The sequence below is a fragment of the Prosopis cineraria genome, unplaced genomic scaffold, assembly GCF_029017545.1.
Source record: "Prosopis cineraria cultivar Desert tree isolate PC_DT_omini unplaced genomic scaffold, ASM2901754v1 PC6, whole genome shotgun sequence".
Classification (NCBI taxonomy): domain Eukaryota; kingdom Viridiplantae; phylum Streptophyta; class Magnoliopsida; order Fabales; family Fabaceae; genus Prosopis; species Prosopis cineraria.
The window spans coordinates 37,588,610-37,660,698 of record NW_026555337.1 but is presented as its reverse complement, the minus strand read 5'-3'; the positions used below and the strand labels follow the sequence as shown (position 1 = coordinate 37,660,698).

Here is a 72,089-nt window from a genome sequence, read left to right as displayed (position 1 = left end):
ATATTAGGATTGAAAGAAAATCTCGTATGCTTTGCAACTGCTCAATGTGACCATATATTTGTGTAATTAGAATTTTAAAACTAAAAATAAGAAAAAAATTATGTAAGTTATGATGATAGGAGAATGGGAGAGAAATGAGAGAAAATAGGAATTAAAACAACTTATTTAACTTTAAATATAATATTTTTTAATATTTAAGAAGATTTGATAGAAAATCTAACGTGCATGCCAAAATTGTATATTTTAAATGGTGGAGAATTTGGGAAGTTATGATAATGGATAAAATCATGAGAGATAAAATTTAGGGATAAAAGGAAGTGGTTTCTAAAATTTAAAGATAATATTGTTATCATATATAAAAAAAATTTTATATTATGTAAAAAAATTATTTTTAGAAATTAATATTGACATGGATAACTTATAATCACAAAATTTTAAAGAATGCATACATGGTCGAATCTAGAAGGCAACCTACGATTCTAGTTTTGTATATAGATTATAGATTTACTTAATTTAAAATATTATTATATAATTATTATAATAAATAATATATTATTTATCATTCTTATTTCTATCTTGCCATGATGTATTGGTTTTTAAAAGTAAATGTTTAATAATAGGAATAAGATTATGGGGAGTTAAAATGCAAAGAGAGTGGGAGAGATAATGAGAGAGGAATGACAAAAAACTTAATTAAAATAAATTATTTTTTAAAATAGAAAATTAAAATTAAAAAAATAAGTTAATAGAATTAAATGAAGCTGGGGTGGCAGTTTGTATTTGCTGTATTTTTTGATTAAAAAAAAAAAAAAGGACATGCGTTGAGCTTGAAAGGCAGCTTTTGATTCTACTTTTATATATAGATTTCTTATATATTATTGAACCCTCTTTTTTTATATATATAATTACAATTTCACAAGCGTCTCCTTCAATATATATGGGGTGTGTGTCATCAGTGCAAGACTTTGATTAGTGATATCTATATATATATATATATAGAATCTGCAGTGACTCTTATGGTTTAAAATATATAATGAAAGCTTCCAAGGAAGCTTTTGGTGCATGGAATTGAAAATATACAAACATACATACATATGTAAAGATAATGTAGCTTTATCCAAGTGGAATTTAATTATGCTTAAATGTTAAATATCAATATAATATTTAAAATGTATAATAAATTGTATTATATTTCAGATCAAAAAATAAATGGTATTATTTACAAGTCGTCAATAAAATAATTCATTTTTAAGAGTGCATGCGTGCGTTGAATTACAGTCTAGTTTGTATACATCTACTTTAATTTAGTTAATGATGATATTCAGCAATTAATTATATATGCATCTATGATATGTGTTAACATACATATCTCACTTATAATATTTTATGCAGAATAAGTTGTGTACATTTATCTTAAATTGTCTAAATTACGCCAACAAAATTATTCTAGAAAATATACATTGAATTTAATTTAATTTAAAATTTCAAACTAAATACATCTATTATCGTACAATATATGTACAAATTAGATCTGCTTATATCTAAATTCCCAACATACACAAAATATTATTTTTAAATGTGTATAAAAAAAGTAAAAAGTCCAGATTTTATTTTCATTAAATTGAAAATTTAAGTCTTAATTTACATTAAACAATATACTTTGGTCAAACAAAATTAAAATTACGTTAAGTATGCTTTATTATTTGGTCCAATCTTCTTACCAGGAAAGGCAATCGAAACTCGAAAGCGAACTATTCGAGTATACGATTCGCACGGTCATGTATTCATTCATTAATTACTGGTCAAAAAAAAAATTCATTCATTAATTTATTTATTCATGCCAAACAAAAGGTAATGGCTCAGAATCATAAGTTCAGTGGGACAATGATGCGGGTCACTTTGTAGCCTAATAATATGTAAGTTCTATTGTAAGTGAGATATTGTAAGTTTAATCACGCTCATAACCTTATACTGTTAATGCTCGCCCCACTAATTCAAAAGGTAAAAAAAAAAAAAAAAGAACAATGACATCTAAAGACCATGGCTGTAATGGGGACTAGGTTGGCCATGACCTCCTAATTTTTTAATCTTTACCAAATAAATTGTAGGAATTCTCCTAAAATATTATGTACACTGCTTAGCTCATTAATTATATATAACTCTTTTACTTCAGGTTAAAAAGTAGTTAATATACATTCATTATTTCAAAATTAGAACATGATTATTAATGTTGTGTGTTCTTTTTCTTTTTGTAAATTTAATGATGAATTACAAGATATTTTTGAATTTCAAATTGCCAATAGTTTGATTGAAAATGATGAGATTTAAATAGGAAGAGAATAAGTTATCACATTACAATGGCCTGGAGATACCATACAATGTTTTAATTTCAATTTGATATGTAGTTTTTTATGCATGTATATATAGTGCATTGTTTAACTTCTTAAAGATATTATTGTCATGCATGATCTATTTATTCTTATTGAGGTAATGTTGCATATGCTCGTAAAACATTGACATCATTTAATTTTAATTTTATTTTTATTTATATTTGATGAAAGAAATTAATGAAATTATTAACAAACTTTATGAAGTATTGCAATAAAAAATTAAGATATCTTGAATCCTATGTTTTTTATATTTATCACAAAATTATTATTCAACAGTTAAAGATTACAATTGTAAAGGTTTTTAGAAAAGTTACTTATTTTATAATAGCTAATTATTGAAATTTTTTTATATAATGTTTTTATTTTGTAATCTCCACTCCCTACTTAAAATTTCTAACTACGCCCCTTTATTGAGAAGACCCTTCAAAACTATTTATTATATTTAAGGATAAGTATCAAACTATTGAAATCCATTTGAAAGACCATGATGATCAATTGTAAGTGAAAAAAAAAAATGTATGTTGATAGACTTATTAGTCCTAGGATGAACCTTTTTTTGTAAAGCCGATAATTGGAGCAGGCCAGATTTATTCAGGTCAGACTCAATTCTGATCAGGCTTATTTAAATTGGGCTTAAAATATCCTATTTTTTCTAAAAAGCTCATATAACTAAATTCGACCTTAACACATTCAGGCTTACGGCTTATTCGGGCCAGCTCGAATACCCAAACTTTTTAAAAATACTTTTTCTTTATTTTTGAATCAATTTTAATTTTTAAATAATTCTATTAAGCATGAAATATTATTTAACTTTAGAAGAATAAAATAAAAAATAACTTATTAACTTTGTACTTAAAAGCTCTTCCTTTACTTATAAATTAATGTTTTAATTGTTTAAATATTATTCTTATCATAGTCATATTTAAATTTTTTATATATTTTAATTAAATTATATTCTTTTATTATGATTAAAATGATCTCAATTCAATCACGCTTAGACTACTAACTTAAAATTATTGTCCCCATTAGTTTAAAGTTTTTAATAACTTTTAGGTAAGTTATACTTCTTATTTTTATGAATATAAGAAAAATAGCCATCATTATATTATATAAAAAAATTATTTAATTATGAGTAAACATTTATTATTTTTGAAATTATTTTCTTTAACTTTTTATATTGTTTTAATTCTTACATATAAGAATTTTTACTCTAATTATTCTTAATTTTAAACCAAGTCTAGTATAGACAATAACCCAGTAATTATTCAATAATATTATTTTATTTATTATGTTTATCTAATAGTAGAGTCAAGAATTCGTACATGCCCGAATTTTATTTTTAAAATTACTTTTAATTTTATTCTTACTTTTAAAATTAATTATCTTAATTTAAAAAAAGGTAAAATTAATTTTTTATACACAAATGATGTATAGGACTCAAAACTTTTTTTTAAAGAAAAGTGGATCTTAAAATATTAAAAAATAATATTAAAATATATTTTTAAATATTATTTTGAGATATTTTATTAATTAAAAAAAAAAAATATGAAAATATATTTATTTTTAATTTATTTTTAAAAAACAACTATATTAATATACTCAAATATATAGTATTTTTAAATAAATTAATTAATATTTATTATATTTTTTTAAAAATTTATTTTGTTTATTTGGGTATTCGGGCAAAGCTTGAACCTGATTGGGCTTGGCTCGAATTTCTTCGGGCCCGAATAGGCTCGTACAATAAAAAATTAATATTTTTTGGGCTTGATTTAAATTTTTTTCAATAGTTTCAGGCTGACCCGTCAGTTTGACCCAAATTATTAGCTCTATTTTTTTGTCATAATGTTTTTTGGGCAAAAGACCATTTTTCCAAAAAAAAAATCATTTAGTCTAAGTGATCAGAAACAAGAAAAACATTGTTTAGATTTTTGTTTTAAAAAATTAAATTTGTAAAGTATTATTATTGAACTTTCTTAGTATGTATAATCTTATCTCAATTATTTTATAATTTAAAATAGAGAGAATAAAAGGGAACGAAATTTATATAAGGAGTAAAATAATGAGGTGTGCTCATCATCTATAAATTGGGACAAGTACGTGGTAATTTGACTACAGTAATGTAGTGCTTGGCTTATAAGAAAAATATAGGAAATAAGAGGAGAGAAAAAAAATGGGGACATATGATTTTCTTCCTTGCATTTGATCGAGAAAATAAAAGTAAAAAAATGTTAATTTCAAATGGATAATAAAAACCTTACTATTTGTAGAATATTTATATATAATAAAATTTAATATCTTAACATATTATTTTTATATAATTTATAATTTATTTATTATTCATTGAATAAAAATACATTGTCAATTATTTATCCAATGCTAGCAAAAAAAATTATTTTGTCTAATTCTAAATTGTATTTCTTAAATTATTAAATATATAATAATTTAAATTTTAAAATGGAAGGAAAATTAGATGAAAAAGAAGGAAGGCAACTAACAAGAAACAAAAATATTCATAGGTAAATTTAAAAATTAAATTTGCTTTCCAAAATCTTCCTATATTTGGAGAGAAAAGTTGAACATAAAAATATGTGAGTTTCACATGTTATTTTGCTCATAATTTTCATCCCTCTCATTTTCTCTTAATCAAGTAAGAGAAAAATTTGGCCAAAAAAACAGTAAAGAGAAAATATCTTTTCACTTTTTTCTCCCACTTTTTCCCAATACTTTTATCTTTTACTTACTCCTCTAATTCTATTTATAAGGTAGAGAGAAGAAAAAATTTAGTTTTATTTATAAGGCACTTGTCAATTTTAATGTTCTTCTTTACATTTTTGTCCTTATTAAATATTTTGAATAAAAATATTAATAATGAAATTTAAGAATATTTATTAAGGATAAAGGTGAAAATTTTTAAATTTTAAGATAAAGTTAATAAAATTTAAAATTTTTTTAATTTTAATAAAATATGTTAAAAATAATTTGTAAATAAAATCAGTAGGAGTATTTCATTGCAAGCAAAATAAGTAGTGACAGCATTAGAGTTGGTAAACGGGCGGGCCTAGTTCATATGGGCTCGGCCCTTATGGGCCCGCCCTTATAGGCCTAGGCCCTAAAGCCCGGTTACCCTAATTAATCCTAAAATTGAAGCCCGGCCCTTATTCATAGGGCTCAGGGCCGTGCCCGTAAGCCCGGATAAGAATAAAATAAAATAAAATAAAATTTAACATTTAAATTTATTTAGAATATTTTAAATTTAACATATATCAAACCAAAGTTTCACATAATCTAAAAAATAAATAAAAAATTTAAAAGTCCAAATAAGATGAAGGCAAACATCATTATCATCCTAATCAAGATCTCCCTCATTATCATCCATAAATAAAATATTAAAACCCTCAGATGTAGGTCCATTGTGAAAGATGGAGGCGGAGGCTCAATATTAATTATTTTTGCAGCTTCTTCATCATCACCTACAATAATTATAATTAAATTGTTTTATTATCAAATATATATCTATACATATATCACAAGATAAAATATAAAAATTACTATAAAATGGCACAAAACAATTCAACCAATTGCTGGTACAAAATACAAATCAATGTTTGCACATTATTTGAAAAGAGGTGAAAACAATACTTGTGAATAGTAAAATGGGCCTCACGGGCCGCCCGGGCCAGAGCCCGTTTTTCTAGGGTTTAAAAGGGTCGGGCTTCGAAGCCCGGTTACCCTAAAAAATGCCAAATTTTTAAACCCAAACTCTTATTAAAACGGGCTTAAATGGACGGCCTATCAAGCCCGGCCCTTATCCCAACTTTAGACAAAAATATGTTAAAAGTAATTTATAAATAAGATCAGGAAGATTGGAAGCAAAATAAGCAGTGACGGCATGGCGTTTGCGTGTGGGCGCACTATTGGAGAAATGACATATGCAAATCAGGAAGAATCCAGAACACCAATATAGGAATCTCAAAATTTTTATACATTACTAACAAGTAGATCTTCTTCTTTTTTTTCAAAAAAAAAAATCATGAAGAAAATGTTGATGTGTGTTTGTTTTATAATTTGTCACCTTGACCCTCTTAAAAAATCTTACTATATTTCTGTTTTCAATATATTAAAATTAAATATTGCCGGCTTTGCGGCGCAATAACTATTTATAAACAATCACATAATTAAGTATTTTGTTTGAGGATTTCAATCTGCTTCTTTCATGTTGGTTGCTGAGGGTGGATCTATAAGGATATTATGGCGTGCTTTTAAAGTTTTCATTTAAAAAAAAAAAAAAATAAAAAAGTATTTCCGGCTCATGGCATCCGCACGAAAGTTGGAATAATATATGGATCAATTTGGCCCATGGTACTGAAAAATCCAACTAATCAAAGTATAATTTAAAATTGATCGTTAAAATTATAGTTATGTTTAAGCTGGTTGTGAACAAATCATTTTATTAAATCAATTAAAATATTAATTTAATCTGTTGGGTTAACTTGAATTTTAATACTATGATGCGAATATATACTTTGAATGACCAATGACAACACTGTGCTGATTAAAAGTTTTTTTTTTTGAAAATGTCTATTATTAGTGTTTCTTTCCACTCTAGCTCTTTTCTTTTCTATACATGTAAGTTTAGTTTATTTTTTAATTAATTGAATTAATATTTTTATTATTATATTTTAATCTACTAGCTATAATCAATCGTCAACCATTATACTACCTTTGTTCCTTTTGATAAGTCGTGTTTTAATATGTTTCTATTTTCAAGTTATTTTGCCAAATTTGTAGAGTGATCTATACATTTTTAATTTAATTTGATAATTATAATATATTATGTCGATAAATCCCTTGAGGATATTAATTTTTGGTATTGTCCTAATTTATAAAATACTTTTAAATAAAATCACACATAACAATTAAGCTCATCTAATATACACTTACATAATATTTTTTTGTCAAAAAAATAAAAAATTTAAAAAATATTATTATTTAATACTTCATTTGTGAAAAAATATTAAAGAAAGAGAATATAATAAGAAAGGTAATATTAAAAAAGTATCATCAATAAAATTTTATTTTGTCAAAATGTTTTAATATTTGGAACATCAAGTCTCTCTCAAAAGTTTTTTATAAATTAAGAGAAAGATAGAAGATTTGTTTTTTAAATGGGTCCTTCATAATTTTATTGTAGTACACACCACATGCAACGTATTTCCTCTCTTAAAAAATTTAAGCCATTTTAAATTAGATTTCACGTCTTAATAAAGCAATTAATTGTTTTTAAATTAACATAATTTTTTTATATTTATTTTATTATTGAGTGTTTTCACTTAAAAATAAATATAAAGTGATTTATTTATTAATAGACTTTGAAAGAATTTTTTTAAGTGAGGCGTTACTAGTTTACCATTTACTAATTATATATCGTTTATGTGTGCCTTAATTTTTAATTATTAATATGCCTTTTATAAAAACTAAAAATAAAATATTGAGAGTAACAGAGAATAATAGCATGAATAGTACCGTTGCTTGTGGGAAAAAGAAAAATGAAAAAAGAATATAGTGCCGTCGCCATCCAAACATTACTTGCTAATAATTAAGAGACTGAAAATATTTCCTTTTATTTTGTCTTCCTTCTTAAAATTACATCTGTGAAGAATGTATGATTTATTATAAATTTTATCATATATTTATATAGTAATTGTTCGTCGGGAACTTTAACATCACATCGTATATGGAATAATATTTTCTAAAAAAAAATTCACAGCAAATATATTATAATACTATTCAATAGGCTTCTTATATTTTAATATTATGTAGGGATAATAAGCATCAGATATTTTTTTAATCCGAATTAGTATCGTATTATTTATTGTTAAAAAAAAGGCGTCGTCTTAATCTTTCCAAACACAGAACATATATGAAATAGGTTGCGGTAGAAATAATTTTTTTTACTGTGGACTAAAAAAAAGGGTTATATAAACAATTTCTTAACAATAAATTTATCTCTTTTTTTATATTTATAGAATAATTAGGTATTGAGCGATACCCAAATGTAATAATTAAGTATTGCTGGCTCGTGGCATCCACACGAAAGTAACAATAATATATGGCTCAATAATTCCGCGCAATCATTCACTCTACTTTAGCTTTTCTCTCTTCCTTTTTTAAAAAATATAATTAAAGGGTGCATTTAATTTTTTAATTTTATATAAATTTTTTTTTTATTTTTTAATTTTATAAAATATTATTTCAATCCTTTATTTTTAATATCATTAATTTTTAAATGATTATTTTTTTTATGCTGATCATTATTATTATAAAATAATTAAACTTAATAGTTAAAAATTTAATGAAGAAATTTTTTATTGATAAAACTTATAATATTAAAATTATGAAATAAAAAATATACTTTTTAAAATTAAAAAATTAAAATAAATCATTACGTAAAGTTAAAAAATTAAAAGTGTACTTTAATTAAAAAATAATAATAAATTACGTTGTCTCGTATCTTAAAAAAACCTGACCGTCATCATTATGTAAAAATCGTTTCAGTGTCCATCAACAGTAGTCTTGTGAATAAGAATGTTTCTCAAGACTTAAATTTAAAATTTTAAGATAAGCTAATTTAATTTATTTAGTTTTCCTTTCCTACTTTAGCTTTTTCGTATAGAAAACATGGGATGACAATGGTATCACGTCTCTTGTAAAAAAATGTCTTTAATCACGTTTTAGTGTTTCATTCCACTTTGGCTGTATATTTTATTTCTATATGGATGTGTGGGGGCCGTAAGTTTATTTATATTTAAATTGTTTTAATATTATCTTGTTATAAAAATTTGTCAATCATTAATCATTATTCTAGCTCCATTCCTTTGATAAACCACCTTCTATAGACTGTTTTAATTTTCCTATTTATATATAATAAGCTTTTTTTTAAAAATATTCTTAGAAAAGGTCGCTTCCAATTAATAAGAGAATAAGAAATGTGTCAATTAAGGATATTTATGAAAAGATATGATAATTTAAAAAACATAAATTAATTTATTGAATTTATGTAAAGTAATAAAATTAAACATGACATATATAAAAGAACATAGAGAATATAGTTGTAGAAAACTAATTGATCATCAATAGGGGTAAGATTTGATAGATATGATATAATTTACAACAGATGGTGCGTTTTCTTTGTATGTATTTAATTTAATAATTATAATTGTTATATTAATACAACTATTATTGGAACTTGGCATATTGTTTGGATTAATTTTTTTTTTGTGGAGAATGATAGTTATGTCTCAAAATTTTGAATTAGTAACAGTTGGTGAAATGTCGATTCAAATATGAGCAACTTTGAAATTTTAATTTCTGATAAGAGATTTAAATTTCAAATGTAATTCTGATATTATGTATCTAGGATTCTTGTCTATAACTATTAAAATTTATATTTGCAACTCATTTAAAAAAAATTAAAAGAAACCTAATTGTTATTAATTTAATGTTTCAATACCTAACTTTCATTCTTTTGAAATTTTTTATAGCGAGTGCTACATTTTAGAAAACACCCATAAAAGGAAAATTTCAACATATTAGTCGTCAATTATATTTTTATCTGTGTGTATTAATTTTTAAATTATAACATGCCTTCTCATGTCAATCTAAGTCCTTTTGAAATTTTTATAGCGAGTGCTACATTTTAGAAAACACCCATAAAGGAAAATTTCAACATATTAGTCGTCAATTATATTTTTATCTGTGTGTATTAATTTTTAAATTATAACATGCCTTCTCATGTCAATCTAAGTCCAAAAGTTGCTTGCTTAATTATTAATGAATGGAAAGATATTTCCTCCTCTTTGACTTCTTTCTCAAAATTAAATGAGACATAGTTGTCCTCCCCCACATTTATTGACACCTAAGATCTATTAACTTTGGTGTCTATAACCGATTAAATTACCATATGCTTTTCTAAAGTTTGAAAATTAAGTTATATTATAAACAAAAAAATGAGTTATAGTATATGATTTTTAAATATGATATTTGTTACGAATTTTATTGTCATTCAGTTCAATATTATAAGATATTTGTTTTCAAGATATCATGTTAGAAATATAAAACATTTTATGTTATTCAATGTGTAATTAATAAGTTCTTTTTTAAAAAAATACTCAGATTAGGAGGTGTAATTAATAAATTTTTTAATTAAGATATCCTATTAAATAAAACTAAATATGAAAAGTGTATGTAATTCTAAAAAAAAATTAATTAACTCATTAAGGAATATAATTCAATAAAAGTGCTTTATAATATTCAGCAGAGAAGGTAGTTGTTAGCATAGTGATGTTAAATATATCATCACATCTTATAATGTGATGGTAATTTTAAATAAATTCACTAATCTTATTTTCTTTTTAAACTCATGACAAAGGGTCTCCCTCCCTCTCAAATTAAAAAAAAAACTTAAAAATTATTTGCTATTGTTAAATATAAGATAATTTGAAAAAATAAGGTTTTATTGATAATATTTTTTTAATATTACCCTCCAAGTAAAGAAAAATTAAAATAATATTATAATATAATGATTAAGTATGAAGAGACATTTTAAAAGTTTATAGTTCTTTTTAAAAATAAGTTTATAAATTATCATTATTAAGTTCTATTGGTATGCATACTTTTATCTCAAATTACTTTATAATTTGAAATGGAGGGAATAAAAAATTATATTTATGTGCATTTATTTTAAAGGACAAGACTTAAATACTTAATTAACTAGCTTTATATTCTTAATATATTTTTATTTAATTAAATCAAGATAAGTGAATTTAATGAATTAAAAATATTAATAACAAAAATTTATTATAAAATAAATTATATATAAAAGATTCACATGTTTAAATTTAATTTAAAATAAATATTTTAAATTATAAGTTCCACTGTATAAGTTTTTTCATATTTTAAATTAGCTATTAGGTGAGGCCATGACAGATAGAATTGGATTTTACAAATAGGAAAACCAAACAAGCTCGTGGCACCCACACGAAAGTGTTTTTAAAGCAGGCCATGGGCCAGTATGGGGCATCATGTACTACAAAGTCATTTATATTTCTTTAGCTTTTTTCAACATAAAGACATGTCATATGATAATGACCACACATCTTCCCTCCTTTTAATAAAAAGAGAGACCAAAATGATGTTCGTCGCTTCTCTCCCCTCAATAGTTAGAACTTAGAACATTGCAAAATATGGACCATAAAAAAAAATATATCAATTAATCTACATTATTAAAATTTAATCTGAATAATTTAAATTTATAATAAAAATATATATACTAGGAAAAAAAAAAAAGATCGTGGAGAGAAACCAATTACGAGGGAACTCACAAATTAAATAAACTGAAGTGCACGCCTTGACATGAAAGACAAATAAACAGTACAAGTCCTAGCTATAGTGTAGCATAAAGTCCATTAACGGTGAGGTTTATACATTATTCCTTGCTATCCTAATTATAAAATATTTTTTAAAATTATGTATATCATAAAAATAATTAAATACACTTTAAGTATAATCTTAATTTTTTGTTAAAAAACAATTAATATAAATTTCCAAAAACACTATTTATTTAATATAACCTTATTTGTGAAATATTTGAGAGAGAGAGAATATAATAAGAAGGGAATGATAACATCAAAATAAATATAATTAATAAAACTTTATTTTTGTTAAAGTATTTTATATGTTGGGGTACCATACTACTATCCAAAGTGTTTTATAAATTTCGATGAAGGAATAGAGCACAATTGTGCCATGCAATCTATATAGCTGACCTCACTTAGTGGAATAAAGTTTGTTATTGTTGTTATTCTTATAGTATTAAAACAAAAAAGAATATTGAGGTTGATAAAATATTAGGTCAGATTGTTCTGAAAAATTTCCAAGTTCTGGGTGTGGTATGGCTCATATTGGAATTTTTACGAAGCCCACAGAATCTTCAACTCCAAAGAAAATTAATTAAGCACTACTATTTGTAGCCTAAAGTAGGACAATATATTATATGCTTTGAGGACAACATCGATCTAACAGATCAGAAAAATTAAAGGGTTTTTTATTATTAAATTCTTAAACTTATGTATATATACAGGTCTTATCTTAATATATCGGTTCAAATAACTATTACTAGTTGCAATTATATAGTTCTCATCTTCCAACTTACCTCGCACGGGAGATGAACCTTCCCCTCTTTCTGTAACGTACAGGCTTTATTAATATATTTAAATTTAAATGTAATGGAAGAGAATTCGAGTTGTGCATGTAATGTGTGTGCGAGTTTCTATAAATAGTGTTTGTGGTGTGTTGTGTGTTTGTGTGAGAGAAGAAAGGAAAATTAGGTCCAAAGGAGAGAGTTCAAGTTTCAAGCTCTCTAAGAGCAGTATCAAAACACGTATACGTACTGTGACCAGAGGTATGCAAGCTAGCTAGTTCCATCTCTGTGTATGTGTGTGTGTATTTGTGTTGATAAAGATTAATTACAAGTGTAATTAGTTATTTCATTTTTTTGATATTCCATGTTCATGTACACTCATGGCCAAATTAATTAATTAGCTTTAATTTTGCATCTCTTTTAATTCTTCTTCTTATTGATCAGAATGAAAAATATAATGGCCTTTTTTCAATTATCATAGACTTTATTATAGATTGCTTAATGTTAAATTTCCTCTACTTCGTCCAATACTTTTAGGTTCAAATTAAATTTGTAATTAAATTAATCACTACACTGGCATGCAATAATATTGCAATATACTCTCTCGATTCTTTTATTATAACATGCTTGATAGGGTATTAATTACATTTTTTTTAATATTATCTATGTTTAAACTCATTAATTATGAAAAAGAATGCAATACAAGGGCAAAGAGGAGATCTTGCCCCCCATACATCACGCAGCAGTTAGTAAAATTTTTATTTTTTCCTTGCAAAATAGTTTAACTAGATTTTGGCCCCCAATTTTTATTTTATTTTCACTTTGGCCTCCCAATAATGCAAATTTAGTAAAATTAAAACTTTATTGTATTTTACATATAAATTAATAATTTAATCACCTTTTTATAATTATGATGAAGTAATTAGAAGTACTTTTAAATAGAAATTATATAAGTATATTAAGCTAGCTCGTCCCACCACCGTTTACCTCGGACTACAAAAAGTCACCACTGTATACCGCACTTCTGACAAAGCGCCACGTATTTGTTGGTTTGTCAAGACTGCTTTCCCGGCGGTTTTGGGTTCGATGGTGCTGCCACAAAGAAGCGCCTCCTGCTCTATTATTTCTTACTATGACAATTACAATTAATTTTGACTCTATTATTTCTTACTATGACAATTACAATTAATTTTGATTTTTATTAGTACGTTTTACTTTGATAATTAATTAAATTGCCCAGGTAGGATATAAAATAAACTATAGCTTGAATCTTGAATTCTGCATGGTTGTGCATGATTTAACACCTCTAGCTATATATATATATTATATATATATATTGCAGATTGTTCGGCTTTGTCGAGATCTGAAACAAGCGTGAAGAGAAAGAAGCAGTTTTGATTCTCGGCGTTTTGGAATAATATTGAGCTCTCTTATATTGAAAACCTTATTATGGCAGACATTAATCATGGGATCAGTACTTTGGATGAGTCCAATAACGACAACAAATGGAATATTCCTCTCCTTGTTTTCTTCAAAGATGCCAGGTATATATACACACACTGTTTTGGTCCTACTTATAAGCCGAGAGAAAAGAAAAAAATTTATTCTTATTTATAAGACAATTGTCAATTTTTAATATTTTTTTTTATATTTTTGCCCTTATTGAATGTTTTGACTGAAATTATCAGTAATAAGATTTAAAAATATTTATTAGGGAGTAGAGGTGAAAACTTGTAAATTTTTTAGACAAAGTTAATAAGGTTTAAAATTTTTCTTAATTTTAATAAAATATATTAAAAGTGATTTATAAATAGAACAAAAGGAAGTATATACCATCATCCTTGATCTGTTTTGTTCTTGGTCATCACCATGTTTGGTCTACTACTTTCGGCTATATGCGTTTGATTCATTGCTTGATTAGTTGATTCACTCATCTGCTTGTGTACATTAATATTGTTACTAATTTCCTGGATTTACTTAAATGGAATGAGGAGTATTAATGTTTATTTGAGGATATTGTAGAAAAGTGTTGAAGATGGATTCAATTGGTCGGGAATTACTGGAATTGCGTTCCCAGCTGCTTTGGCTGTGGCTGCCGATCCCATTGCTTCTCTCATTGACACTGCTTTCATTGGCCACTGAGGTACCTAGTTCATCTTAGAAACTGCGTGGTTTCACTAGTAATTTTTTCCTTTTCTTTTCCTGAAATCACAAATTTATTGTTATAATATATAAAACATTAAATATTATAAAATTAGTATTGTTACATTAAATAAGTAAATAAACTGTTCAGAGATATAAATTTTGACTTGATGAACTGTTTAGAACTATAATGAAAAAATTAGAAAAAAATTGCCCCGAGCAGTTTAGAACGATGGTAGGGCCCACATCGTGTTTCCAATGTGATTGCATAATTTGTATTGAATAGAAGAATACCAGTGCATCATAAAAAAAATTTAAAAAATTATTTTATAAATTTTTTACAATTCTAATTTTAAATTTCTTTATTTAATATATATTATTATATTTATTTAGTTATTATAATAATAATGTTTTGATTTCATAGAAAAATTACTTCTTCTATCCTAATTATAAGATAATTTGAGACAAGATCATGTATACTAAGAAAGCTCAACAATGAATTTTTTTTTTTACCAAAATAATAATGACACTTTACAACATGTTTTTTCTAAACAAAAAAATATATAAAATTTAAAAATATCTTTCATTTTAATATAATTTTAAATTTATATATTTAATTATCACACGGAAATCATTTCAATTCTTTTTTTCACCTAAAGGTAATATTAAAAAATTATTATTAATGAAATCATATTTTTATCAAATTGCCTTATATTTAAAACAACAAAATACCTTTAAAATAATATTGTAATTTGAGACAGAGAGAGTTCTTGTGCTCATCCTAAAATGAGCGCTGAAACCAAGCTTAGATGTGTGCTGTATAGCAATAACAATTTTTTGATTATGATTAAATATATAGGAGCTGTGGAACTTGCTGCTGCTGGAATTTCGATAACACTGTTCAACCAAGCTTCAAGGATCACCATTTTTCCTCTGGTCAGTATCACTACATCGTTTGTAGCAGAGGAAGATACTCTCAAGAAAATTACAGACATTGAACAAGCTTTTTCCCTAGAGAAGAATAATGATGAGAGTCGTCATTTGGGAAACTCTGCGTCTGAGGCAAACACTGACAATATTGTGGAGAAGAATGATAGTGATCATAAGAGTAGTAACACTCCATTTAGTGAAGTTTGTGTATGAAGATAAATAATCTTATTTATAATCTCTTAATTAAACTTAAATTTGCTTAATTATCAGCAGATGGCAGCAGAAAACACGTCCAGTCTTCTTCCTTGGCTGCAAGTGATAAGAAGAAGAAGAAGAAACAAATAGCTTCAGCATCAACAGCTTTAATATTTGGGACAATTCTTGGCCTCCTTCAAGCTTCAATCCTTATATTTGCAGCAAAACCTCTATTACTTGTGATGGGTGCCAAACAGGCAAGCTTCTGTTTTTTCTCCTCAATTATAATTATTAACTAGCTAGACACATTATTTTTATGTATTACTTCTCTTGAAGATTTTTATATATATATATATATATATAATGATTTGAATTAATTTTCTTAAGTTAGGGTTCTGCTATGCTGATTGTTGCGGAAAAGTACTTGAAATTGAGAGCATTAGGGGCTCCCGCTGTTCTTCTGGCTTTGGCTATGCAAGCAATCTTCCGAGGTTTCAAGGACACCAAATCTCCCTTATATGTTATTGGTAGGTCCAATTGCCTATGAATTAATTCTCTTTTTATGTTGGTCCTAAACTGTGAATTTACTGCATTGTGATCTGAATTTGGATATATAGCTCTTGTAACAATCATTTAAGTATCAATTTTAAAAATTATTAGGTAGTGTAAGTGTAAATAATGGACTAGAACAAATGTGGAAAGCCTCGCATAGAATAAAATTAGACTTAATATTATATATATATATATATATCCTCTAATATATCTGATCTGTTGATTTTTTTTTTTCCCTTTTGTCTAGTGCTCGGATATGCCCTAAATGTGGCTTTGGATCCGGTGCTTATATTTTACTGCAAGTTAGGACTCAAAGGTGCAGCTATTGCACATGTCATCTCACAGTAAGTCTTAATCATCCTTCAATTATCCTAATAATCTTGATCATAATTAGTATAATAATCATTATGTATTGGCCGATAACGTTTAATTTCTTCACAGGTACCTGATGGCTCTGGCTCTCTTCCTGATATCGATGAAAAGAGTTGATCTCTTACCACCTAGAATTAAGGATTTGCAAATTTTTCGATTCCTGAAAAACGGTGAGAATCTTAAATTACTCCTTAATATATAAGTGAAAACATATGGATAATTTTACTATATACAAAATCTAAGACAAGAATTGAGTTATATATGTGTGCAGGAGGGTTATTGCTAGCAAGAGTAATAGCAGTAACATTCTGTGTGACATTTGCGGCATCATTAGCAGCGAGTTTGGGTCCTATTACAATGGCTGCTTTCCAAACCTGTCAACAAGTTTGGATGACTTCTTCCCTTCTTTCCGATGGTTTAGCTGTTGCTATTCAGGTAGTTTAGACACGTGTTCTCAAACAAGATAATTCATGCACGTTAGGTTGTCCAAGTGTTGTGTGAACTTAATTGACGTGGTTATGTTAAAGTTTTGAGTTAAAATGTGATATCCTTCCTCCCTTCTTTATCCACTTGTTTTCTCCCACAGTTTCTTTCTTAACAAATCCATCTGGGATCTATATGTTAAAAAAAAAAAAAACATATTGAAATTCCATATTATGTTTGCATTTGAAGGCCAAAATATAAATAGGTTTAATTTTGTTTGATGATAGGCAATTTTAGCATGTTCGTTTGCCGAGAAAGACTATGAAAAGGCTAAGGTAGCAGCCGTGAGAGTTCTCCAGGTAATTATAATGATATCTACTCAGTCTTATTAGCAACGAAACTGATGGATTCATTTATCACTAAAGTTATTAGTTTAATTTGTTTCAATATATATATATATATTTGATATCTGTAAGAATTATATATGTTGTTAATATGATTGTGCAGATCTCTTTTGTGATGGGAGCAGTGCTGTCTGTTGTTGTTGGAATAGGATTATATTTCGGAGCAGGCGTCTTCTCCAGTACACTCAGTGTTCTCCACCTCATCAGAATTGGCCTCCCTGTAATTATATGCTCCTTTAATTTAATTTATTATTTACTCCCTCTCATTCTATTTATAAATTATTTTTAACATATTTTTTAGATGATGAAAGGTTATCGTCTTTGGCTTTAGTCTAGGCTAGCTTTTTGTATCTTCAATATCTTTTATCACTATTTCATTCAAAAACAATAGTTAATATCTTAATAATTTTGATTTTATTAAATATATATACTTTAATAATGTATTTTCTTTATCACCAACATTTAATGGGAGTAACATAAAAATTATGATAAAAAGTTAATGACATGACTTATAAACAATGCCAAAAAAAAAAACCTTTATCCCTCTTCCTTATAAATAGAACTAGAGGGAGTATTATTCATCATGCACTATCTGTTAAAAGTATGGTATTTTAAAAAAAATATAAGGTATTTTTTAGTTTTTTTAATATGTAATTAATGAGTTTTTTTTTAAAAAATACCTTTAGTAAATAAATCACTCAATCATTCACCTCTTAATAAAACACCTTATTAAATGATGATAGACATGAAAATTATGGTGTTATTATTTTAAAGATAATTAACCAACTTATTAGGAGCACAATTCGATTAAAAATATTTTATATTTTTTAACTGAGAGAATTGGCATGAATATATTATTTACTATTATTAAACTTCAAACCAATGTTATAAATGAAAGCACTACTTCTTAATTAGCTCAAAATCATACATGTCATTGTTAGAACGTGAGTAACTCAAATATTGTGTACATTTTGAACTGAATGGATGACAGTTTGTAACAGCAACACAACCAATCAATGCATTAGCGTTCGTGTTTGATGGAGTCAACTATGGAGCTTCTGATTTTGCCTATGCCGCAACTTCTTTGGCAAGTTTCACAAACCCTAAAATCATATATATATATATATATATATATGAAATTAAAACTATATATCTAAGCAATACATTAAGACTAATTAAATTAAATATCATTGTTGTTCATCAGGTGTTGGTTTCAATTGTGAGCGTTGGAATAGAATTTTTGATGTATAAGATGAAGGGATTTCTTGGGATCTGGATTGCTTTGACTCTATATATGGCTCTTCGCATGCTTGCTGGTGTTTGGAGGTATGTTATTACGAGAGAATATCAATAAATATTCCTCAAAGAATTTAATATCTGATAATAATTTTAAACAAATCAGATACTTATTTAAAAAACTAATTTCACGTGTTTAATTTGTTAATATTTACTTGTTGGAAATTCTTATATGATATTAAATTCTTTTAAGGGTCATTAATTGATATTCTTCCTTTATATGTATTATATTCCCTCATCATTATTATCAAACAACACATTGAAAATTAATCTCAAGTACTCACTCGATCAAGACTATAATATAAGATATTTTTTAAAAGCCGCACTTAGTCCAAAATATACTAGGATATTAGATGGTTTTTATAATTTTTTAATTATACTTTTATTGTATTTATTATTCTTTTTGAAAAGAAATTAAGGCATTAGAATTTTAATTTTCATTATTAAGATACTTACATAGGGATTTTAGCAAGTGGATAGTTGATGGAAAGATGTAATTTTTTTAAAACAAAATTAAAATTTTACCCAACTTTTTGTTAAACTGTGAAATAATTTCTAATACCCTATATTATAATCCAGAGAAAATATTTGTCTGTTTTAATTATGTTTCACAAAATCAATACGAAGATATTTGTACATTAATTAAATTGAGTGCTAATTGGTTTCAATTTAAATTGCAGGATGGGAACAGGAACAGGACCTTGGCATTTTCTTAAAGAATAATTGTGATGATATATACCTGAGAAGCAGTGTTTAAACTCTTGATAGAACATATTTAATTATAAACGCTCATTGTATCATTCTTTTACTAGACATAATCTATTATTATAGCTTGTGGAATACTGCACCATTTCCATTAACACCTGTTGTCATATTATCATTATATTGTAATAATTTTGTGGCTGTCCAATATTTTATGTATTTGTGTGTTTGATAATTACATATTTATCCCTCCGTTTTAAATACAAGGCATATTTTGGAAAATTTATATTTTAATTTAAGGTTATGGATAATTTTTGTCCTCAAAATATTCATTTAGGATTTGCAGGTGTCCTAAACTTAATTTTGGGTCAAAATATCCCTTAAACTTTTAAAAACACATGTTTCTACCCTACCATCAATGCACCCATTAGCTAAATTTTTTTGATAAAAAATGTACATGCGGCACTTCACATTCATGTGGCATCTAAATGGATGCCCAATCAAAAATTAATAAGATTACTTTTACCTTTGAAATATTCTCTTAGGAATATATGAACTCAATTTTGGGTTATTTTTCCTTAAACATTAAAAAAACCTAATCATGCATGCCTTGCCATTGACACAACACACATGGACGTTAATTTAAGTTAGTGGGACCTACTAACTTAAATTAACTTAAATACAGTGGAGATGCCACGTGCAAGTTTTGTCAAAAAAATTTGGTTAACAGGCGCAGGAAGGCAACTTTGTGGATTTCTAAAAGCAATTAATGTTGTTTAAAGAAAAATTATTACTTTCAATCCTTATACTTTACTTGAATTTTTATTATACATCCTTGCATTTTTTCAATGCTCTAGGTCTCTATATTTTTCTCCGTTTACAATGTTGATCCCTATTAAGAATGACGTTAACATGATACAATTAATATCAAAATTACTAATGTGTCTATTGTAACATCCATGAAACTTGAATCCAATTAACTAAGCTTAATTAAAGTAATTGAGTTTATTGATGTGGTGAGTGGCCAAAGAAGTTTAATATGTGAAAGTGGTTCTAATTTTAGCCCTAAATTATCGTTCAAAGTGAATTAGGCCACTCAGACATCAAAAAGTGTGAAAGGATGAAGTAGGATCCTCTGTGCTACATGTCGCAGCATATAGAGGGCAAGCCATGATGGACTGGCCTCTCAATACCATGCACAATGATGTATGGCCAAAATTTTGCTTAAGATAGACGTAGTTTGTTCAAAAAATGAGAGGGAAGGAAAAGGAGAAAATGAAAGAGGTGAGATTTCTCTGCTAGGGCTTACTTCTTTGAAAGTTTGGAAGTATTTTGGAGCTAGATAACACCTAAGGTAAGGTTTCTGAGCTCATTTCTTCCCTTTCTCTTCCATTTTCTCTAGTTGAGAAGTTAGGGTTTAAATTAGAATAATGATTTTTCGGTTTATAGAGGCTATGGATATGAATCTATTGACTTAAATGGAGTTAATGAGAGTTGTTTAATATCACATCCCAAAATTAGATGTGACCGGCACAGGATATATACACAAGCACATATCACTTAAGCCTTAATCAAGAAAATTTTAATTTAAAATCTTAATTCATTTGAAATAAGGTTGAGAATCGTAATAACATTTCCCATATAAACAAAAGGTTCCTAAAATTTTTGTAAAAATTTTAACAAAACCTCCTCTATATAAATGAGACTTCCTGAAATCTCTACAACAACCATTTATATGCAAATCAATAATATTGAGCACTGTCCCTCCACAACAGACAATTAATATAAATTTACAAATTAGCATCCTACCTATGGTTAATATGGAGCACTTAAAATATAATCTCAAAATAGAATATATAATTGAATATTTACATCAAAAAAAAGGCACTTTCAAAAATAAGTAGTCACCTAACATAGTGGTAAGCCTCTCAATGTTTGGCAGGAGGTTCAACGTCAACTAATGGATCTGAGACCAAAACATTTTTTAGTAAATAGCTTCCTAAAAAATTTAAATTTAAAAGGGTAAAAATAATAAATTCAAAAATTATAAAAAATAGTTAAAAAGGTGATAATTCAAAATAATAAATTTAATAAATCTATAAATTTTAATCATAATTATGAAATGAGAGTGAACAAAAATTAATTTATTCTATCATGCTTGAAGAAAACAAATTATCCATATATAAATCAAAGTAATACACTTACTAACTGAAACCATTGAAACATTAAATGCACAAGTTGATTAAAAATTTAAAATTTTGAGGACTTGACATAACAGGTGACAAACGTGGACACATAGTTCATAAGGGTAAATAACTAAATGCAGCTTATACCACGAATACAAACGTGGACACATAGTCCACGAGGGTAATGCTAACCAAATGCAACCGAAGTCATGAAAACAAACATGGACACATAGTCCACGAGGGTAAATAACCAAACGCGGCTGAAGCCATGAAACAAATGTGAACACATAGTCTATGAGGATAAATAATCAAAAGTAGCTAAAGCCACGAAATCAAACGTGGGTCTAAAGCCTTTGAATAACAAATATAAGAACAAAGCTCACGAAAGTCAAACTAGCTAGTCATTTACCAAGGCATGCTAAGGGCTAACGGAGCTGTCATTAGTAACAGTGTTCTATCTAAAGTCCTCTTAAAATCATGCTTCCAACATGTGAGAAAAATAATCACTTTTGAAATACAATTTACATTTTCAATAACCAATTCGCATGGATCATTTTAAATTTCAACTTAATACTTGTCAAAAATAATATTTTATAAATAATGTACAAGCTTGCATTAATTGAATAACCAAAAATTTGTAGAGTTTCATAAACAAAATTAATTTCATAAATCTTCAAATTATATTTTTTTGAGGAAACAAATGCGCATATCATTATCTAATTATCCATTCTCAATATTCCATAATTTTCAAAAATCATGTAATTCATAAGAGTAAAATCTTTCAGTAAAAGTCTATTAAAAACAAAAATAAAAATAAATTAAAAGGGATACTATCTACTTACCTATAAAGTTTCTGAATATATAACTTACTATTAACTAGTCCCTTTGCCACAATGATTGCTCCTTAATCCTAATACCCAATTAATACCATAGTTAGTTTCTTGTATTGATTTGATTTTATTTATTATTGTTTTTTTAAGACTATCAATTCAAAATGATTAACAATGATGATGTAGACATTCTTAAATCCAACCTTTCTCAACACTTACAGATATTCCAAAGACTAATATTTAAATAGCAAATTGGTTCTTGGATTACCAAGAAAAGAAACACTCTTTCAAAATATCTCTATCTCTAATTCTAACTTTCTTTATGGAGAATAACTGCCTCCTATAATAATTTTAATTATCAATAATAAATCATCATATATCTTCCACCATCCAATAAAGTTCTTCCTTCCAAGCATTTTATAGAATATCTTATTATATTTATCAAAGTTTAAACAAATACCAAGTCTCTTCTTCCTCACTATCCTTTCCAAAATTTCTCAATATTAATATTTAAGCTAATCAAACTTCCATAATCTATTTAAGGGAATTTTCCTCCAACTATTATCTAATTAACAATAAAATAATTATCACATATATCTTGTCACCATAAGCCTAATTCTCCTAGTAAGCACTTTATCCTTAATCCATAATTTCCTCCTACTTTCTCTTTTAATTTCATTTTCTAAAAATTCCACAAAATTAATATTGATTTCAATTCAACTCAAAAGATCAAGTCAATCATCATTATCTAAATTTAATAATGCTTCCCATCCTTAATTCCTTTCCACTAACCAATCACATCTTAAAGAATGCCGATCTCATTTTCCTCTTGCAATAACTACAGCAATTCAAATGGGGCACTTACCTCAAATGAACTCCCTAACCTTTAACTTCAACTTGAAAATGCATTTTTATTTTCTCTACTCCTAAGTTGCAAATGATCAATACTACTGCAGAAGAACAAAGAATGAAGTGGAAGATCAAAACTCCAACGTGCACACCCAGACCAACATATGGAATTGCAGAACAGGGGAGGAGAGAATTTGCAGCAGCACAAACGAGCAAGAGAAGCAGAAATTTTGCAGCGAGAGACAGTGGAAGGAAGAAGGGGATGATGCTGCGAGCAGGGGTGGAAGAAACATAGTCAGACTTCCAACAACAGGTTGAATCTTCACGTGCTTACCACCCTCTGTCAGACAAAATGAAGAAGGAAAAAGAAGGGTTCGGTGGTGAGAAACAGAGGAAAAGGAAGAAGCTATGAACCATGACAGCAGCGACACGTGCACGCACACAATGGCTAAGTTGAAGACGAAGGAGGAGGAAAGAGACGGAGATGGCATGTGTTTTCTAGTTCGGCTCCTCTCCCCCCTGTCTCACGATAGTTCTAAAAAAACTCCAATGGAGAATGAAGAAGCTGTGCTCTCCTGTCTCTCTATCTTTCATTTATTTATTTTAACAGAATGGCATTTTTTGTAATTCTACCTTAAGCCAAAGCTAAAAGATAAAAATGACACTCTTGGCCTCATGAAAATTGGAATTTAAGACCTATTAGTTATGTAATTTGCATAAAGTCTACTAGACCACAATTCCCCCTTGACCTATTTTTAACTCAAAAAATAATAAAAATACACTTTAAACACTTTATGATAATTTAATTAATTTAATTTAATTATTATTATTATTATTATTTTATTTTATTTTATTATTATTAATTTTTTTGTCATTACATTTAAGCTATTTAAACCTAGCATTTATGGTGTGGGTTTTGGTGGGTATGGGGTAATAAATGTACAAAAACCCACCATTAATAAGGTAGTTGGAGCAATGTGGCTCCATTAATAGTTTCAATAAAGTTAATGAAAGTTAGAGGAAGTTAAGAAACACCATAGGTACTCTTGTATGTGAAGAAATTGAATCTTAAAAATGAAGAAGTGTTAAGTTAGATAGTGAAAATTATCCAATAAGGGATATTGATGATTAATATTGTGGTTAAATGTAAAGAAATCACATTGGGTACCATTCAAGTTTTGTGAAACTTTGAAAGTGTAAGTTTAAGGGTAAAAACCTTTGACCTCTTAAAAGTTTGAAGTAATCAAGGGATATCTTTCTGATGCTTTTATGTGCTAATTGATTTATTGATGTATATCTCATAATTGAAGTGTGTGAAATTGTTATAAATGCAAGTATGGTATAAATTACTTGAAAAGTAATTATTATAAATTTGTGAAGTTCAATGATGTGGTACATGTGAAATTCTATGTAAAAGTATTAGTGGAGTTCTATGACATGATTTAATCGAAATTCAATGATGTGGTTTGTTAATAGAGTTCAATGATTATGTATCAAATGGAGTTCAATGGCTTGATATGTAAAATGTTTAATGAAATAGTGTGTTGTGGAATTCTATGATGTGTTAGTTATGGAGTTTCAAAAATGTGTATAGTGAAAAGTTCAATGATATAAAGTAAAGTGGAGTTTAATCACTTGATTATGTGTGTTTATGTGATATTCCTTTATAAATTGAGTACAATGGCGACATTTTGCATGCTTATACTTTGTATAATCACATGCCTTGAAATGTTGCATTATTATGCATCGCATGATCATGAGAGGTGGGAGTTCACTTAGGAAAAGGAGTAAAAAATTAAAATTCACGCGGTAAGGCTCCCAACAGAGGTTGATGGTTTTCCTGAATTTGTTATATTTATCATCCCACTTGTTCGATGAGGAATTGTCTTACTTGTTTTATGAGGGACTCGAACCTAGCTAGCTTTCTACTTGTTTAATAAGGAAGCTAGTCTAGACAGAATGACACCCTATAGTGTGTAAGATGGAGAAAACTATGAACAACAAGTGAATGGCTAGTGTAATCTCAATTCATAGATGATCTTAGTGTGTAATAGCCCACAGTTTCATGTTAGAGGCATAACAAGGATATAAGGGAGGTGTTATCATGCATTTTATGATAAAAATGGCACATGATTGTCTGTATTATGACCCGTGTTAAGAACACAAGTGATTAGTGTTATAACTATGTGAAAATGAGATAGTGCATTGTCATTAAGGGTGTTCAAAACCGATCCAAACCGAAAGGACCGATCCAAACCAATCCAAACCGATAAAAACCGATCAAAACCGAACAATAATTAGGTCTGCTTCGGTTTTTATGACATAAAAACCGATTGGTTCGGTTCAAGTTCGGTTTTGAATACTAGAAACCGAACCAAACCGAACCAAACTTGATTAAAAAAATTCTATTTATTTATTTATAAAATATATAACCATTTATCTACAAGAAGCATTTTGTTTTGAATTTTTTAGAATAATAAATAAACATTTTTAAAATACTTGAATGAAAATGCATAATATTAAGTAATTATAATAATCATGCTATGATCATCATTTAATTATTTACAACCTAAAAGCCTCAGTATTTAATTTATCTACAAGAAACATTTTGTTTTGAATTTTGTATAATAAGTTTTTCATTATTTATTAAAATATAGATATATAGATAAACATTTTCAAAGGATCTAAATGAAAATATATAATATTAAATAATTTTAATATTAAAAACTTATATGAATTTTTATGATTAATTATTGTTATCACATTAAAATTTTATTATATTTTTATACCTCTATTTATGAAAAAAAGGAGTAAAAAAGAATTAAATTTAATTTTAGTACATAGCACCATTATGAAGATGGAGAAAAGAAAAAAAAAAATTAAACAAGTGCATTAAAACTTGATCAAGACCTTAACCAAACCGAACCAAACCGAAAATAAAACCGAACCAAACCGAACTTTATAGAAACCGATCAGATCCCAATTATCAGTAAACCGAACGGTTCGGTTCGGTTTGGTTTTTGCCCAAAACCAAACCAAACCGAACCTATGAACACCCCTAATTGTCATTCTATGATTATATGTTTGTGTTGTTGTAAAGTGTAGTTTAAATATGTTAAATTGTTTTGTGAATGACAATAATTGCCACTTGCATATAAATTAATTGACATGCCTTAGTATGAGTTATATAAAACTTGATTATTGAGTAGTTATACTTACCCCATTATCTTCAATATTATAAGAACTAGCTCATTGGGACAAGACTGAGGGAAACAAACCAAGGCTTAGAAATGTGATCCTAAAAATTTATAGGCTTCCTTTATTTTGAGTGTTATATGTGTATATTTTTTGATGATATTGCCAGCTAGGGACTTACATGTGTACTTACTTGCATTAAGTGTTAGTTGATAGTAAACTGTGTATTTTGAGCCTTAAAATGTATATGTATTAAATGTGAAATCAAAATAGAACTAAAATATTAGTGCAAGGAAGGGATGACAATTTTATGTGATTGATGAATGATTTATGACATTGAGGCTCCCCTTGTTGTTTTTGAAATTAAGGAGTTAAGTGTTGAAACTGTGTTAGAAGTGATAAGTTTATGATATGATGTACTACATATGTCTGTTATATTCTATTAAGTGTGATTTAGGGTGTAATTGAGGATTTTGTCTCTTGATATGAGTTTTGGGCACCCAAGATATGTATAAATTGTGAAAAAGAGTGAATATGTGAAATAGGTGTCCAAATCTTGACTGAGAAATAATTTGATTATGAAACTAAAGCTAGTAGCTAGAGCTAGGAGAAAGCTTTCTGTAGATACCTATATCACTTTAATCGGACGTTGGATGGAGAAATGAAACGCGTTGGAAGTTTGTTTTGAGTACTATCATTTGATAGCAAAAAGTATCAAATTCATGCAATGTTGCGACGCATGACATAAAGACAAACATGCCACAACACATATATGCTTTTCTGTACAGTTTTTGTTGTTTCCATATTTTATGCAGATACTTTAAATTGTGAAAGATCTCATGCTTCCGTATACTCTAGTTTTGATTGGAAACAGTTTATTATATTGTTTTAATTGTGAAAACTTAGGATCCCGTTTTTATAAAACTTATACACTTGGTAATCTTTTGGGATAATTCCTTGATTACCTTAAAATTTGAATTAGTTGAAGAATAGTAAGGGAGACCTTACATCTAGAGTGGTAATTTGGACTAAGCTTGAGCTTGCCTAAAAAAATTTAGGATCAGGCTTAGCTATATGAGCTATTTTAAGGGGATAAAATATTTTAAATTCAATCTAAATAAGCTCAACCCCTGAAATTTTTGTCTCTATGTGTATGTAAAGTAGGTAATTTTGACCAAGCTTGACGAGCCAGCCTAAACTCAGCTAAAAAAAATTAGGGTCAGGCTTGACTATATAGGCTTCTTTAAAAGGATATGATACTTTAAGCCCAATTCAAATAAACTCAACTCGAATTGAGCCTAGCCTGCCTGAATTACTGGCTCTACTTACATCCACTAAAATATTAAAATTGTACTTACGTGTTAATCTAGTATTGATGTGGATTTTTTAATCAGCAAAAATAAAAAAAACATATACTAGATCAAATTAAAATCTGACTTGGAAAAAATTGAGGGTCTTGCGCATGTAAGAGGGTCTAGGTTAGTATTTTTAATTTGATATGTAGGCTTTTGTATTTTTGTTAATTAAAAATTCCATGTCAGTGCTAGACTAACATGTAGGCACAAATTTAATAGTGTTAGTAGACATATCAATAATTTTAATACCGTTTGCACCACGTCAATATCTCTTTGAAATTATAGGGACTAACATTATAGATGAAGAAAATTATAAGGACTTAAAACATTAAAAAAAGTGCAGGGACTAAAAGTAATGTTTCTCCTTTTTTAAATAATAAAGGTATATTAGAATTAGTTATTCGGTTACTCTCTCCATTTTATTTTTATAATATTTTTTATGGTAAAATTCCGGATACAAGAAAGTCAATTAAATACAATTTAAAATTTTAATTTTTATAAATTTTGTAAAATACTCAAGGAAGAGAAAGAGAAAGAAAAATATTTAAATAGTAAAATAATCCAAAGTAATATTAAGTTAAAAGCGTGGATACAATTTAAGCAAAAAAGTTCCATTCTCATTGGTGAATTATTGATGGTTGATGATTTGACGAAAAACTTAACCCGACAAGAGGGTGTCCACTCTGTGTGACCCTGCCCGCTGGCCTGCCCACCGGCCCTCTTGTCTTGGATTAAGAGGTTTCTCACTTCCATGATAGACAACTACTATTTCCATGACTATTTGTGTTTGTATTTTTTTATGATTAACAAATAAATAAAAATTATATATTTAACTTTATATACTTAATATATTTTTATCCAATAAAATTAAAACAAGTAAATTTTAATATGTTAGTAATATTAATAGCAAGTGTTTATTATTGAATAGATAATTTATAGAAGATCCATATATTGAGATTTAATTGGAAGCAAGCATGGACCACATCATTTATGATTCATCCAATAAAAATATGATATTAAGATAATATTAAATATAAATTGATTTAACATTAACGATGGTAGAGAGAAAAAATGCAAGAAATTAAATAAAAATTTTATTATAAAAATAAAATAATTAAAACAAATGACACGTAAAATTTTATTTGGTTGAATTGATACAATTTTATTGGATGGACTATAAATGACATAATACATTTGGTCTATCTAAAAATTTCTCCTAAGGGTAAGTATATAAGTTTTTACCATAATAAAAAAGGTTAAGTTTAAATTTAAAATAAAAGGTGAAGGGAGATTAATTTTAAATTTTTAAAGGTAAAGCGGTTTGGTATAATTGTCTTAAAAGTTTAAGAGAGTTTTATATAGTTTAACCATATTCTTATCATAGAAATATCTTTCTCTAATTCTATTTATAAATTATTTTTAACATATTTTACCTGAATCAATAAAAATCTTAAAACTCATTAACTCTATCTTTAATAAAATTTTCAACTTTTCCCTTTAATAATATATTTTAATAACATATTTTCTGTCACTAACATTTCATGGAGGGTAAATAATATGTGACTTTAAAATAACATTTTTCTACTAACATTTATGATAAAAAAATATTTTTGATCATTTTAATTTATATTTTTAATTTTAATTTATTTAACGTTAATTGAGCTTAATTGAATATTATTTAATTTTATTTGTTAAATTTTAATTACCTAAATCGTAAATTCTAAAATATAAATTATCTCTTTAATATTTTCAAACATTTATTAATTAATTTTATTTTATTTATGTAGATTTCCTGAATTATATAAAAGCAATTGACCTCATCATGGGAGGTGATGTTAGTACTGACCAAGACCGTGCCATCATTGAAGAAACCAGAGCAACCACGCAGCGTGACTGGGATATTTCGGTGACTCATGTTCACAGATCAGCTAATCAAGTAGCTGATTTCTTAGCCCAAAAAGCTCTTTACCCGTGGCCTGGATTTCATCTTGTTAAAATATATAATAAAACAAGAATAATAAAATTAAATAAATTCAATTTATTTATAGATGAGAAAGATTAAGTTTATGTGATTGGATTGTAATTGACTGAGTTGTCTGTGTTTTTTTTAGTTGAACTTGCTTTAATTATTTAATGTTAATTTAGTTTTTTAATTAATTTTGTCATAAAAAATTCCCCCCATTATTTAGTTTTCATAATTTAATTTAAGTAGTTAATCTATTGACTCTTAGAGAAACAATACAGGTTGTGCTTTATTAATTTTGGTGTTATTCAACAATAATGTCATTTATAAATAGAATAAGAGAGATTATATTTTATTTTAACTTTAAATTTTTTCCAGTTAAATATATCCATTAACTTATATATATATATATATATATAAACACATCAAAGATAAATTTTATTTTTAAATATACATAAATTAAAAATTTAATCAAATAATAGAGTAATTGTTTTCTTTGTGTCATTTTTCTATTTAAAGATTCAATCTCCCAGTACCCCAACATTAAAATGCCTCATATCTATTAGCATGGGTCCCACTTTTTGTATTTTTTTAACATTTATATTGTAACATATTATTTATGGCCCCACATTACTTTTATATATATATTCCCTCAAATTTTATTTATAAGTCACTTTTAATATATTTTATCAAAATTAAAAAAAACTTTAAATTTCATTAACTTTATTTTAAAATTTAACAAGTTTTACATGTACCCTTAATAAATATTCTTAAATTTCATTACTAGTATTTTAATTTAAAGTATTTAAAAAGGGTAAAAATGTAAAGAAAAGTATTGAAAATTAACAAGTGTCTTATAAATAGGATTAAATTTTTTCTTCTTTATCTACTTTATAAATAAAACCAGAGAAGTGTATATATATATATATATATATATCCTCCTCCTCTTTCCCTCTCTTTGCAACTCTCGTTTTTGCCTATTAGAGCCATCATCACCAACGCGAAAGTGCACAAATTTAACAACATGCTCTCCTATTCGAGCAACTGTCCCTGTTCAAACACCATCTTTCTTTTTTTTTTTAATCAACAACACCACCAATGAGATATTCACTAATGAAAAAGTCAAATTTTTCCATAAGAGTCATCTCTGGTCTCAACAACCTCAGCGTCATACATGGCCTAGTTATTATGCTCCTCCTTCTCAATTCTCTCCATTTCATCTTCTCCTTCCCCAGAGCTTCGTACCTCAGAGCAGCCATCATCATCATGGCCAATCCATTTTACACTGTAATGCCCTTACTTATGCTCTGACAAATTGTCAACTTGAAGGTAAAGAAGGGACTAAGCCTTTAGAGATTATCAAGTTTTCATATATTCATAATAGGGAGAAATAAGTTTTCAAAAATTTTAGGTAGGAGAAACATTAAGTCAATTGGGAAACAATTTTAAATCATTTACAATAGGATTCCCAAACTTTCAATATATAAATCTCTCCCATACACTTTCATATTGTTCAAGTCATAGTTTCAAAGTAATGTGGGAGCCCAAAAATCAAATAGGACCCAAAACATTATGTTTCAAAGCTCAAAACTATAAATTATGCAAAAAAAAAAAAAATGACACATGAGCCGCGGCTAAGTGCATATGCACCGTGGCTCAATCGTTTGTGTGCTATGCGCCCAACACATTGCATAATTATGATAGTAATTAGCTGTCAATTTGATGCATAGGGAGATAACTTCAAATGCGTCTCAAATCTCCATCCGACGTTCGATTATAGTGGTTTTAGAGTTTACACAGAACTTTCTCTCAATTTTAGCTAATGGCACAAATTTCATACTTAAATTCATTTTCTATAAAAAGTTGGACATGTAAACCCATTTTCATCATTTTTTCACAAAAAAACTCATAATAACGGAGTCTAAACTCACACAAAATTGCCAAAAACCTACACTAACCATCCAAACACACTCAATGAACCCTATTGAACTCATGCAATATACTACACTCAAACAAATATGCGTATATCAAACTTTCACTACTCAACCCCGAATTTCATAAAACACGAAAGGGAGGAATTTCTTGCACAAAACAATTATTTTCATTTCAAAACATCCTAAAATATATATATCACTACTTACACAAATATTTTAGCCCCATACAAGAGTTTATAATCAAAACTCACTAACCCAAGGCACAAAATACACAAGTTGCACAAACATAATGCAATTGTCACCAAAATAATCATGTGATTCCTAGTTGGCAATTTAATCAACATTTATACATATAAAGCTACAAGGAGAGGCATATAAAAGGATTACTCTATGAATCCCATGCCTGAGTATGTTTCCCCGACCTTAGTCCAACAAGCTAGGCCCCAAAAATATTGAGAATTATGGGATAAGTACAACCACTCAATAATTAAGTTTCACCTAATATATATAGGTGCATATCAATAAAAAAACAGATGCAATTTGCAAATAACACACATAAACACATATGATAAACATAGCCACAATCCACAATACTAACAACCATATAGCCAGGCCTAAAACATACATAATTACATTTAATAATGAATCACATCATGGGATTGCAAAAATATCAACCATGTGCCCCTAACATATGCCAAACCATAATAATAACAACTTTATGGCTAGATCTAAATGCATGATCAAATGCTAGGTTTATACCCTCCTGTTACCTCTTATATAAAACCAATGGCTATTATGTGGCTACGTCTTTCATGAATTAACCTAACCTTTCACTTGTGAGGAGCTATCGGGCTAAAGTTAACTACCGGCTAAAAATTGCATCAGTAGTTTAAAATATCAACTATATTTCACAAATAATTAATTAATATTCAACTATATAAAATAGATTTCCTTTGATTACCTCAAACCTTTAAGAGGTCAAAGGTTTACCCCTCATAATAATCACTTTCAAAGCTTTTCACAAGCTCGAATGGTGCCAACTTAAACCAAACTACAATTATAATACAAGGATATCATAATTATCCCATTTTTTGTGAGTTTACCAACATTAATCTCCACATTCTCTATTCTATCAATCCCATAATTCACTACCCATTTATACTGAATAGGTTCATTAGGTTTCATTGACCCACATTATCATTAATAAGGCATATAACCACCATTAATGAGTATCAAACTCTCCCAACAACCTCATTTATTGCAATTTTCGATATTAATGACCTCTTCCAACTAACCATACACAAAATCATTAATATAGGATTTAAATATCCTAAACAACTTCCATTATAAACATTTTAACCTATGGGTTAGGACCCATAACTCCTATGAACTAAAAATCACCATTACACTTAAACCCTAACTTAAATCCTTATAATAATAGAAGTAGAAGGAAGAAAGGAGCACTGTATACTCATCTTGTAAGTTGGGAAGCCTCAAACTATCACCAACAATCTCCAATATTGTGCCTTAGTCATTAGGCATTTTCTTCATTTTTCTTCCTTTCTTCTTCTAATTTTTTCCAAACAGATGAGCTCTAATTTAGCTAAAATTTTGGCCATGCACCGCAACTCACGCTACCCTCCACCGTGTCAAATGGCATAGAGAGGCCCAATTCTCATATAATTGTCTCTATGCATTGTGACAAATTATCTACATGCCGTGATATGTGGCACAGAGGGCTTTTCTTTACTTCTTCATCTTCTTTCCTTACCCAGATGGCTCGACTTCACTTTAAACTCGCATTTAAGGTTGAAATCATAATTAAATACACATTTTAGTCCCATCTAGTCACATACCACATCAATTCATTAATCATACTTATTGAGTTAATTGATTATGCTTAATCTCCTGGATGTTACATTCACTGCAGCCAAGGTCACAAAGCAAGCCACTGCTTCAAATACCAACTTCAACATCACACTGTTAAAAAGGTTAAGGATATGAGAAAGGGAGGAGAGGTTGAGAGATATGAAAAGGATCGAACATTGGTAAGGAACTTGCTAATGTTTCATTACTCAGGGCACGAATCAAGGATTGAAGACAACGACATGTTCTTAGCAAGTCTCTTTCTCTTTGCCATCTTGCTTGCTTTGGCGTCAACTTCTTCTGAGTCTGGAAGTAACTAGTAGCCACATTGTCCGTCTTGATGATAAACTTTGCCCCTAGCAAGTAATGTCTCCAAGTACGCAAGCAATGGACTATGGCCGTCATCTCATTTTCTTGGACTTGTATCGCTTCTGGAACCAAACTCCACACCTTTATTGATGCTTGTAGTAGTGATACTGTTCTTTACTTACCATTCATGTGCAGAAAGGGAAGGGGGAGAGAGAGAGAGAAGATGGAGAGGGAGATGAGGGAGGGATATAGGATGGATAGATAGATTGAGGGAGAGGGTGGTTTAGACTATCTTTGTGATGAATGCCTTGGTGGAGAGGGTGGTATTGAGACTATGGGAGAGGGCGGTTTAAACTAGCTAGTGAGGGTCTTGTTGGATGGTGGAGGCATAAGCTAAGAGAGATTTGACGTAAATGAAAGGGTAAGTTGTGGTGATACACGAGGACTTGAGGAAGCTTGAGAGAGTAGCGGCTGTAATGTTCTTCCCAACATTACTAAACTTATCCACAAACACCATTCAAAGGTAATTAAAAGTCCTTAAACCTTTAAATTACCATAAATCATATATATTAGTAATATATAAATTAATTATTTAAAAATAATTGGATCCCAAAAATCTTTTGAAAACAGTTCAGACCACCCAAAATATGTATTTGTACACAACAAAAGCATTTAGGATGGCATAGCAGTAACTGTACTATGCCTGCCCTGAATCTTTCCACTTGCTCTTATCATTATCAGAACCTAAAAAATAATAATTATGATGTAAGAAAGAGTCTTAGTAACTAAAATAATTCATGTATATCTATTAACAGGAATAACTATAGAGAAGTAAATAAAACATTGTTGTTATTATTATCCTTGTTTTCATAATATTTATATAAATATATCTGTCTCTATAAAACCATTTTAACACGCATGATCATCCTATCTATCCAAATCTTTATATCATCTTGACTAAGCCCATAGGCTCTACTAGACCAATCATGTGCCTATTGATTAGAGCATACCTTCAGTAGTAGAATCATCAAGCCAAAAAGGTTCTATCACACTTTCAAACTATGAATTCCCCTAACACACACACAATTAGGGTGTCATTACTCTAACATTACATCTCACAGATACTAAGAAGCATAAATCTCCAATACTACACTTATATGGGCACTAAGGAGAGAGTCTTTAACACCAAACCTTATGGGTACTAAGGAGAGAAATTTTCTAACACCACACCCTATCAAGTACTAAAGAGAATAAATACCATATGGTCTTTCACACTACTCCTACCTAAGGGTGAATTCCCACCCCTATCATGATCATGCCTTCTTACATAATATACAATTGTATATTCACATATGTACACAATAGATAGCTTATCATTTAACTTTTAAAACAACTTTCCAAAATAGTTTACTACATGATTCAAGTCCCTTTTTAATCCAAACTCATGCAAATTTCTCAAATCATGACAATAATTGAAATCACATATAATATATCATATCAATTTACTTATAAACATTTAAACTAGCTAATAGACATAATGAATTATTCGGTTACCTTAATCTTTCTGTTTCTAGAAAGAGTTACTTGTGATACTGTTCAAGTTGCTAGCTTCCACTAATAACTCAAGTCACACACGTGAGCACATTAATCTACACAATTTAGCACTATAAGTCAATTACTAATTGACTATAAGTACTAATTAATATAATTAATCACAATTATCTACTTAATCACTTTCATTTAAGAACTTTTACTCCAATTCATTTTCCTCATGGCTTCTATAGCTTCATTAACCTCTTTAATTCTCACAAGCATTTTTATCATTTACAAATTATCAATTAAGGCTAAATTGAGCCTATAACTTCAAAGCTTAATTATTAATTTTCAAACTAGTTACAAAATCTTAGTTTAAAGCTTAATAGCTTTTTTATAACTATTGAGCTAAAAAGAACCCTCTCAAAACTCCTCGATTCATTTTCTCTATATCCCAAACTAAGAGAAATTATGGTAGAATAGGAAGCAAGAATGTATGAAATTTACTCATAAGTGACAGGTTAAAACTAACCCCTATGTGCCTGAATTGCCCTAGCAGAGCCACATTGCTAAGTATGTTGTGATGCATGGCACAATGAGAATAATCTCATTATAGTTCATACGCTCTACTCCTGATTGTCATTCTTCTACTCATCTTATTCATACAATCAATTATAAACCCAAAAAGTCAATTCACCCTCCAAAACCATGATTATTCAATTAATTAGTAATTTATTAATTTATACCTAATTAGCAATTAGTTTCCAAATTAAAAGTTCAGGATGTTATAGCGGTTATGGCGAAAATGAAGAAGAGAGGGGGGAGGGGGGAGGGGGAGAGAAGGAGAAGAGATGGAGGATTAAGGAGATAGGGAGAGAGTGTAGACTAGAGAGAGGAGCCTCACTAATGGATAATTAACAGTAAGGGCACGAAGGAAGCAAAATTCTGAGGTTGAGGGATAAAATTAATCCTTAATTAAGTTTATGGTCATTTGTAAACTTTCACACATAGTTTAGGGACAAAAATGATACTTAACTCATGAATATCTAATAACTCAAATCAAGGGGAAAATGATGAAATCATAATCACAAAATGTCCGCCAAAAACAAATCTCAACACCTGAATTTGCATTAAATTAGATCATCTTTTATCCATGCATTCAATTAAAATTTTAGAAAAAGAATATACAAAAGAATATGACCTTATAAAAGTTAGATTTTGAATGTCCATTGTTATTCTTTTACATGATCCTCTACATCCATTTATTTTTTTCATTCCATCTCCTTGTGTATTGGGAAACTTGTAGGTATTAACATCATTCATCCAAACTAATGTAAACCCATGCTATGGTCGTTATAATCAATAGTGGCATTACGGGTATCTCAGGAATACATTTAATTTGTGATTTTTATTATGCGACTGAATATATATTTTAGAATTCAAATTCAAGACTCTAGAATAATAAGTTAACGTGACTTTCTAATGTTCGCCTTTTTTCCCCAATTTTTTGTAATGTACTTTTCATTTATATTTGTGAATATAGTGAATATAGATTAATGCCCCCACTAGAGGTAAGCAGTTGCTTGTATCATCTTTACTAAGATCACAACATTTGATCAATTACTACACATTCAAAGTTGAAATATATAATTTGAACTAAAAACCTACTTTATTGCCAACAGAATTAGTGGACTCCATGGTTTTGGAAAAGAAACAATTAAGTGTGTGTGGGTGTTTTTTTTTTCTAAAAGTAAAATTTAAAATTACAAAATTGTCCAATAACATAGTTTGGCAACTTTTTTTTTTTTTTGGAATTCACATTGTGCTGAAACTAATCAGTGGCTTCCTCGCACCACAAAGTCTGAAGAATAAATTATTTTATTAATAATTTATGAACCTTGCAGTGTGATCTGTTATAATTTTATATTTAATATATTTATATATTAATTAATATTAATTAGGATCACATTACTTTTTTTTTTGAAGAAAAATCACATATCATAGTTTTTTCTAAACTCATAATATTTAAATATATAAAATACGCTTATAATTTTTTTTCCTTTCAAAATTAGAGTTACGTAAGTCTATGCAGCAGAATCCACATTTTTGTGGAAGATTTGTAAAACGGCAAAAGCAAGAAAGGTCGTGGCTGCCACGCGAAAGTGAAATTAATCGGAGGCTTTTGATTTGGTACATCATATATACTTTTTTTTTATTATTAAGCTTTAACATTTGATTTTGGAATTTCGTTTTACTATGTCAATATAATTTCCCTCTTAAAAAAAGAAGTAATGTACCTTATCATCACTATATTATTAATTTATTATACAAGCTCATGATCATAGATTATTATTTATTTAACTTAATTTCTATAATAAAAGAAATGTCAGATGAGATGATAATGCCAAAATGTATCTTCTCTTTTTAATATAAAACGAAGTTAGAAAGTATTTTTTGATCCTAAATACGGAATGAAATTAGAATAATTGATGCTTTTTTATTTGAAATTTAGTCATTATTTATTGTTTGTCATTTGAATTCCTAAATAATAATTTATTATTGTTATTAATTACAAAAAATGGTAAATTTGAAATGTTACAAATTTTAAGTTTTACAATTTTAAGATTTCTAGATTATAACTAATATTTTTTAATAAGAGCAAAATTTATTAATTTCATCTTATATTAAGGATCAGAGAAGTTAGTGTGTTTGTGTATCTTTGATTATGTTTTTCCCACTCTAGCTCTTTTTTCATACTACCATAGTACCATGTAAGGTTCTTTTAATATATTTAATTAATATTTTATTATTGTAAATTAATATTTAATTATATCAATTACATGTGTTATAGGATCTAATAACTTCATCAAAAGCACAGACGATTGTGAACGGCTCGACGAATAGGTCATAATCTCGTTTCTTCAAACTAATAATCATGACACGATATGATAATGATATTTAAAAATAAACCTAATCTTTTGCCAAGAGTATCCTTGGAATAGTGATTCAGCTTTCGGATTAATTAATTTAATTAATCAATATTTGATCACCACTAATGGAAATTAATTAACGAGCTGGGATTTGAGTTTTTTTTTTTAAAAAAAAACATAACTTTATGTATAATGAACTCATATTTAGAGAGGAAGCTAGTGAATAAACATTCTCAACTACACGTAGTGTCGTATAAGAGATAATAAACAAGTGCATGTGTAGAAATTACCCACATGCATGTAGATAGTAACACTGTGGAGGTGTTTAATTAGAAGGGATTTCTGCACTTGCAAAAATCCCTTTTAATTAAATAAAGAGTATTTTTAAAATTTATATTCTTAATTATTTTTAAAAAATAAGGTTGTTAAATGTATTTAATAAATTTTATTAGTATGATATATTTTGTTAAAAAATATTTTATAATTTAAAATAAAAAAATACATTATAATAATTTATATGTAAATATATTAGGCTATTTATTAAATAATACGTTAGGTTAAGTTTAAAGTAAGCTAGCCCTACTTTATTGGCCCTTGATAAGTTGTCTGGTTTATTTTCGTCCCTAAGTTACAGTGAATCTCACTTTTTTGGGGCCCTCTCTTGGTTTAATAATCTCAAATTCTAATTGAAATACTGAAAATGGAGAAGCGTACATGAATAACACGAAACAACTGCACGCACACATCACATCTGAGTGTGTACGATATGAGAGATCTACTTGAGTACACGTGGAGTTGTTATATGATGAAAAGTAGAAAAACAAAGCGCAAGTGTGTAGAAGTAGACTAATGTATTGAAAGCGGAAAAATTAGGACAGATTGCACGTAAGAAATATTATTTCCATATATCATGACCTTTTAAAAGTGAATCAAACAAAGAGAAAGAAACGCACATATAAATAATTCATAAAGACACATACTTTTTGGTGTGTGGATCTTATGCAAGTGAGTCTTACCTTTCGCTCTCTGATTTCTTTCCATTACTACTCGCAACGTGGGCCTTCCATATAATGGAATTCTTACGTAGACCGCAACACCACTAACTTTTCATTGATTTTGAAAAAGTTGAGTTGAGTTGAGTGAAATATCAATAATTTATTAGAGTCAAAATATATCTCCAAACTTAAAGAAAATTTATAAAAGTAATTATAAATTATTTATTAATAAGATTTTTATATTTGTAGTAAGATTTGAACTCAACATCACTAACTTTTCCACTTGAAGAGAAAAATTATTAAAAAAATATTTATTTTTTATAAGTATAAGAAGTAGGCTTTGTTAATAAGAGAGGATATCTCTTTCGAGATATTGAAAATAATAAATAGACCTCTCCTAACTCCTAATTCTAATCCAAAATATAAGTATTTTTTTTTTGGTTAATCGTCTAAAGTATAAACAACTTAGTATTTGTATAAAAAAATTCTCATTTTACCCCTTATATTTATTAATTAAATTCTTGTATCTGTGATTTCGTATTCTTTTCTTACTCACCATAGATTGAAACTAACGGTAAAAAGGAAAAACAATATATATTTTTATAAAAATATGAATTTTATTAATATATAGATTATTGTTAAAAACTACTTATATATTAAATCAGAAGCAGTGAATTACTGCATATTTAAAGAGCAAGACTCAAACCTCTAACCAATTGTTTAATTAACTAGAGTTTTTATCACTCAGGTCAACTTTTAGTTGGCAGAAAAATATATATTATTTATCTACGCTTTATTAATTTACAGCTAGCTAGCAAGCTTATCACAACTCTTTGGCGGTGGATATCAATCTTTGTAAGAAAGTTAATATTCACTAAATGACAACATCTAAAAGAGAAAATATATATTTTCTAATAAACCAGTAAAGATGTCAGACAATAATTAAGTACGGATGTTTCAATTATCTAATATATATGATTTATTTAATTAATACCTGCCCACCATCTTTATTTTCTTTGCAGCCAATTATATATATACAATTCCCTCGCATGACAGATGAACTAGCTCCTCTCTCTCTCTCTCTCTCTCTCTCTCTCTCTCTCTCTCTGCTTTAATATTCAAATACGAATTAGGGAGAGAAGGGAGAGATGTGAGTGAGTGTGTATCTAAATATTGTGAGTGTGCATGGTGTTCGAGGAAGAGTTCAAGTTATTCAAAACAAACTAAACAGGGAGAGCTACGGGTATGCAAGCTAACTAATTTTCTTCTGTGTGTGTATCTGTTATTTTCATGTTTAGATAATTAAAATTTTTAGATTTTATTTGTGTATATTTATAGTCACGAACGTGGAAGATTATTAATAAAATGGCCTAATTAATTAGCTTTGATTAATTATACGTTCCTTTCTTAATTACTCTTATTGATCAGCATGTGTGCATGTGCATATGGAAATGATTATATATATATATATATATAATGAGTTAATTAGATAATTTCAACGTTTATGTTATTAAGTTAATTAGGGGGTTTCGTACAATAAATGTGAATTGTCTGTTCCCGCTGTTTCTTCCATAGCTTAATTAATTAGTCTGAATTCCTAATCACATTTATTATTAATAGACCTGTATGAAATGATTTTAAGCTAGTCCTATTTTGATTTATCATAATTTATACTCCCTCTAATCATTATTATAAAACATTTTTAACCGTTTTAAGTATTTTAAAAAAAGTTAGTTTTTTTTTCTTAATACTATAAAAAAATAAAATATATTTTTATTTTTACCTTTAACTTTAAATAATAATATAACTATATTAAAAACTTTTACGTTAATCAAGAAGAGGTAGAATTGAAAAAAATAATTTAATTATTGTAAGATATCTTATATTTTGAATTAAAAATTATTTTTAAAAGGTGTTTTATAAATAAGACCGGAGGGAATAGTAATTAATTACGGAGTTAGGTCTCGTAAATTATTTGCTCCTTTTCACACTTTATTCAGTTAATTAACACTCAGATCCCTCTTCGCTCCCTAATCATTTTTCGATACACTACAAGGATTTGAACCGTTTATCCTCTATCCACATCTCACCTCACTTTTATCATCTGAGCTATGGTCTTTTGCCACGTGTAAATTTTTTTTTTTAAAAAAAGTTTAACAAAAGAAGCACTTTCGTTTTTGGTATGAACAAGATGAGCAAACATTTCACATATTACAAGGGTATTATACATTTTCACGTTTATTCTTGCTTCCCAATCTTAAAAAAAAATTAATTTTATTCACCCATGTAATACTCCCTTCATCCAAATTATAAAATATTTTTAAATAAAATCTCACATATCAATAAACATCATTAAATACATTTAATAATTTTATCTTTTCAAAAAAAATATAAAATTTTACAAATATCCATAATTTAATATATCAAAAAGTAAATGGATAGAAATTAATTATAAAGAGACAAAAAGTAGTATTAGAATTAGTTCATTTAATGTAATATTAATCTATCTAAAATATTTTATATTTTGAGATAAAAAAATTTTTTTAAAAATGTTTTATAATTTAGGATAGAGTAAATATTTTTTTTCCTGAAGTAATGATAACATGAATCCTAATATAATAACAAAATAATTAGCCGCAATGTTTTATTAAATTTTTTATTTTTTAATATATCCAATAATAAAAAAATGACTTTTGTGGCAGCCACTAAAAGTCATGGCACCAAACTTTTTTAGTTTATCAACAAGGAAAAATGTTTAAAAAGTCTAGTGGCAATCTGAAGACATTTATTGTCACTAATGACAACTTTTTGTGGTGAGGGGTGACTCATGGTTACAGAAAAAACTACTTTTGATCATGATTTTTATATTTTCTGGGTGTTTATGGTATACAATAAAAATATATTTTACGTCAATAACATTGAATAGTTCTTGCATTATAATTATAAAATTTTCAGTGTAAAGCTCATGTATTAATTATTATATTCACTTTTTAATCGGCTTTTGGATGCATTTGGCGATCTTCATGTTGCATTGCAAAATTTTTGTGTTTTCTCCTTGATTTTTAAATATTAATTTGCGAAAAAAAGGTTCTTCCTAGGTCAAAAAAGAAAAAAAAAAAGCAAAGTTCTTCAAATTAATTATCTTATCTTATGGTTAAAAAATGTAAGCAACCTTCCTTACAAATACAACCAATCAATTGCCAAATTGACAATGTAAGCCGGGAATTAGTGTAATATCAATATCATTTAATACATATATACACATTATATGTGAATACTCAAATCTTCTCACACATTGACCGTTCTAATTTAGATTTAGATTGTATGAACAATAGTTACATTATTAATAAGAGTTAATACTAGAAAATTAGAAAAAAAAGAACCCAAAAAACTACAAATAAGTACTCCCTCTATCTCTCTATATAAGGTATTTTTAACTAATAAAACTTTTTATTTAGTTGAAATTGCATAAAATTATAATAATTTTTTAGTTTTATCCCTAATAATATCACAATTAATACCATAGCATAATAGGTAAAGTACAAAATTAATATCTCCTTTATTTTTCAAGAAAAGGGTAAAATTATCTAATTATTTAAAAATATCATGACACCCCTTATATTTATGGACAAAATAAATTTCTAAAATTTTTTTTTGGTAAAGAATTTCTAAAAAACATATTATATGCAAGAATGGAGGGAGTAGTATATAAGAAACTTGGTACTCTTTTTATCCCAAATTATAAGATACTTTAATAAGTAAAGTACACGATAAAAATTAGGATTCCAAATGCCTTTGAGTTGATAGTTTAAGGGCAAAATTATCTTTTAACCCTATAATTATTTATGTTTTATTATAGAAAATAAAGTAACAAATTTTATTTGTTGGGTATAAAAAACCAATTTCAGTTTGATATCTTAAACTTGAAAAAGGAATTATTGAAAAAAGTTTAAAAAGATGAAGGGCTTGTTTTGTTTTTGTTTTTAAAAATAATTTTTTATTTTTAAAAATAGAAAATTTTAAAACTTACTTCCTTTGTTTCTATTTGTAGGAAAAACTATCACTTTTAGCTTGTTTTTTTATATAAGCAAATCACTTTTTTATATAAGTATTTATTGCAAACTTTCTAAATTATCCTTTATAATTTTATCATTCATAGTCATAAGAAAAAATTAATAAATACTTGATTAACATAATTAATGAAGGGTATTATAGTTTAATTATTTTATTTTTAAATACAATTAATATAGTTAACTAATTTTTTAAATTGTGTAATATAATTTTTTCTCTTACAAATAGAAACAGAATGAGTATTTTATATAAATGTTTTGAATTTAATTGTTTTCAAAACTATTCTCATTTTTTATTTTTTAAAAAAATTATATATTTTTAAATTAACACAATGAACAAATTTTTTTGTTTTTTTTAAATAATTTCAAAAACATGAGAGTTTGAATTAGTTTAGATAAAAGATGGTAAAACTTCCATTTTTTTCCTCTAGAGGATCAAACAATTGAATGGAATAAAAAATAATTTTAAAAAGACAATTTTCAAAAATAAAAAATGAGAATATAATCATACAGGCTAAGCCTATTGTTTTTATCTGAATAAAATATGAAATCAGTGACTCACCATCCTTTGCCACGTACGCATGTAGTTTTAGACTATGACTTCCGAGGAGCAAGTATTTCCCGTCATGATCAACTACTTATTACCTAAGTAATGTGTACATGATTAAGAAATTAAATAAAATAATTAAGAAATACGCTTTTTAATTCGCATGTACGGATCACAGCAATCGCCTGATTAGGAATCAAGACAAGTGCAAAATTACATAATAGAGGTGGTAATAATTAATTCTTACATTTCTTTTTATAAGTAAAAGCTAAGTAATTTTTGCAAAAATTTTGTAACATAGGGTGAACACAGCTGTTTGCCCAACCTATGACCTTTGGACCAGAGGAAAACTGAGTTGCTTATCCAAAAAAAAAAAAAGAAAAAGAAAAACTGAGTTGGATCCATCCCCTCATTAAGACCTCTAATGTTTTTTAATAATAATAATAATAATAAATAAAGTTAGGTATTTCTTATAATGTCTTCTAATTTATTTTGAGTCTTGCAGTGATCTAGGATTAAAAATAAACTACAGACTAAATGCTATAGTCTTATAATTTTTTTTCAAATCTTATTAATTAGACTCAATTTCATAATTCTTTTCCTTTTGAACCGACATGGCTAGGACTACAATTTGTTTAAGCCGCGGTGATATCTCTTACATATACTTTAGAGTAAACTGCTATAATGACACTTCACGCTTGTTAAAACTATAGAGAACTCCTCTTTATTTTCAAAACTTACACTTTAATCTATTTCTTAATGCCGTATAGTCCCTTTAAGATTCTATAATACTTTATTATGTTAATTAAAATATGTAAAAAAAATTAAAATTATTAATCTAGCCTCAAAATCTAATGCATCCTCTCTCCTCTAATTTTAAAAATATTGTGATTATATTTTCATAAAAATTTACAAAATATTAAAATTAATAAACAGTGATATAAATTATATTAATTAATTTATCGCTCATTTTATTAAATTCCTGAGTACTTTTTTTTCCAAGAAAATTTCTAATTTAATAAATTTTTATTCACATATTTATGAAATATTTTTTTTGTGAACTTATATATAATTTAAATTTAAAAAATTATTATATAAATAAGTTATAAATGGCTCGTAATTCATAAAATTATATACTATATAAATAAGTTTATTTATATTTAATATTATTTTTTTAACTTATATATTATAAATTATCATTTGGCAATGTAAATGACTCTTGAACAACATTTATATTAAAGAGGGGTATTTTAATCTAAAACATATGATTTAATGATTAATTAATGGTTGAATGGATGGAAATAAAATCTTTAAAATAGAGGGTAGGTATGCGTTAGGTACATTTGGATTTCAAGAAAGTTTTATATAGGTTTTAAAAATAAAAGGTTTGTCTTTGTAATTAAGGTAAAATTGAGGAGATGTTAGTGTATTTTACTTTCTATTTTATCATGATGATAGAGCATGTAAATAATAAATTTCTTAAAATCAAACCCTTCATTAAAGTGGTACGTGGTAGAAGTATTACTTCATTAATGAAAATTATGGTCAATTTATATTCAAATAATTCAAAATTAAGATATTTTTAATTTTATATGTAGAGAAATTATATAATTAAATTCAGATTCACTCTTTTATTACATCTTCGTTTCTATTTACACTTAATTATTACATCAAAACACTTAATTGGCTTATTACATGTAAGTATATATATATATATATATATATTTATATATTAAAAATATATAAGACGAAGATGAAGTATGTGTATTTCTGAACAAGCCTTGAGAGGAGAGGAAAAGAATATCCCAATGGATGCAACACACACAGAGAACATGTTTAATTAATCAATTTTTGTGATTGAAATTGCAAACCTTATAAAGCATGCATACACTACAAGAATGTTAAAATTCCTACCAGCAAAAAGTTTGTCAAACCAATTGATAAAGATTTGTAAGTATTTTTATAAGTATTTTTTGAAATTTAAAACATGCTTTAGCCTTAGTGTGAGCTCTCGAACCTTATTACTTTCTTGATTATTTCTCTAGTGGATTACAAGCACTGGCCAGAAACATCAGTTGGACGGGAATTTTTTTTCTTTTTTCTTTTTTTAAAAAAACAGTGTGCGTTGCTGCATAATGTTGACCTTCTTTTCATATTCTTACACATCACTTAGGATCGAGATAGAGATTCTTTTCGAGAACAAATTGCTGCAAAATTAGAATAGAAAAAAATGCCCATAGAATCTTTTTTGCCCCATTTGGAGCTTGAGAATAAACTCACATTTGTAGTATTGCAATATATAGCACCAATGAAAAAAAACTTATATTCATTCAATTGTTTTCTTTTTTCTTTTTGCCCTTTGAGATCTCTCACCCCAATCAGAACCTTTCAGAACTCAAGAAGCCAAAATACAAAATAAATAAGCATCATATTCATTTTCAAGTCAAGTCTTTTCCCTTATGAGATCTTTCATGTTAAGCGCGCGCGCACATATATATATATATATATAACCTAACAACAAAACAAAATCAATTAGATAAAAAAATTTTAGTAACAGATGTGGATTGTGGAGTATAATTTAACTCAATGAACTAATGAATAATTAACCTCTTCTCAAATCTCTGATGGCCAAAATAGAAAGAAGACAAATCTGCACAATCTCAATGTTTCCCATAATTGATTGCTTCAGCAATAATAAAATGATACACTGAAGATAAATAATGTTTCAGGAAGAAAAAAATTGAATCTTTCAAGAGATGAGGTTCTAAATTCAAGAGAATATTCTTGGATTTGGTAAGCGTCTAATTAATTTTGCTCTCAAAGCCTTTTTGTTGTATTCAAATTATATATTTTATGCATGTGAGATCCATCGAGATACAGTGTTCAATTTAATTACGTTACTTGATAATTTGATGAATACTACACTCACACACACACACACACATCAAATATTTTTGCATTATTTATTCTATTTCATATTTCAGGAATCATACTTTTTTTTTTAATAAAACTGATGAAATTGATATCGATATGAACTACTCAAAATTACATTGTTCAGAGAGTCATGAACATTTCTAGTCTCAAGCTACATACAATGTATGGAGCCCTATATCTAGAATTATTTAAAAATGGTGTTAACAACTTTTAAAAATAAAAAAATAGCGAACACCATATATGAAATAAATTGCAGTGTTTGAAGTGTCAAGGATGAGGAGCAACCACCCATAAATGTGGGAGGAAAAATGGGCAAAGAATAATGGAATAGTATTATATCTTAACTCAAAATATCAAGGCTCAAGTTTGAGCCATTCTTCTTTTTTTATATATTAGTTATTAAGTTGGACCAAGGTCAATCCCACTTTGGACTTCAAACGTATGTGCAGTATGAACTTCTAGGTCTTGGATAAAACCTAGCTCTAAACCACTTATTAGGAATGGGAAGCAACTGCCCAAAAATAGGGAGAAAAAACAAATCGATAAGAATAGTGAAAGCACACAACATTTTAATTTAAAACCTCAAAGTTCAACTTTAATTATATGGGTTACATTCTTCTCTTTTATATATGTGTGTGCGTATAAATTAGTTATTAAATCTAAGGAAAATATGAGCTAAGGACCAATGGAGGAGGAAGTTTATATTAGTCAATAAACAATAGATTTTAAAATTTCATTATAGTCCCTTAGTTTTTGACTGATATTTATTTTTTACATGAAATGACCAAATAGCCCCTATAGGTTAAAATAAAAAAGCCACCCCACTGTTATCAGTGCTAGCTGTCAGTGTCCCTACCATCGGTGGAGTCGCCAGTCATCGAAGCTCCAATGCCAACAACACTTTTATTTAAGAATAATTGGTAAAGGTGGTCAAGGGAGGGTTTGATCCCATGACTCCTTAGTCACATAAAAAACTTGATGGCCGCCCTTTAATTATATATGAGAAAAAAATATAAGTAGTAAACTAAGTTTTTAACCACTTTTATGTTATATCATAATGGTGTGTTGTTAATTCCTGAATAGCACTTATTATTTTACTAATTAATATTACTTATTAATCTGACATGAATAATTACAAATTGAGAACTTTAAAACTTTATAGATTTTACTTGTTAAAAGTCTGAATGTATTATTGTTAGTCACGAATGGATTGTTATCAAAATTTAAATAGATACTTATTAATGAAAGACTAACATGTATAATTAAACTCACTCTATCAATTTTTCTAACTTGTTAATTAAAACTCAAATAAATTATTGTTAATTTTAAATGGATACTTGTTAATAAAATTATGTCCATCCTATCTATTTTTATAACTTGTTAAAGCCTGAATGGATTATTGTTAATTTAGAATAAGTTATTGTTAAAATCCATATGGCTTGTTGTTTATACACTTGTTCCATTAGACTTGTAGTTTTAATCATCAATATCAGGTATCCATTTGGATTTTGAGAACAACTCATTCAAAATTAACAACAATTCGTTCAAGCTTTAACAAACTAGAAAAATAGTTAGGATAAGCATAATTGTACATGTTAGTTTTTCATCAATAAGTATCCATTTAGGTTTTAACAATAACTTATTCAAAATTAATAATAGTTCATGTGGGATTTAATAAGCTAGAAAAACAAATAGGATGGACATAATTATTCATGTTAGTTCTTTATCAATAAGTATCCATTCATGTTTTAACAATAAATAATTTAAAATTAATTACAATGATTCATTTGGGCTTTAATAAGTTAGAAAAAGATGGGTTTAATTGTACAAGTGTTAGTTCTTCATTAACAAGTATATATTTAGGTTTTCACAACAATTCATTTTAAATTAACAAAAATATATTCAAATTTTAATAAGTTATAAAAACTAATAAGATGAGTTTAACTGTACATGTTAGTCCTTGACCAATAAGTATATATTTAGGTTTTTATAATAATTTATTTAAAATTAACAATAATCTATTCAGGTTTTAACAAGTTAAAAAATTGATAAGATGGGCTTAATTATACACATGTTAACCTTTCATCAATAAATATCCATTTAAGTTTTGACAAGTCACTTGTGATTAATAACAATACATTCAAACTTTTAACAAGTAAAATGTATGAAGTTTTAAAATTTTCAACTTGTAATTGTCCATGTCATATTAATAAATAACATTTATAAAATAACAAGTATCATTCAGGAATTGACAACACACTGTAACATGAAAGTGGTTAGAAACTTGGCTTACTACTTATATTATTTTCATATATAACTAAAGAGCTTGGTGGTCTAGTAGTCACCAAACTTTTTAAGTAGTCAAGAGGTCATGGGATCAAACTCTCACTTAACTACTTTTAGCAATTATTCTTGAATATAAGTGTCTCTGGTTCTGGAGCTTTGATGACTAGTCTTTGGCGACCCCATCAGTGGAAGAGTTCCAGCAACCTTACCTTTGGTAGGGGTTGCTAGTGCCAGCAATAGTAGGGGTGGCTTTTTTTTTTTAATTCTAAACTTTCAACGCAATTTGGTCATATCATGTGAAAATTAATATCAATCAAGGACTAAGGGACTACAATTTCAAGATCTATTAATTAATTCTTGACTTATATAAATTTTTTCTAGTAGTCCTTGGCTAATATTTTCCCTTAAATCTAGCTTTATTTGATATATGTGAGACTTCCCACCCTAGCTCAAGTGAACTCACACTTGAACAACCTAGTATGAAGTTATTGGAAGACTTAATGAACTTGATTTGATGATTATACTAATCACTAATCACACTTTACTGCCGAAAGATTGGGTAGCTATAGGTTTTATTGAGAAAAATAGTACAAAGAGCCACGTCAACATCGCTGTTAATCCTTTAAATTTATGCATTTAGGTGGATAGATATTGCTTGCATGTGTCTGTACCGAAAATTGAATTGTATGTATAAAAAACCCATTCCTTCACATTTATATATTTTTGCAAAAGCAATTGTTTGTTAAAAAATGATTAAACATCAATGGTTTTCTTATATATTGATGATTTTTTAATTTCGATAAACAAATCAATAAATATCCTTTTAGAGCTTAATTTGATAGCCAAAATAGAAGAAAATATAAATCCGTGGGATCTCTGTTGGTCCAATTGCTTCAGTTATAATGTGGCAATGCTGAAGCCGTGAACGTTGTTTTAGAAAGACAAGTTCGAGTCTTTCAGGAGATGAAGATGTAAATCTGACAGAATATTCTAAGATTAATTTGTTCAAATTTCTCTTACTAATCCTTTTTTCTCTCAAAGCCTTTCTATAGGATTATAAATTACCATATTATATGCATGCGGATATATAATATATATATTACACACACAAAATAAGACTTTGAATTAAGTCCACTGTAACAGATTCACCCGCCTTTTCGCCTTCATAGAGGAGAAATTATGTATGTGAAAATATATATATATATATATATGTATATATATATATGTATATAGTGGGAGAAGAATAGTTACTTTCTTTATTAAAAAATGTAAGGCAATTTTTAAGAGCTTGGATGTTAAAATGTAAGGTAATTTTAGCATTTCAAAGTATAACTAATGTTTTTTTCTCAAAAGTGTCCATAATAATAAATCATTATATATTTATTTTAAAGTGAAATACCCTATTAGAGAAAGGTGAATATGAATATATGGTTTTAATTTAAAAAAAATTAACAACTTTATTAAGGGGTAAAAGTCGATTAAAATTATTTTATATTTTTTAACAGGAGGAGTAGGTTCTAAAGCTTTGAATTAATAACACAGGCCATAACAAAACTTTCTAAAAATAAGTTAAAATATCAATTTAGATAATTATAAATTTAAGAATTTCAATTACAACTAAAATATTTAAGTTTCAAATATAATTCTCAAATTGCATATTGTGTTCGTGTGTATAATTGTCTTTACAGAATCGATATTTACAATTTATTTTTTTAAAAAAAAGATGTTGTCGTTGGATCTAATTATCATTAATTAATCAAAGTTTTGGGATTTAATACTGTCATTCTTCTGTCTCTCCTATATATATGTATGTATGTATGTAAAAGTTGGAAGTTCAAAGAAAGAGAAACTTTGAATGTAGTTCGGTGTGTCAGATTCATCTGCTCTTGTTTGCCTATAAAGTGGAGAAATTGGGGAGCTAAAATGTGAAAAGGAATTACGTATTATACATATATAATATGTAATTTCAAAAAATTACAGATTATTGGGGAAGCAACTGCATCAGAAAATTATACTCTCAACTTTGAAATCCATATTAAGAATCTACCCTAATTTATTTATTTAGGGAGAATTAAATTTAAAGACCACTTGAAGAAATTATTTATAGCTAAGGACAAACAATAAGTCTTATTAAAAAAAACAAATCACATTCTTATTTTAACAACAATTCATTTCGTATTGATATTTGTTTGTAAATAATTTTTTTAAGTGGTCCTTAAATGTAATTCTCCCATTTATTTATTGCACAAGAGACTGACCGATCCAGTTTAACGTTCTGTGGTCAAACGTGTGTGTTTGTGTGTGTATAATATAGCATACTGAAATAAAAACAAATTATGGTGAGCTTGCAACTAGGGAAGATTTATGTGCATGGCTCCATATGTGGCTGTTCATCAATTAAACCCTTCTATCCGAATATTAGTGTGCAACTGGGGAAGATTTATTTTTGTGTAGCTAGAGAGAAAAGCACGCATGCATTTAAATATTTTATACATACCTTTTCTTGGTCTCATATATTTCAATAATTTTTCTGATGTTATGAGTTTCCCAATTCCTAGAATTGGGTGATCTGTTCATGGATGTCTCTGTAAATAGTATAAAGTTGCAATAGTTTTTTTTAATCAAAAGTTGCATTTAAATTTTCCTGATATGAGATAGTAAATTAAAGAAACTTATGAAAATTATAAACCCTATATTGATTTAATTCACATTTTCTCATGTTTCTGTACAATACTAAATTAATTAAAGAAACGTTAAGAAAATAATTACCTTTTCATATACTTATAAGATATAATTCTTTTTATTATTACTTGTCTTTGAAAAGACTTGTATACTATTCTACGTTGCCATCAGGGCTTTTCATATCTGAGGAAGGTTTGAACTTGTTGATTAATGAAAGCAGGGCATAGACAATTTTCCTCTCTTCATTGTACTGCCAATCTTTTGTTTCTTTGTCCTCTGTCTCTAGCTAGACAGAATAATCAAGCGGATATTTAGCTCTTCGACCTCTGCAATAACTTTATTATATTATATATGTCATCTGTGCATCCATCTGTCAATATTGTAATTATTTTCTATACTCTGTATGGTGATGCACAAACACACGAAGCTTCATTTTTTTTATCCCTTACAAAAGCTCCAAACTCTCTGCAGGTAGTGTTTATAAAGCTTTGTCTCGTCTCCTTCAACTGATAAGAGATCTGAAACAAGTTTCTACTGGCTTTGGCATTTAGGACTGATTGATTCTGGGAGGCTTTGGCATTTAGCTCTTTTTGATCAATGAGCCTTAACAATATGGCAGACATTAATGGCAGTACTGTGCGTGAACTCGACCATCATAACAAGAACAAATGGAAGATGCCTCTCTTTGTTTTCTTCAACGATGCAAGGTATATACCTAGCTACACCTATATATATATCATCGTCCACCGTTTCAATCTGATGAATCTGTTCTTGTTTGAACACAACCAACTCACATCATCACTGTGTCCACTGTTCACATATATCTGTCAGTGTATAATTTGCTTTTAGTTTATCCATTGATTGATTGAGATTCATCTCTTAATTATGTCACCTACAATATCATTGTGACTGTTTATATATAATGATGATGATGTGGAGTTAATAACAACGGATGGAATGAGGAATGGTTTTGCTGAGTTTGAGGATGCCTGTCCTTGTTTTCTTCAACGACGCAAATTATATGCGCGCGCCCACACACACACACACACACACATATCACAGTCCACTGTTTGAATCTGAAACTGTTCTTGTTTAAACACAACCAAGTCATATATATGACCATGTCTGTCCATATCAGCTGTCTTAATTTGGATTGACTGAGATTCATCTCTTTCTGTCACCTACCTTACATTGTGTCTGTTTATATGTATGTGAAGCTGGTTAATATATAAAGGGGATCTTTGAATTGAGGAGGATGATGATAATGATGTAGTATTAATTAATAATAATTGGGATGGAATGAGGAAGTGTGTGTGTGTGTAATATATATTTTTTTGATGTGTTTGAGGATGAATTTTGCTGTGAATGTAGCAAAGTGTTGACTATGGATGGAATTGGTCGGGAATTGATTGGAATTGCGTTTCCTGCTGCTTTGGCTGTGGCTGCTGATCCTCTTGCTTCTCTCATTGACACTGCTTTCATTGGCCACTTAGGTACGTAATTAAGCTTCCAAATCAAATGCTTTTCAATTTTTGTATGCCCACCCTAGCACTCATCATGATATATATGAGAACTGTACTGAATATTAGAAATGGGAATATGTGCCAACCCGAATCATGTGAGTTAGCTCAAATAGGTTAGGAAGAAAATGAATGAGGTTGAGTTCAAGTTAACTTGACTGTATTTCCAACTTTACTAATAAATATAGCCAACTCCTTATAAGTATAATTTGTGGTTGGGATGCAAATACAATACTACTTTGGCAATTAGGTTTTCATTTACAATTGCAACTTTACAATTTGAGTAAAAATTCTTAATTCATGAATCTAATTTCTTATTCAATTCTTGATATAACATGAAGTATCCATGGAGTTTAATTATACCTACTTAAGACTATAATTACATAGTAAATTTTGAATTTTACATCCCAACCAGTCATTATAACCTTAAGTAGATATATTAATTCTATAAAGACTCCATGTTTATATCAAGTGTTAAACAAAAAATTTGACTTGTGAATTACGAATTTTTACTTGTAACTTTTGAAGTTGCAATTGTAAATGAAAATCAACTTAATTGTGGTAATATTATCTTTGTATTCCAATTATAAATTACACTCAAGTATTAAGAGAGTTGGCTGTAGTTTTTAAATTTCATGAGACTTATTTATGAGACCTATTCATGATTTTTCCATGTTGCTATTATATTTTACAACAGAATTAGCTACTGTCAGCTTTGAATTAATAAATTTATAACATAATTTTAAGTAAATTATTAATTTTCTTAAAACTATGATCTTCAACATAATTTTTTTGAGAAAAAACATAATTTTAGATCTCTACACTTTGTTCAAATTTTGTTATAGGTTCTTGCACTTATTTTTTGACATTCTATGTCCCTAATTTTTTTTTTTTTTTTTTTGCATCTTATAAGGTTCCTCAGTGTTACAGGGACCTAACAAGGTGCCAATGGAGAAAAGTGTAGGGTTCTGGAATATAGAAAAAAATGTAGAGACCTATAGCAAAACTCGAGTAAAGTGTAGGAATCCAAAATTATGTTTTTCCTTTTTTGAGATTCTTTAATCTAAACTTTCTGGAGATCCGGATCCTTAAACAAGCATAATTACGTTTAGGCCTGAAGATAACTTGTTCAATCATATTTCTTGGTGATGAATAAATTTATATATATATATATATATATAGGAGCTGTGGAGCTTGCTGCAGCAGGAGTATCCATAACACTGTTCAACCAAGCTTCAAGAATCACCATTTACCCTCTGGTGAGCATCGCAACTTCATTTGTGGCAGAGGAAGATACAATCAAGAAAATCACAGCAGCTACTAATAAACCACCACAAGCTGATCATGATTATAATAAGAAGCCAACCAAAGAAGGTGTGGTAGATGATGAGGCCAACGTGCTTAATAATATTAATCCCGACATTGAAAAAGGTTGTCCCGGACAGCTAGTGAATCCTAGTTCTGTTGGAAAAAACTCTTCCTCTGCGAATGGTGATTCCTTTACCAAAGCCTCTGATGATGTGTGTCACAATCATAAGAGTAAGAGTAAGAATCAGAGCAATAAGAAGAAGAGGAAACAAATTGCTTCAGCATCAACAGCTTTAATATTTGGGACAATTCTTGGCCTCATCCAAGCATCACTCCTCATTTTTGCTGCCAAACCTCTTTTACTTCTCATGGGTGCCGAACCAGTAAGTCTACTGTTTTCCTCATTAACTTAGGGAGAATTACATACAGAACCAAAAAGTTAAGAATAAGTGGTTCAAAATTTGAAGGGCATGAATGCAAATTATTAAAATCTGTGTACTAAATTTTTAATATTCCACAAAGGGAAGGGGTGCATTTGCCCCTCAACTTAATGTGGCTTCACCAATGTGTGGGCATCTTGGCTCCGCCACTAGCTATACATGTGGATATGAGTATTGGGCAAAGAAGAATAATGATTTTTTTTTTCTTTTTTTTTGTTAACTACAGGATTCTGCTATGCTGATTCTTGCGCAGAAGTACTTGAAACTGAGAGCACTGGGTTCTCCTGCTGTTCTTCTAGCTTTGTCTATGCAAGGAATCTTCCGAGGCTTCAAGGACACTACAACCCCCTTATATGTTATTGGTAGGAATACACTTGTTTTAATTAATTAATTATCTTATCATACTTTATATTAACAATATGTTAGTCCAGCCAAGCTTAAACCCATCGAGATCATAATTGTAATGGGGTAGATTTCTTGTACTTCTTTAAAGATGTGCGTGCATGCATATTTCTTTAAATTAGCTTGTAATTTATATATGACTTAGATGATTTATTTTCTAATAATTTATTTTATTTCAAATCAAGTGTAATGCTGAGTAAAATTAGTAAATGGCTAATATTTTTAAAATATTAATAAAGAATTTGAATCATGTGAATTAATTCTGAACAAATATTGGAAAACAAAGTGCACACAATAATATACAATTCCCCCAAAAACTATACCAAATATGTATGCTAATTAATTTTAAGCTTAAATATGAAAAAAAGGGTTCGCTAATGTTTCCTTTAAGTAATTTCTTTCATTTGTTGATTTGATTTTTATTTAGTTATCGGGTATGCCATAAATGTGGCATTGGATCCATTACTTATATTTCACTTCAAGTTAGGCCTCAAAGGTGCAGCCATGGCCCATGTCATCTCACAGTAAGTCTCTCTCTCTCTCTCTCTCTCTCTCTCTCTCTCTCTATATATATATATATATATATCATAATAAAATATACTTTATTATTATTGTTATTATTTTCATTAACCAAGAAAATTGATCTGAGATTGGTTCAGGTACTTGATGGCACTTGCTCTGTTGTTAATATTATTGAGAAGAGTTGATCTCTTACCTCCAAGTATTAAGGATTTGCAGATTTTCCGCTTCCTTAAAAACGGTGAGAATCTTACATTAATTAATTGTTAATTAAGTTATGAAGAAACCTATGACAAATTATTAATCTTATTTTTTGCAATGTAATAAATACTATTTGACACTTAAAAATTGAATTGAATTATGAATACTACTGCAGGAGGGTTGTTGATGTTAAAAGTAATAGCAGTAACATTTTGTGTGACATTTGCTGCATCATTAGCAACAAGGTTAGGTCCAATTTCCATGGCTGCTTTCCAAACATGTCTACAAGTTTGGATCACTACTTCCCTTCTTGCTGACGGTTTAGCCGTCGCTATTCAGGTAACTAACTACGCTTCGTGTATTGCAGAGTTTGAAAAATGAGTTTTAATGTTCATGACTTATAAATAATTTTTCTAAAAAAAGGGAAAATAAAAAATAAGTGATAACCATTGAGGACAATGAAGTCTTGAAATTGAGGATCCTTTTCTGTAGTAATAAAATCAGTACCCCTAAAATTATGAGCAAATGTACATTTCGGACAGGGATGTTTTAGTCGAAACATTATTTTTTAAAACTATAGAAAGAGAGCATGGTCCTGAATTTCAATTTCAACATTTTGTGATCTTGAATGATTATTACTAATTTTCACATGTCTTTAATATAGAATTTCCCTTTTAAAAAATTTCAAAGAAAAAATTCAGAGTGATCACTTTTTTAAATTGTTTGTTTTGTGTGTGTGTGTGTGTTGTGTGTGTGTGTGTGTGTGTGTTTTTTTTTTTTTTTTTTTGGGTGAGTGACAGGCAGTTCTAGCATGCTCGTTTGCTGAGAAAGACTATGTCAAGATCAAAGCAGCAGCCGCAAGAGTACTTCAAGTAATTAATAATAATATTTGCTGCATATATATAAAAATCAAAACTGAATTATTATTTAATTAGTGATGAGTTAATTAATGAATTAATATATTGATGCAGATGACTTTTGTAATGGGAGTAGGGCTGTCTCTTGTAGTTGGCATTGGTTTGTACTTCGGTGCTGGTGCCTTCTCCACATCCTCTGGTGTTCTCCAACTCGTCAGAATAGGCCTCCCTGTATGTTTAATTTCTTTACATTTTCACTCATAAATATAAGTCATCATGAATTATTAGTTATGAGAAAAACTTATAGACTTATTGTTTCCAATTAAATTAAAATATGTGGATCTTGTGTAGATTATTTATTGTATAATAAATTCTTGTTATTAATTTTATTAACATATTAGGAAACATTTGTCATGATTTGATTGAATATAAGTATATTAAGTATATAAGGCTAAGTATATAAGTCTTACCCATTAGTTATTACCCTATATATTGGTTAAAAAAAAGAGAGAATCTCAGTAAAGGACCCTAGAAGTAATTTAATTTCATAAAAGGACCGCTAATAAGTAAATATTAATAATTATGAAGTTCTTGTTTTAAGTATATGATTTGTTTGGGTCCTTATCAGTATTAAATTCTTCCAGGATTCTTTCATTTATATTCTCCAAACAAAAAAATTTAAGTGAGTTGAGTTTTAAGAGCTCATTAAAATTATAGTATGCCTCAGGGCTGACAGAGCACTTACAAAGATATTTATAGATTGTCCATCAAGAGAACGTCACATTATTAAAAGTCAAATCCATTCTCTATAAATATAATCTCAACTTTGTTTGACGTACTTGAAACTTTTTTTATGAACAGGGAGAATAATGTTTAGGCATCCCAACACAATTAAATCTCACAAAACCATTGCGACAAATGTGTTATTTTGCTCTATTCAGTTGTCACTAATGAAGCTTATGTAATATTTAATTGTGTTTTTTTGAGAGCTTGTTTGTAATTCTCCCTATTCTAACAATGCAGACATGCATGTGAACGTTAAAAAGCTTTAGATTTTGTGTGCAACTAAATTAATGTTGTACTGTGTTGGATTGAGAATGGATGACAGTTTGTAGCAGCAACACAACCAATCAATGCATTAGCGTTTGTGTTCGACGGTGTCAACTATGGAGCTTCTGATTTTACTTATGCCGCAACTTCTTTGGCAAGTTTTTTTCCCATAATACCCTTAATCCCATTTGGAATTATAGCATATTAATTATGAGCAATATATTAAGATTAATTACCGTTCATATCATCAGGTGTTGGTTTCAATTGTGAGCGTTGGAATAGAATATGCCATGTATAAAATGAAAGGCTTCGTTGGGATCTGGATTGGTTTGAGCATATATATGGCTCTTCGCATGCTCGCTGGTGTTTGGAGGTGTGTGTATATGCATAAATAAATATATATATATATATATATATTATTTCGTTGTTATATTGTCTCTTATACTTAAAACCTGAATTAAAGTACATGCTTGTTTGGCGTTTGTTAATTAAAGTGCTTTTAAATCGACATTGCAGGATGGGAACAGGAACAGGACCTTGGCGATTCCTCAGACGATGAAACGGTGTCGTTGAATCTCTCCACCATGCGTGGTCAATTTTTTCCCTTTCATTTTAGGCAAGATTACACTCCGACTTTTCACGTCGGATCGATCTTTGAGATTCTGGAATATTGCACCGTTTACATGTACCTATAATACGTATGAAATAATATAACACTATTTGTTATCTTTATCGTTTGTGGTGATTCAATTGTTTTCAGAGGAGTTTTGTTCTCCACGCTTATATATACTAATATAATATAGTGTGTGTGCACTGATGTCTTTTTATTTGATTCAATCTTATCTAAGACACGGTTGAAAAATAAATATGAGCACATTTTCCTATAAAAATTCAAATATTAATGATTTGTCATATTATGAATAGCTAACTCTTTCTATTAGATCCAACTCCTATAATATGTGTGTGTATTATATGGATGCTATTTGTCCTTTGTATGTATTATTTGGTTTTTCATCATGACCAAGGAAATCATTAAAATTATATGTACGAGATAATTGCCTTAGCCATGCATGCTTGCACTCATACTTTCTGGATCAAATTTTTGGGCAGTTGAATTCCACATTTTTCATATAATTTGCATCATCCAAATTGATAATAACCATGCATGTCTGCAAGTCTAAAATACTTCTTGAAATGTGCTCGAAAGATTCAAGGGACAATACAATTAGTTGTCAATGCAGTTTAATTCAGTTGTTAATGAATTTTGCAGTAATTAATTTTCTTGTGTAGGACTTAACTGTAATTCTTTCAAGATTCAAAGCTACCAAAAGACTTCTAACTCAACACTACTATAGAATATATCTTTAGGAGCGGGTATTTAGGAGCACTTCTTTAAAAAGCGCTCTAAAATATGAATGTGGAATTTACCGGAGCGCTTTTCTAAAGAAGCGCTCCTGTATGTCAGTGCTTTTCAATAAGATAACACTCCTAATTAATATAAATAAAATATTGTAAAAAATTTAAAAAGACCTTCGGGAGTGCTCATAGTTAAGTGCTTTGAAAAACTATCTTCTGGAGCGCTCGTCAAAGAGTGCTCCGAAAGAGAGATCTTCCGGAGCGCTCTTTGATTAACTTGACTCAATGGTACCAGATTCAGCCTCAACTTTGCTATGTAGGAGAGGTTGGAGGATCAAACTTGGGAAGGCTCCCTTAGCGCAGTGGGTACGGGGAATAACTCCTGAACCACCATTGAGTCAACTTGGGAGAGAGAATCTGATTTTTTTCAGTCATTCCTTCTTTTTCCCTCTACCCTTTTCCCTTCCCTTACGTTTTCAATCATCGTCGGCGATCGTGGGCTCCTCATTATTTTGCAGAAAGTATCCGGATCTGCTGCCATTCATCATTTCTGTTCTGTTTCTTTTTTATTGGTATTGCTGTCAATCATTGCCGTGGGTAGGTACCGAAGCTTCGTCTGTTACTTGAGCGTGAGCTTTTCTTCTCCTTTTTGCTTTCAATATCCCTCATCTCCTTCTCTTTTGCTCTTCCAAGCTAGACATTCAGAGCTCCCCTGTTGGTGCTGTAGATTTTCTTTTCCTTTCCTCCTCTCAGTTCAGCTACGCAGTGGCTCTCATCGTGCTCCTCTTTTGTTCTGTTTTACTGGGTTGAGGTGAGGAAATTCAAACCTTTTCATTGTTGGTTCTACAATGGGTGTGAGTGTGTTATGTTGTTGTTGTGTGTGAAGTTACAAATTTTTGTGTGCGCCCTGCTGCTGTTATGCTGTTGTAAGGAGGAGGAGGAAATTCAAATTTGTGCTGGAAATTATCTTAAAGGTTGATAATGATATACCTAAAGTCAACTTTGAAGTTAAATTCATTTTGTTTAAATTGATTCATAGTGAAGATTTGGTTAGGATAAAATTAGAAAAGATGAGATACAAAACTTGAGGATAGATGACAATAAGGTGGTTGTTGAAATACTTGTTAGAAGAAAATGAACTTAATTTTTAAATATTTATAGAGTTTCATTAATTTTTGTGTAAAATATGAATTTTAATTCAATGTTGTAAAGAACATTTGCCTATAAAATTAATAATGTGATTTTTGAATTCTTGAAAATGGATAGTTGTTGATGAATTATTGAATGCTAGCATTTTTATGAGAAGATTGAAAGTGATTTATGGTGGGGTGCCTTGACCAAACACTGGTGAGGATTTTTTTTAAAAGTCCCAAATGCATTATATTTGAATATTGCTGGTGAATGAGGTTGAAAAGGAATTACTATATTGGTTGTATATTTAATAAAATAAAGTCTTAATTCAATTTATAAGGTGTTTGAAGGAAAAGAAATTTAATTGATGTTGAAAGATGAATTATTAAATTATGGGGGTATTTCAGGTAAGTGAATAGTGTCCTAACTGATATTTCAATAACATTTTCTTTATTCAAATATTACATTTTTATGCAAGTTTTTTGTACTACAACAATGTGATTATTAGATATTTTGTTGATTGAATTACTTTATTTTGTGAAATTATTTTACCAGATTTGATAATTTTAATTAATTAGTAAAAACAAGTTTGAATTCTAATTATGAGATTTCATTCTGAAAATTATTGAATTGCTGTGGAAAATGATTCATGCGAGTTTGACATTGAAAATAAAAAATCTTATTCTAATAGTAAATATTTTCTCACATGTTTAAATTGGGTTTGAAAGGAACTTTATACAGAACACTGGTTGCTAACGGCAATTTCGTTAACCCTTGGCGCGCCATGGTTAAGTATTATCTAATTCAATTTTCATGACATTTGTTCTCATGTTTGTTATCCATAGGTCTCATACCTGTGTTTGTTTCCATGGCTTTGAGCAGCGTTTGATTAGCATTATCCTCGTGGACTATGTATCCACGTTTGTTCTATGGCTTCGGTTGTGTTTAGTTATTTATCCTCGTAGACTGTGTGTCTATGTTTGTCTTCATGCCATAAGTTGCGTTTGGTTATTTAACCACATAGACTGTGTGTCCACATTTGTTACTTATTCTGATAAGTCCTTAAAATTATGATTTTTTAATTATTTGATAGATCTATTTTTCATTGGTTTTAATTAGTAACATATTTATAATTATTTAAAGTAATTATTTGCTTTATTGAAATTACATGATAATGACGTTTGAAATGATGCTTTAATGAATCAAGAATTTATTTAAAGTTATATATAGTCCTTTTATGCCAAAATTTATTAAATAATTGTTTGCAAAAATTGTTATCTCTAGCACATATAATTATGTTAAACCTTCTTTTTACACATATTTAATTATTTATTATTTGCATGCTATTCACTAGAAATTTATCTTAGTCTCAGATTTATTAGTTGATGTTGATTCAATTGCTGACCTTTGAAGGGTATACATTTGTTCTAGGTGAAATTTTACCTAGCGTTATCTTCTTTTGATGTCCACGTTTGAATTCATATATTTTATTATGAAAGGAAGGTTAGATGTTTCACATAGCCTATAGCTAGGTTTCTATTTTGATATATGTTGTCTGTTGGCTGAAAAGAGCTAAGCTCCTGATTAATATTATATGTTGTGTAAAATATTGTGTTGTAGAATTTTCAGGAGATCCTATTTATAGGAAAAGTTCTATCAAAATTTCTACAAAAATATTGAAACTTTCATTATAATGATTTCTATTAAGTATGTTATCATTTTTAGTACAAATTCAACTACGTTTTAAAATGAAAAGATTTCTAAATTTTAGGCTTAAGGGATGTGTGATATGGTTCACATCCCCTGTCGGTCACTTTCTATTTTTGGGGTTTGACAATTAACATATTTCACAATAGGAAGTATAGAACCAATTCTATTGACACATGTAGCTAAATCCTCATGAACATTGGCACTCTTATCAAGACCATAGTTGGCTATATGGTGAGTTAACCACTATCAAGGTACCAAGTAGGGTGACAGACAATTTTTGGACTAATAAAATATGCTTTAGGGTTTGATGATTTTCCTCCTTGACCACTGCTAACAAAATTCTTATCATATTTGTGATAGCAATCTTTCACTTTATGTTCAAACTTATGACAAAGTTGGCATTCAACCTTGTCTGTCTTACCACCTTTGCCATTGATACGGCCTCAACCTCTTCCTCCACGATGACTACCATGTTGAGCAAAGGAGTTACCTCCTTTCCACAGGGTCTTAGAATTAAAGCTAAAAGAACTATCAATCTTAAAAGCAAGATTAGCAAATACATTACCTAAGTCAACAGCAAGATTATAATGAACTGAGTCCAAAAAGTTCTCATAAGTGAGGAGTTTAGCTTGTAACTCACTCCAAGTGAGATATTCTTTCTCATTGAGTTGAACCATTATTAAGGTATATTCTAAGTCAAGTCTTACAAGAGTTACAGGATGAGATCTTCTTCAGACTTAGAACTTCTTGCAAGTACAAGCTAGTCAAAGAGAGTCCTTATCTTATTGATGCACTCCTCCATCTTCAAGGATTCTTTTCATGCTCACTATAGATTTCCCTTGAGTTGAATGATCTTTAACTTAAACTGTGTGCCAGCTTGCTCTTGAGCACACTTCCAAATCTGTGCAGCAGTCCAACGATGCAACATTTGAAGTTGCATATCAGGGGACATAGCACTAGTATAGATTTGGTTTTTTATAAGGGACTTTTTATATTGGTTGGTAGAAAAATGATGTAGAAAATCAAGGCAATGACAATTTTGTAATTATCAATTTGACTATTGGACTTTCTACATTAGTTTATTAAGGAACCAATGTAAAAAAGACATCTTACATCAGTTGCTTAGTTAACCGATGTAAAAAGTGATTAAAATTTTTAAAATTAAAAGAATTAATAGGCAACCAATGTAGAAAGTAAGTAAAATTTTAAAAAATTTAAAAAATTAATTACTTTCTACATCGGTTTTAGTTATATTGGTTCCTTAAGGAACTCATATACTTTTTACATTAGTTTTAGTTATAATTGATGTAGAAAGTACATTAGTTCCTCAGGGAACCAATATAAAAAGTCTTTTAATTTTTTACATCATCTTCCTCCTCTGACACAGATATCATTTTTCATTATTTCTGACTCAAAAATGCAATTTTCTCCTCAAGTTTCACCATTTTCCTTGCCTAAAATTACAAATCTTCAATGGTATTGATCCTTTCTACCTATTCTCATCCTCTTCTCAAAACCCTATCTTCCATTTCTCTAAAAATCTCCCTCCCCTTTCTTTGTCTTCTTCATTTTCAAGTGTGCTCATGTTGGTTTTCTTCAATTAGTTGCTTGTGGGTTTGGTGGAAATAATTATTTCAATTACTTTTTAAGGCTCAAATCTATAAGTTAAGTTTGTTTGATTTTATTTCTACCCTTTTTTAAGTTAGTTTTTGTAGTTTATAGTTAGGATTTTCACTTATGGGGATATCTAACTATTGGATCTGAATGTTATCATGATTTTGAGGTTAAATAGGTGTTATTTAGGTTGTTTTTATGGTAATTATGATAATGAGGAGCTTAAATCTAAAACCTTATACTAAGTGGATGAATTGTTATGATGATTTGAGGTTGTAAAGGCTAAATAACTTATATATAAGTGTAATAATAATTATAATGATTAAATTTAAGGGTCTAGATGGATTTAATGGCGTTGGCTAAATAATAGCATGGAAATATTATTGACTTAATAACATGAAAAATCATGCTTGAACTTGGATTTAAAAGTGTTGGCTAAAGAAAAATCATGATTATGATTTCCATAGATATCACTTTCAAATATTCATATGGATTTAACAATATATATTTGATATGTGCTCTTTGGAATCATTTTTTTTTATTTTATTTTCAAGACTTGAAAAATTCATCATCTTCAAATCAATTACATGTATGTTGTGGTAGTGATGAATATATACAGTGGCAAACATGTTACTCTTGAAATCACCAACTAGGGTGGAGTTTTCTTGAAATCCACTATATTATACTAGTTCAAAACTATTAAATTTATTTTTTTTACAAATATATTAGTCACTAACTTCATAATCTTACTTATATATAGGGTAATGAAAACATATCAAAACATCATCCTTAAAAAACATGCATATGAGTTCAAAGATCCTACTGGATGGGGCCAAAGGTAAGTAAGTCTAACACTTTTGAACTTGTTCAATTATTTTTTATCAATTAGTTATGATATGTTATTATACAAAGCCATAGACAAACAAAAAAAAGGCTAAATTATGTAGCCTTTTATGAAGACTTTGTAAGTTTTAATAGTTTTAGACAATTTCAATAAGTATGTTGGTTTAAAACAAGTTTTGAATACCTTGTGGATAGCTGATTGTGACAATTTTTGTTGTTGCAAATTGTAAATGAATTATGTTTGATAGATGATAGTTTTAGATAATTAAAATGGATTGTATTGTCTAAATAAAAAATTTATATGAATTGTACTGTATGGTTGGTTATTTTTGTGTACAAAGATGGGGTAGTGTATAGAAATATATATTATATACATATAAAAAAATCATATTTTTTACATCAATTGTAACAATCAAGGTAAAAAAACCCACTTTTAACATTGGTTATGGTTATAGCTGATATAGAAAATCAATTTTCTAGATCAGTTGTGATTATAACTAATGTAGGGAATGAGGTATTAATTTATTTTTTGAAAAATTTAAATGACTTTCTACATCAGTTTTAGATCTAATGTAGAAAATACTTTTCTACATCAATTGTAAAACCAATGTAAAAAGTCACCCTTTAAAATAACATCCCTATGTGAACTGATGTAAAAAGTATTTCTTTGCCACTGTAAAAGTTTTTTTTATTATAGTATAGTGCTTAGAATCTAGTCATAAAGTAACTAATTTGTAGTCAGCCAATCCTCATAGTCAGGATTCACAATCAAATTTTCACCCTCAAACACGTATTCTTAGGGACATAGCTTAGTACCAGGATAAAACCCTTAAGATAATGGCACGAAAGATTGAAAATCCCAGAGAGTGCTACAAGATGAAATCAATTTGATTGAGGTTGTTAAGCAGGGGAACTGACTTATGGGTAGTAGCTGGAATAACGAGCATTATGCGAAGTATGGATCATGATTATGGAGTTTCAACCACCAATATAAGAAGAAAAGGGTTTAGAATGAAGCATGAGTTGGTTCGAATAAAGGAAGGGATAAAGCTAGTGGAGATAGGTGTGGAAATGAAAGATGATGACAATGAAATGGAAGGAATAGTGATGGTGGCAAATGAGGTTAGAGCAGCTCTTGTGTAGGACTCTATTGTTGACTCTAATACCAAGTTTGGATTCTTAGGAAAATCAATTGTATTACTTGATTAGGGTTTTTCCCAATACAGAAATATGCAATATAAGGAAGTTGGTGAGTGGCTAATAGGAAAAGGCCAACGCATAGAGTAAGCAAAACATTCTAGTATGTAAAGAATAAAAGAATGAATATTATTAACCCTAATCAGTAAAGCATTATTCCCTTATGGACTTGCCCTTGATCTTAGGCCTCATAACCTTAGGCTTCTTGGTAGACTGCTTATCTACTTCAATTAATTATGCATCATTCTTATTGATTAACATACATGTATCTGCATGCACGGAAATAACCTTATTTATTAGTGTTAGCTCTAACTTAATTCTATTATCATAATTGTAATTAGTTGTATATTACCTGAATTAGTTATGTATCATTATTTATTCTCATGTACATATGTATATTGTTCACTGTACATATATTTATAAGCAACGATATTCATTTTCTTAGTTTTAATATTTCACTTCCAATAACATGGTATCACAAGCCCACTAATTTTCTTTCTTACTTTTTGTAATTCATCTTCTCTTACGTGATTTTTCAAATTTACCTACTCAATTTCTCTTTCTTCCTTTCCTCTTTCATCTTCTCTGATCTTGTCAAACTCTATGTCCAACCTCAACTTTTTTTCAATAACCTAAGGCTAAAATCTCTCCACAGCAACTTACTCCTTCTTCTGATCAGACCAATCCTTATTACATTCACCCTAATGAGAACCCAACCCTTATCCTGGTGTCTCCTCCATTAGATAGTTTAAATTATAATTGTTGGGCTCGCGCTATGCGCATGGCCTTACTTTCAAAGAATAAGCTCAAGTTTATCGATGGATCTATTTCTCCACTGGTTTCTACTAATCCTCTTTTTCCTATTTGGGAACATTGTAACAATCTCGTTCAAGGTTGGCTCACCAAAAGTCTCTCATCAATGATCGCTAAGAGTATCATATGGCTCAACAATGCTCATGATATTTGGATCGATCTTCAATCGTGTTTCTCTCAGTCTGATATTTGTTAAACTGTTAATCTTTAGGAAGAGATTTTCTCTATGAAGTAAGGTGACCTAAGTATTAGTGAATATTTTACTCGATTGAAGATTTCCTGGGATGAATTATTTACAGCCCATCAAGAGTTGTACCTGTGGTTCTGTTAATAGTGCTCGCACTTATAAGGATGAAGATTATGTTCTTCATTTTCTCAAGGGACTTAATGATCAGTTTACTTTAATCAAATCTCAAATTATGCTTCTTGATCCCCTACCTTTTATTAATTGAGTTTTTTTCTCTTGTTCTTCAACAAGAACAGGAACTCTCTCTTGCTTCAAATTCTAAGATTTTACTAGCAAAAGGACTTCTTTGTTCTGGTTTCAAGCCTTCAAGAACTTCTACTCAATAAAAAGTGTGTACCTAGTGTGGCAAACCTTGTTACATTGAGGAAAATTATTATAGAAAACATGGTTTTCCTCTTGGCTTCAGATTCTGTAACTCCTCTACCACAGTGAACAATTTGACTACTCAAGATTCTGTTTTGCTCAAGAAACTTCTACTATACCATTGACTTCATCTCCCTCCACAGTTACTATTCTTCCTTAACTTTTCGCTGATTAATATCAATTCCTTCATGCTTTACTCCAACCAGATTCCTAGTCTTCTTCCTCTATTAATTAGTTGGCTACTTCTCAACCTCCTATAGGTAATCTTCGATTTCTAAACACTACTTGGATTATTTATTCGGGTGCAACTGACTATGTTTGTAGTTCTTTAGCTTGGTTTACCTCTTATCATTTTATTTCCCACATAAAGGTTAGTTTACCTACTAGATCTCATGTTATTGTTACTATTTCTAGCACTATCAAAATCTCTTCCACTATCACTCTTATGATGTCCTTTATCTTCTTGATTTTTCTTTAAATATTATTTTTTTTCTTGAATGACCATTTTACTTCACTGTTGTCTCACTTTTTCTCTTAATCTTGTCAGACTCTCTTACTTTATCCTTTGCTAATGATTGGTACATTTAAGCTTTTTAAAGGGCTTTACATTTTAACTACAAATAAGCCACAATTCAACTTTCAACTTCCATCAACTACTTTGATTTTTGTTGTTGCTTCTTCTTTAACTTCAGATCATACTCTTTGGCATTTATGTTTAGGTCATCTTTATCATTCTTCTCTTACTATTTTGCATAAGTAAATACCATCAGTTTCTTGTACTTCCCACGCATTACTTTATGATACTTGTAATATTACTAGGAAAAAATGCCTTTCTTTTCCTATTAGCACAAGTTCAAGTAATAAAATTTTTAATCTCATTCATGTTGATATTTGGGGTCCCTTTTTTGTTCCTTCTATTCAAGGTTATCATTATTTTTGACCATAGTTGATGATTTTTCATGATTCACATAGGTTTTTCTTATGCATTCTAAAGCAAACACTCGCCAACTTTTAAAAATTTTGTTAACATGATTGAAACACAATTTTCTTGCTCTGTTAAAGTCATTAGAACTGATAATGGCTTAGAATTCTCTTTTTCTCAATTTTATGATTCCAAATGAATAATTCATCAAACTTCTTGTTTGAAACTCCTCAACAAAATGGCTTAGTTGAAAGAAGACACCAACATATTTTGAATATTTTTAGAGCCTTGATGTTCCAATCTAATAATCATGTTGTTTACTAGTCATTTGCTATTATGCATGCCACTTATCTTATAAACCTTTTTCCCTGTCCTATTCTTAATAATTCTACTCCTTTTAACAAACTCTATCAAAAACCATCTTCTTATTCTCATCTTAAGGTCTTTGGTTCTCTTTATTTTGCCATTACTATTGCTACTCATCATTCTAAATTTTCTCCCTGTGCCCATATATGTGTTTTCCTAGGGCATCCTTCTTGTTCTAAAGCTTTTATTTTACTTGATTTACATACTCTCCATATCTTTCTTCCCTGTGATGTTCAATTTCACAAACTTGTATTTCCTTTTTAAACTTCCTTTATTTCTTCTCCTTTATCTCCTTCTCCTCCTAATATTCCTAACATACAATCTGTTCCTCCTTTATCTCTTAATGATGATCCATCCCCTCCTCTTTCTCCTTTGCCTCTTCCTCCTCCTCCTATTACTTTGGCTCCACCCTCTTCTTTAGTTGCTCTTTCTTTGCACCGCTCCACTAAACCTTATACCCATCCTTCTTATCTGCATGATTACCATTGTGCCCTATTATCATCCTCTGACCAATCATCCAACAAAGGTACTCCTCATTATCCTTTATCCTCTGTTTTTCTTACTCTCATCTTTCCTCTTCTTACAAACATTTTATTCTCTCCCTCTCTACTGTTACTGATCCTAAAACCTACCAACAAGCCGTTAAAACACTCCATTTAGAGGGATGCCATGGCTACAAAAATTTCTGCACTTGAAAAAAAACCATACTTGGGTCCTTACTTTGCCACCGAATAAGAAACCTATTAGATGCAAATAGGTCTTTAAGACTAAATTTTTAGCCGATGGTACTATTGACAAGCATAAAGCCTGCCTAATAGGCAAAGAATACACTCAAATTGAGGGAGTTGATTTTTTTTAACACTTTTTCCCTTGTGGCTAAGATGACTACACTGCACTTGCTTCTCTCTCTTATTGCTATTGAAAATTGGTTTCTTTAATAATTAGATGTTAATAATGCATTTCTTCATGGTGATCTTCATAAAGAGGTGTACATGATTCCCCCACTTGGATTTTCTACTCCTCAACCAAATATGGTGTGAAAGCTTGAAAAATCACTTTATGGCCTTAAGCAGGCTAGTAGATAATAGTACTTCAAGCTTTCTGTTGCCTTGTTTTCTTATGGGTATAGTCAGTCTCCTTATTACCATTTATTCACCAAATCCACTGATTCTTCTTTCACTACTATACTTGTTTATATGGATGATATAGTACTTGCTGGAAATGACATGGCAAAAATTAATCTCATCAAGACACATTTGGATGAAGCTTTTACTATTAAAGATCGTAGAGAGCTTAAATATTTTCTTGGGTTGGAATTAGCTTGCTCAAAGGAAGGTATCTCTCTTTCTCAATGCAAGTTTGCTCTTGAATTACTTGAAGACACTAGTTATCTTGCTTACAAACTTGCTAGTACACCAATGGATCCTTATCTCAAGTTGTTAAAGACATGGGTACTCCTTTGTCCAATCCCTTGTCTTATAGAAGATTAATTAGGTGATTTCAGTATCTTACCACCACCAGACCCGATGTTAGCTTTACAACTCACCATTTAAGTCAATTCTTGTCTAATCCTTGAGATATACATATGCAAGCTAGCTATCGGGTCCTTCGATACATCAAGTCTTGTCCTAGTGTTGGTTTATTTTTCCTACCAAATTGATCTTAAGTTAAAAGCTTTAGCGATTCTAATTGGGCAAGCTATGTGGACACTAGGCATTCAGTTATTTGTTTTTGTGTTTTTTGGGTCCCTGTGTAATTTCTTGAAAATCTAAGAAACAACCCATAATGTCTCGTTCTTCTAGTGAAGCCGAGTATCGTGCCCTTACAACTACAACCTATGAGCTTCAATGGTTATTATATCTTCTCCATGATCTTGAACACACACATTATGATCCTGCTTACCTTTACTGTGATAGCTAATGAACTCTTCAAATTGCTACCAATCCTACTTTCCATGAACTTACTAAACATATTGATTTTGATTGCCACTTAGTTCATGAGAAGCTTAAAGAAAAGATCATCTATCTTTTTCCCGTGTGTTCTTTAGATCAACTTGTAGATGTTTATACTAAGACTCTTCATCTTAAGCCCTTTTTTGAGCTCATTTCCAAGCTGGGCATGACTAACATACATGCTCCAACTTGCGAGGCGTGTCAACTCCAACTTAATTCTATTATCATAATTGTAATTAGTTGTATATTACCTGAATTAGTTATGTATCATTAGTTATTCTCATGTACATGTATATATATTACTCGATGTACAGATATTTTATAATCAATGATATTCATTTTCTCAATTTCAATATTTCACTTCCAATAATAGTTAGCTAGCTTATGGTTTTTTTTAATAATAATTGTTGCCTTCCGAAGCTTTCTTCAATAATTTAATTATTGAAGTTTCTGAATGATTAAAATTAAAGTCACTATGCTTGCATGCATGATAATGACCCTAAGCTAGTCTCGCACTTATAACTTGAGATGTTTGGATTAGTACTAAACTATAGGATAAAGTTTTATAATTCTATTTAGTCCTTGATATATGCAAAGATGTAGTAGTGGTAGTTTTTTTTTTCTTCCAATATTGCCTTCCTTATATATAATTGCATCAAATTGTTGGCAAATCTTTAATTCCTAAACATATTTTGTTGAGGTCATTAATTTAGTAAAGGGTAAATTAGAGAGTCAAATATTTTTTACAGGTTTAAGGATATTAATTATCATTTCTTAAAAACTGTGAAGTTAGTTAACTCTGTCATATAAATAAGATCAATTAAGTATATTATTTTCTCCTTTTCTTCAATTTTAATAGAAAATTACTAGCCAAATTGTTCACCACCTATATATGTGCTTTCTTGTGTGAAATTGACCTTAAGCTCGTCCCTTTTTGATTGATGATGACTTAAAGAGAGGAAGTTTATAAATTGTTTCCTCCTTCTTCTAAAGTATAATATTTTAAGTTGCTAGTTAACCGAATTGATTAGCATGCTTAAGTGCATGGAAATGACCTTAACTGAGCGAGTTCCATATTGATTTGATGGTTATATTTAATTCAAATTTATTGCCGCTAGAGTCATTCTACATGTTGATCATTTGATGTAAAAGATTAAAAAAATAATTAAGAAATTCAACAATTGATTTGATGTAGATGTACGGTATC

The 72,089-nt window shown here is 28.7% G+C and overlaps 1 protein-coding gene and 1 pseudogene across 1 annotated transcript; both read left to right on the top strand.

The window, feature by feature from the left end:
- Positions 1-12,768: 12,768 nt before the first annotated feature.
- LOC129313317 (protein DETOXIFICATION 43-like) lies at positions 12,769-19,765 on the top strand (annotated as a pseudogene).
- Positions 19,766-40,653: 20,888 nt separating this feature from the next.
- On the top strand, positions 40,654-59,096 carry LOC129313315 (protein DETOXIFICATION 43-like). Its single transcript, XM_054956275.1, has 13 exons — positions 40,654-40,795; positions 52,543-52,778; positions 53,443-53,564; positions 54,774-55,282; positions 55,566-55,701; positions 56,169-56,265; positions 56,401-56,501; positions 56,637-56,800; positions 57,262-57,333; positions 57,433-57,549; positions 58,427-58,522; positions 58,620-58,741; positions 58,885-59,096. The coding sequence occupies exons 2-13, from the start codon at positions 52,669-52,671 to the stop codon at positions 58,925-58,927; spliced, it is 1,689 nt and encodes a 562-aa protein (XP_054812250.1). The 5' UTR covers positions 40,654-40,795; positions 52,543-52,668; the 3' UTR covers positions 58,928-59,096.
- Positions 59,097-72,089: the final 12,993 nt, after the last annotated feature.

Coding starts and splice junctions, on each gene's coding strand:
- LOC129313315 (XM_054956275.1), top strand. CDS start 52,669: ATGAGCCTTAACAATATGGCAGACATTAATGGCAGTACTGTGCGTGAA. Junction 56,502..56,636: donor TTTCCGCTTCCTTAAAAACG/GTGAGAATCTTA, acceptor ATACTACTGCAG/GAGGGTTGTTGATGTTAAAA. Junction 57,334..57,432: donor CAGCCGCAAGAGTACTTCAA/GTAATTAATAAT, acceptor ATATTGATGCAG/ATGACTTTTGTAATGGGAGT.